We start from the raw sequence: 71,492 nt of genomic DNA on the forward strand, positions 1-71,492 counted from the left end.
AAAATACATGAATTCTTTGAAAATCTTCTTCTTTGCTCTTGGGTATTAAATAAACTGACTAAGGACATAGTTATGATAAGCAAAAGTGCCTCTACCAAATTGTGAATTTTATGGCCCCAGGGTCAGGGGTTCTGGTGTTAGGGCGGGGCTCTATTGATTATATAGTGAAAATACAAATGTACATGAATTCTTTGAAAATCTTCTTCTCTGTTCTTAGATTTTATATAAACTAATTAAGTAGATAGTTATGATAAGCAAAAGTGCCTCTACCAAAATTGTGAATATTATGGCCCGAGGGTCAGGGGTTCTGGTGTTGGAGGGGGGTATATTGATTATACATGTATAGTGAAAAAAACATTAAAACTGTACTTATATAATGAAAATGAATGAATTGTTTGAAATGTGCTCTTTGGTATTAATCAAATATTTTTTAAAAGCATGAATGCCTTTCAAAAAATTGTACAATGTGTGGATCTAGGCCTAAGAGTCAAGGGTTCATGTGTGGTATCGGCACTACTCATAATTGCTGAATATTACTGATTTGTTAAAATGCATTTTTTGTTCCCCTGCCCTGCCTATGGGTATTAAGTAACCAAACTAAGGAACTGCTAAGTGTATAGTTATGATGACCAAATTGTAAATGCTATAGCATCTGGCTTAAAACATTGATCAAATTCAATCACTGGAAAGTTGTTGAATAATGCTCTGGTGACCTATAAGGCCAAGGGGCCTCTTGTTTCGAATCGTGTTCAGTTTTAATTCACAATGACTCTTCCAAGGGTTTACCTGTGACATTTTCCACAAAATGGTTTTGTCACCTCTAGACCTTTTGAACGAGACATATTGACTGATTCAGTAATACATAAAGAAAGATCATAACGATATGTCCATATGGTGAAAAGCATGGAATGAACACTAATAGGTTTGGAAAGAACTAAAGGAAGTAAGACAATTAAATTTTTATACAATAGTACGAGTGTTCTTTTGCTAACTGTTCTTTTAAAAACATAACTAAGAAATTCCAATGTAAATTAACTCGCAAAAAAATTAAGCTGGCTATCTTTGATTTCAACTTATCCTTTAATTTAATTTAATTTAACGTTTCATTAATATGAAATTCAAGAGATTATTTAATTCTAAATTAGTCTCTAAAACACCGCTTTAAATTATACCTCCTAGTGATATTTGTATTCCACTGACTGTGTCTGTAAATATTTTCTTTTTCAGAAATGGGATCCACAATGTCAATTCCCAGTTCTAAAGAACAAATTTGCTTCAAATGTTAAACCTTTTTAATTTATTTCTTACTGAATTCAGGATATTTCAAATATGCAGCAACGTTTAAGACTCCCATGTTAACGTAAGCGTATGCAGAGGAACTATCAAGACGTCATATTAAAACAATTCAAATGAATCTTTAATAAATAAATCTATGTTCTTTATACTGATCAAATACTTTCAGTTTTTATTTAATATTTTTAATTTAAATTAATTTGCCTTGTCATTTTTTTTTCATAATAATTTAAATGAATGTATGATGATAATCAGCTTGATCTCTTTGTACTAACTAAAACACAACGTTTCTTTAATTAAATTTGAGACGTGAATCAAATTATTATCGTAGTTTGAGGTGTAGATCAATCTATTATCGTAGTTTTTAAAAACTACTTTGCTTATAAGATAAAACACGTATACATACTACTTTGAAAAGAGTTTGGAGCTGGTTGATACTGTTGGTAAATTCAGTGTACATAATTTTACATTTTTTTCAATGCCTATTACATGTGGAGTTATTAGAAAGACGGCTAAATTTTCCCAATTCCCTGAACCTAGCAGAGTATGTTTACAGAACGCTAGGCAGCTTTGAAAGGACAAATAAAGAACCATGAAACCTTTCAAAACCCTTGTCCAGGAAGAAAAGATATATCAATAAAGAAAGGAAAGCAAAAATGTTAAACAAGATGATACAAAGGGACACTTTTACATGCAAATCATATTTAAAAAATGAAAGAAGGCATATTTTTACTGTATCTTGAACATTTTTACTGTTTCTACAAAAACAATCTTTTATTGCCGACCTTTTCATCTCTTACATGAAAAAGACCTACATGTATAAATTATAAATAGATCCGAATAAGGAAAATTGGCTAGAAATACCTAGTGAATCAAAGCAGCACATATACAAATGTTAGATAGATAGATTTATTGCATTTTCAACAGTGAAATACTGTAATTTATCCATTGAATAAAATTGATATCCTGTCACAGTGTGAAAGGATATCAAAATGATATCCCGTCACGGTGTAACAGATATCAGAAGTGCGGTAAAACTCTCGAATTACCTTCCCATAATGAAGAGTATGTAAAAATATTCTTTGGACTGCTTTGATATATATAGAGAGTAAATAAACCATTCTGACAGAGTTCTGTCATCAGTTTTTAGTGTAATATCCATGGACGTCTTGAACATACAAGCGAGTCATGCGTCATTTGTCAGTGTCAGTGAGTTGCTTACAGACCAGTAGGAGTTACATACAATGTTAATTTTGTATCAAAATCAAAATATTTTGCAAATGTGTACTGTCGCACAAATGACTGCATGAAATCAAAAAACTGCGCAAAGTCTTGCGCTATCGGATTAGACCCGGCCTTGTTAAATCACCCCCTTACAATTTTTGATTTTTCTTTTTGGTCTTTTAGAATACATTTTTAACGTATCACATCAAAGTTAAAAGTACACGCTAGAGGTTCTGGGAGCAATAAGCTCATTAATGATACAATACCCCCACTATATGATTATAATGACAATGTCTGGTTTTGGGACATCCGAAATAAGTGCCAAATCGAGAACTTTTAAGTCTGAAATGCAAAAGACAAGGCATTAGCCGACAAGCATATATAATTCAAATATATCGAAAAGGTCATTCTACATGTAAATCATAAACGTTAAAAAAAAATATCTATTCCCATAACAGATCAAAAATAGGGCGGGGCGTTTCTTCTACAAAAAAAAAAAAAACGAATATGATCACCATGTCCAGATTAGTCTGTTCCATTTAACTTGCACCAAGTGGTCAAATTATTTGTTAACTGCACAAAACCAAGAATCCTTCGTTTATTTGAAGGTGTCAACAAAGGTCAACATGTCCAAAAATGTTTTGTTACAAAAGCTTTGAAACAATGTGGTTTATAAAAATATAACTTTGACAGTTTATAAATATATCATTCATTAACAGATAGAAAGTTTCGCTAAAACAAATATTTAAAAAAAAAATTTTTTTGAGAAAGAATAATGTTTTAAAAAATGTGTATTTTTTTTTAAATGCACCTGCTTTATTCTGTACTTGTATTGAAAACCTTCAATGTAAAACAGTATTTGTTCATCAAGGAAGTATAAGGACGTGAATGATCTCGGAAAGTCTGTTATTAGAAGCATGCCATGTGTAAAGACAAGACATCTATACAAACTGCGCTTTGTACTTGTACGTACGGATTCACATCTTAACATAGGACAAAAAAGGCGGAAAACTTCTTTCCAGAGGCTATTAAAGTCCAGCTTCATTGATAAAAATATCTTGTTTCTGTAATGATGTCTTTCACTAAAAGTACGGAATTAATACGTCATTTCCTTAAAAATGATTTTTCTCAATTTTTTAAAAGTATTTTATTATGCAGTGATACTTTCTATCTGTTGATCAATGATATATTTATAAAGTGTAAAAGTTTTACCTTTATGAACCACATAATTTGGAGCTATTGTGAAAATAAATTTTAGACCTTTGATGAAATCTTACCATTTTGATATGTACATGTTTGAAACCAGGCGTAGAATGCTGTGTTTCTGACACATGTACACAAATGTTATAAGTAATAACTGACACAAGGCCACCACAACGCGGAACTAACATCTGTCGCTAAGCGAATACGTATACATCATGGCAGCATTATCATCAATTCCCTCGAATTGGCTATAGAAGGGATAAAGCTGCAGGTACACAATCTTCAGTGTTCTGTTGTGATTAAGAGGATTAGTGAGTGGGTTATTTATTTGCTAACTGAAGTTATGAATGCATTTAGGTGCGAGAAAGTTATAGCCCATAGATTACCTTAAAACAAAAATTGCTTTTAAAAATATTCCGAATTCCGATTTCTCAATTTAATTTTGTTGAAACATTGATTCGTATCATAGTAATTTATTTTAACCTAGAAAATCTCTATTAAAAATATAAGAAATTCTATGCATCAATAAATGCACGATTTTTTTCCAAATGATCTATAAAAAGCTTGTCTTTTTGCCGATAAAAAATGGACAAAAACATTGTACAGTAAAATCAAAATTTTGTCTTTTAATACACTGTATACAGAGTATAGTGTTATTGACTATTTTTTGAAATTTACAAGGGAGTGTACAAGAATATATGGATTAGATTCGTAAAATCTTCAGGAATAATGATAAAAATTATCAAAGTTCATGTCCTCTTTTAAGAAAAATAAATATTCGTCATTTATTTTTCTTAGGTTTTTATTATTAGAGGTGATTCCCCAGATTGATTAAATAATGATTACTATTTTTGATATATTTTCATAAAGTTAAAGTCTGGATTAATTATAATTACTAATTGAGGAAGTTGACAGATTAGCATGTTTTCCATTAGGATTTTGAAATAGTGCTTATTGACAAAGTTCTAAAACATATCATCGTACAAGAATTTATTAAAATATTCCAGTTACACAGGAAATTATTTCCTCGGGAAATACATATAGGGAAGAAATTGTATTTCTAGTTATATTAAAGTTAAACTTTTTTTACTAGTTGATTTAATTCATCCATTTGATCATGAAGAATCGATGTTTCTTTCTAATAACTTTGTTCAATGGAATATTAATGTGCGATTGGTAAGTTTACATATCTGTAGACTTTGTTAACTTTCTTTAAGTTACTGATTTTTAAGCATTAAAATTTCACCCTAAGGATAATATTCTCATCATTAAATTTAAAAGGACGATTAAAGGAAACTGCTGCCCTGGATATCAATGGGATATTGAAACTGAAACTTGTACAGGTAAATAAAAAGATTCTTAAAAAATAAAATACAGTACTTTGACATTTTGTTCGCATACTTCTCATTGTCATAGCCATATCAAAAACACACACACTTAAACACACGAACATGAAATAAGAAATAATTCGTTATACTTAATTGTACACAGAATGTCCACCAGGATATCATGGTTTGGGTTGTACCAGAAAATGTTTATATCCTAACTATGGTAGAAGTTGTCAAAAAGAATGTAGCTGTCCAATGGATAGTTGCAGTTTTGTTAATGGATGCAAAACAGCTATGCGTGAGTATTGTATGACTTTTTTGACTGACACTCTATAACTTTATTCTTGTTTCATTCAAAGATACTGATCTATATGTCATGTTGATAAATTAAGCAATCAATCAAAATCACATGTACCTTTCAATGATAAGATTGTACACCTTTTGTTGCATAGATGTTACCTGTATAATGGTAAATAAAATATAAAATCAAAACAAACAAACGACCAAATCATTAAATGCGATAGAGATTAGAGAACATAAATAAAAAAATAAGCATTTTTTTTTTTTAATTTATCAAGTCTACTACTGGTATATCATTCAGGATTTCAAGGAATTCATTTAACTTGTTTTTTTTTTGTAACAGGATTTTTTTAAATTCATTATATATATATATATATATATATATATATATATATATATATATATATATATATATATATATATATATATATATATATATATATATATATATATATATATATATATATATATATATATATATATATATATATATATATATATATATATATATATATATATATATATATATATATATATATATATATATATATATATATATATATATATATATATATATATATATATATATATATATATATATATATATATATATATATAGCTTGTAGTTCAGGCTACTTTGGACATCGATGTGAATTGAAATGTAAATATCCTGGATATGGTCTCAATTGCACAATGACATGCAATTGCAGGGAAGATAATTGCATTCCAACATCTGGATGTATACAGCAAACAAGTAAGCAATTTTGATATTGTATTATGTATATTACAGTGTTTGTATATTCTAAAACATGATGATATATTTTCCTAAAATGAGACATTACGATTATTACAATTCATCTTAAATTTCACAGGTTTCAACATTTAAAAGGAAAAACAGAATCTTTTATTTTTTTTCTAGAGAAGTTAATTTATGATTTGTTTATCGCTAGAAAGTTTTAATAACTATTTAATAACTATTAAAACATAAACAATGTTTTTGGTTTTAACATGTTAAAGTGGTTCTTCATTGTGATGTTATTATGAAGATTATGATTATTTATTGAGTATTGGATATATTCTACAGGGGGAAAAGTAATAATAAATTCAAGGATGTGTTTAAATAATACAATGGATTGTTTCAAATTTGTAACAAGTATGAAATGAGGAAAATGGAATATATAATTCATCATATGATCTCGTTCATTTCCTCTGCAAGCACGTCCAATATTTAAACATTTTCGTCCTAATTCGTTACAGGCCAGGGGATTAATAGCAATGAGATTACAGCTATTTCCTCGGAGGTCATGCTATTCGAGAAAAAGAACGATTATGATGCCAGATTTGAACCCCTTTGGACGCTATGCTTCGTAGCATTTATTCCTCTTATAGTACTAATACTATACCATGTGAAAAAAAGAGTATATTCAAAAAAATATTCATCTAAGAAAAACAAAAGAATGGAAGAGCTAACAGATTTTAGGAATGCATCAGCCGATTTCCCTGAAACGATCAATACGCTTGAGCGAGAAAGTGATAAATACCAGGAGTTAAATGAGGATGTTACAAGCACTGATAGAGACACTGAAACATGTGAATATCTAACTCCTGTGTACATCGAAGTTATAGAAGCAAATATAACCTTATCTCAATATTCAAATTCGACTGGTGAGGATTAAAGTATATTTACATTTAATATTTAAAACGATGCAGTATTTCCTTTGCCGAAAATACATTAGTTTTATTTTGAAGAAAGCCCTTGAAAGCCTAAAGTGAATACTTAAAATATGGAAGACATTCAACATTTGTGTAACATATCAACAAAAAAACAACCCTTAAGTCTTTAACAAAATACTTTTGTTGAATATTTATCAGATTTATATTTATAAGAAAAGTGCGTTTGTCTCTTCTGTCCCTTGCTATGACATGTCTTGTACAAAACATAAAACACTACCTTAAGCTTATGGATATCCCCTTTTTCTAGAAATTGTAACAGGGAAGTATTTTAATTTGTGAATGTTTTGTTTTTTAATGCGTTACTCTCCTTTTTGAAGAACAGCAACTGTGATGCGCCTATTTTTGCCCATAATCTTACAATTCATTTATCTTTTAAATAAGGTTTTTTTTAAACGTGTACAGATGATCTTTTCCCTCACAGGTCGTCCTGGTCTAATACAGAGTCACCATCATTTATATGCATGCACGTCTCTCTTTTTATCATCATCTTTTTTTATACTTCCTGCTGCCTGCAGCACTTTTACAACTTATCTTGGATTTTTCAAAAGTACAACACAAATTTGCATTCATATATTAACTGCTGCTCAAAGATGATTTACAACGTAAACTTTATGCCTCTTTATGTTTGTTGTTTGTATCTTCTTAAATTGAATTTTATTTCAAGGAATCACTATTATAATAATACTTCATATTTTGTATTATGAATCAATTTAACAATTTTTAATTATAAAGTTTTCATTGTTGCATTGTAATGACGGAATCGCTGTATAACATGTATCGCTCATGAAGAGCAATGTAAAATTCGTATTTTACAAATGAGTTATACATGTACATTGAAACAAATAAATCTGAAGAGGCCACGGTATCTTTTCCAAGTTGACAGCTTTCGACCCTTGTAGAGTATATGTGTGATACATCTTTTTAAAACGTGTTTATTTTTACCAAGAGTGTCAGAATCTTTATTTTTACTACTTTTAAGTGTATTTAAAGTTGATTAAAATGTATTTATTTATATTTAAAAATCAAGTAACTAGTTCAAAGCAGCTTGGATACGCCTCTACATGTAAATAATGCTGATCACAACTCTATGCATTTCCACCTTGACAATTGCAATTTATTAGGGATGTATAATGTAAATTTTGATTGAACGTGTATATTTTAAAACCAACAGCACCGGTTTAAACTATTTTAATTCCTCAGTTTTGTAATAATTAAAGGATTTTTTTTATTTATTTCAATCAATGTAAAAAAAACCTTCCTGATTTACAAAAATGAAAATACACATAATTTCACTAATACCAATATTGAATAAGGACTTCTTTCTGTTAGGGGAAATTTTATTCTTTAAAAAACCGGGTAAAGTATAAAATATGTAAAAGATTTCTTTTCAGATGCTGGTTTTTGAAAACCATCGGAAAATAGGAGATATATTTTTTTAAAAGTCCTCGGGGTTAATAGAGCGTAAACTGCCCCAACCCAGTTTATACTGTATAAAATGGGTAGTTATTAAATTTATTCCTTAAATAGATACAAAATGTTTTGAAGAATAAAAAATCTTGATGAAACTGATTACAATATTGTTCATGACATAAAAGACATTTTTATGGTGTATAATTCATGTAATGTTCTAAATATGTATGTATTTGTAACGATTATAAAATTACTGTTTATTGTAAGTATGTATTTGTATGTGTTTATGTACATATGGAAATGTATATCTATAATAACTTGTTCATTTAATCTCTATGTATCAAATGACTTTATTTTTTATAAGATATAAATTAAATCATTCTCATTACTAGACATTTTCTATCCCCCTGGTTATGCTGCCGGAAGGGGACCTAAGGACTGAGCGAATATGTGTAATCTCCTCTTTCTTTTCTTCTGATCTAATTGTAAATTTGACATAATAACCTTTAGAAAATTACTTGTGACTACTTATATGAACATTATAACAATACAGATTTATCATTACTGATTTTTATCATTTGTATTTACATGTACATTATTATGTCTTACTTTATCATGTGATCATTCAAGTGATTTAGGGTTGATTTATGTAATTAATTATCTGAAGTTTAGTCAGGGCCAAAATCCTGTCAACTGTTATGAATATTCGAAAAAACAATCTGAAATACAAGCCCCTATGGTGTCCGTATTAAATTTATATGTATTTCTTTGAAAAGAAGAATTTGTAAAACAGACTTAAAACGTCTACCTTATGAACCAGAACAGAGGTCTAACGTAGCGTCACAGATGCCAAGCGTTGCACATACGTACACCATCCATACTAGCACTGTTGTCATAAATCTTTATACTGAATCCATTATTATAATCTATACATTGTAATCATATACATGTATATAACGTGTCATGTTCACAACATAATAATGTAGGATTACTCAGATTTTCTGGTAAACTGCAAATTTGAATATCTTATAAAATACATTTTAACTTGTGTAACCCAAAGGTTACTGGATTGCATCTGTTCAACCAACAAACAATCCTACTGCATAACATTATGCTGAACATGATAAACATATCCTAATAAAACAATAAGAAGAGTTGAAATGGAGAATATATATTTGTGAGGCTTGCCAACTGAAAAAAACACTTTTCAACGAGTTAGATAAAGTAAATATCAAATAACATAAGTTTACGCCGTGTGCTCCTTGTCGCGATTTGGAAACAACGGAAACGTCGTCAACCCAGTGCAAACAATAGACTAACAATTTGTATGATAAACGTCAGTCAGCACTTGACTCAATGATAAATTGTATTTGCTGACAAAGTCATTGTATAGATCATAGAACTTTCGAAATGATGATTTTAAACGAGAATGGTGAAATTCTTGTTGTATGAACTTGTATGCTACCTCGTTTTAGAAAATTGTTTTACATAGAGCATACTCTTGCGTATTGAATGAACTGAAATATATCAACTCGGTATACATGCACAGATGACGAAGATATACATGTATTGCTGCATAAGTAAGGGAAATCGACAATAGAAAAGTTAAAGTCACGTTTATCATAGGGCTTGGTTGTAAAATTACAATTAAACGTCTTTTTAAGTAAAATATCCAAATATGAAACATATCTGTCAGTCTCTGTGCTATCATCTCAAGCTCACCAGGATATATATAGAATCAACATATAAGAATGGAAAATACGATTAATAGTTAATTGACAAAACGTTTCATATGGGTACGAAAATAAGTCTGCTAATAACGGAGCGCGATAGGTATGTGTACCCAACGGAATTTCAATAGATTACTGCAAGACCTGATTTCCAAAATCCACATAGATATTGTCAATCAGGAACTCAAGCATCTTTTTGGTGTCAACTTAAGAATACTTGTGCGGACAATCACATTTTTTTTTAAACAAAATAATTTGCAAATGACCAATGACAAGGTAAGTAAATTAACAAGTTCCTTTCATATTGCAAAAACAGCTATCAATGATTTGACAAAAAATCTTGACTAATAAAATTTATCGTGGAAAATGGTTGTGTATAAAGTTGAAATGTCGTCAGTTTTTAAGCTGTTGCTTTTGATGAAATCTTGTAATTTGAAATAATCCAAACGGAATTTTCAAGTATCCACATCCATGTAACTCCTGTCAAAGTTTAATGTATTAATGTTTGTTTGATTGATTGTAAATTGTTCAACGTCGCTCTCGAAAATTTCTTACTCATATTGAGACGCCACTACTTGCCTGTATCATGAGAGGGTCTCTTAAAAAATACCTGAGCGGAAGACTTTCCCCATACTTTTCATGTACACTAAAGTTAATGTAAGTTATATATGATATCAAATTGTAGTTTTCACACAATAAATTCCCAGTCGGCCCCCTTAAATATGAATCACTCAATACATTTATCTTTTACGTTGCATATAGAATTTATTGTCTGACGTTACGGCGTCAGACAGTACTAGATTTAACCAGGGCTTATTTATGCTGTTGTTCCATGAAATTGTTTAGATAGTTCGATGGTGGAAATTTCGATGCATGCATAATCCCCGAAGACGCATGTAGTTCGTCCCAGGAGGAAATGAGTATTTACATTACTGAATGATCTTGTCTTTAGTATAATCCGTGCTTACATCCTTAAACATGTCCGTTTCAGTTCTCTATAAAAATGCCTTATTATATAAATCTCACTGTTTTGTGTTGTGTATCAAAGATTAAGACAATTTTACATGTTATGCTTATTTTCAGTAAAATTATACCTTGACATTGAATTACTAGTACCTAAACATCAAGCACGTGGTCAAATATTTTCTCTTAGTTGCCCTGCTTCAAGTATTGTAAAAATGATAATTCAGTGCCTGAGAAAAATGCTGTGTAAACAGAAAAAAATATCTTTTTCAAGTTCGCTTATAATTCTTTATTGTGTAAATAGATTTGTATGTTGCTGAAGTGTTATACTTAAACCTATATATATTCTACGAGGGCCGTTCAAAAATTACGCGGACTTGTTGCACAGAAGAAATATTTGACGACATTATCTGGCAAAATTTCACAAATAATATAAAAGAATCTTTACTTATATGGTCTTCAAAATTTCATATCAAAATGTTGTAAATTTTTATTAATTTTGAGTGATGTTTCCGGACATACCATTAAGTCACGGCGCAGCAAAATCTTCAACGTCACAAGCATTATAAAATATATGTGACTGAGCTTTCATTTTCGAACATTTTCCCTTGAGTACCTGTATAGTTTGAGTTATCTATTCATTATCAAAACACCATTTCTTGTCAAGCTTAAAATCTATTAAACAAGTAAAGAATATTCTTTTTTTTTTAACCAAAAACTACTTATGAGATATAGTGTGATATTGGTGACTCTCAATCACATTCTTTACAGTCCGGATAAAGTTAACTTTTCGTCTATAATCTTCTTCCCGTCCTCCCATATAGCCTTTTTACAGAGGTCTAACTCTCTAAAATTTCAATTTGCTAAGTGTGGGCGAATGTCACGAGTAGCCTAGTTTACTACATGTTTTATTATGCATATTTTGGATCTATGTTGCCGATATCTCGAGCATTACACATATTTTAACAAAAGTGTGGTGCGCCGTCAATTCAGGAGACGTCATTTTCACAGTCGATTTCACGGGAATTGCATCAGAGAAAAATCACTATATTTCTGTTTGTACTTCAAATATTACGTCCGAAATCTAAATACATAATAATAGAACAATTTTATAGGTACATTTGAGAAAATTGTTGAAAAATATCGCGAATTTTAGAAAACAAATGAGTTAGATTTTTGAATCCGCATGCTTTTGTTTCAATTTTTTTGTCGTGCGCCGTACCTCTCCATCAACGATATCAACATAGCGATAATTTTAGTAGATTTTTTTTAAAATACAGAAATTTTGCCCAAAATTTATTTGAATCTTTAAGATACATATTTCTGTGAAATTTCATAACTATATGACGTCTGTAAGAGTAAATAATAGCACAGTCCGCGTAATTTTTGAACGGCCCTCGTATATATACCTATCCAACGGTTATATTTTGGACGATATACAGTGTAATTGTTTCTTTTCCCAGATGCTTTAGTTCAGAATTTGATCAATTCATTACGTAAAAGTGTTAAGTAGAGAATCATTGTACATCAAATGGTTTGAGAAGCATTGAAAGCTTTCCGGAACAGCAGGGTTATGGTCAGCATGTGTAACGCTCTGCCAAGATTGTTATCGCCAGGGTTAGGGTTATACGCGCCCATTAAGTGGTCAAAGATTTCCCATTGATTTCATAATTTACAACCTTCATTTTTTTCTGTTTGTTGAAAAAAATCAGTTAGGTCATTTAACATTTAAAACATAACTTGAAAAATGCTGACCCGGGACCTTGAAACATCTTAAGCCTAAGTCGATTAAAATCTTTATTATATAAAAAAATGTTATAAAAGTTAAGTAGACCAGAAGGGTTAGGTTTAGGGTTAGGGATATTTTTTATATTGCTTCACAGAGATGTTGTTATGTGCAAATATGAAGAAATAAATTCCATAATTCATAAATATTTTTATTGGTGAGTTCACTAAAGTCTTAGTTTCTTCATGATCTTCAATTTAAAGTTCTTTATACATTATTGTATACAATATGATTACGCATGGTCTTTTGAAGATACATATTATCGAACGAAATAAAATATATAACATAATTTATTATTTTTTCCCGCTTAATGGATTTAAGCAAACCACGTCAGACAAGCTTTTTAGGAAACCTAATACTTGTACAAGTATTAGATTTACTGTCGATTTTATTAATCAGATAAAACTAGTTAATACATTCTTCATGATGTTGGATCTTCATTTTTTTTCCCTACGCTTCAATTCTGAAAAATCATAATTTTTCTGTAGTCTGCATGTGCAGACTTTTTAGAACTAGAAATGTCAAAAAATGAACAAATACGCATACAATGTACACCCGCTGGTTTTACAGAAAAGGTCCCAAGTAACTAATACAAGCATTTGAAGGATTTAAGGTGTTTACACTTAGCTTGAGAGTGAATACTTAGCAGCAATTGAAGTGGAGAATCCAGGAATCCTTAAAGGATGTTGGTAGTTCAGGGTCGGGGTAGGGGCACATAGTAATACCAAAAATTAATTTATCAAATCTTTTGTATATTTTGTACACAAAAGAGGAGGACAGATCTTTTGCAACATCTCTGACGTTTTCGATGAAAAACAAACTAATGTTTAGGGTTCATTATTTATCCTCCCTTCCCCCGAAAAAGAATGAAACACGCACAAACAAATTTTAACTTCGAATTCATTTAATGTGAGGACGCTACATAAAATTTACCACTGACAGAAAAATACACCTTTATCTATCAAGAATTTTAATATAAGAAGCCACTCAATTTAACATAGAACTTAATAACCAGTGTTACATAGAGATGTTTACCCGAGCTTGCAGAAAATGTTTGCTTAAATCGTAACCTTTAGAATATTCTTCATTTTAATTTGCTTATACATGTACATACCGTTCACGGTAGCTCAGTCGGTAGAGCGCTCGCTCCGTGATCGGGAGGTCGTGAGTTCGTATCTCTGCCGCGACTGACCTAGTCGTTAAAATTGGTAGCAACTGTTCCTTCGCCATGCGCTCGGCACTTTGAAGTGAAAGTTGCGGATCCTTCGGATGAGATCTTAAAAACCGAAGCCCCGTGTCAGCGGCAGGCGTTGGCACGATAAAGATCCCTTATTGCTCAATGGCCCTGAGTGCCGAGTAAAGGTCAAAATTTGAAGCCCTTCACCGGCATACGGTGACGTCTCCATATGAGTGAAAACTTTTCGAGAGGGACGTTAAACAATATACAATCAATACATCAGTCTTACATGTACAATGGTTCATTTATAAAACAAGAGGCCCACGGGCCTTATAGGTCACCTGAGTATCATGTAACAACTTTCCAGCGATTGTATTTGACTCGTGTTTTAATCCAAAAGCCACGAAATTCACAAATTTGGAAGGAGGCACCATTGCTTATCAAAGGGCAGATTTCAAAGCATTAATTAATTTTTAGTCAAAGAACCCCCCTGGTACCCCTGACCCAGCAGCCCTGAAATTATCTATTTTGAAAGAGGCCCCTTTCTTCAGTATAAGGCCAGCATTTTTTTTTATGTTCAGGTTTAGTTATGAACATGAGAATAAATAGTTCCGAAGGAGAAGGAAATAATTTTTTTTTGATAAATCAATTATTAACATTTGTACATTCTTTTTTATGCTATTCTAATAGGCTCCTTACCACTGGACACATAATGCTTACAAATAGAAAAGTATAACATTTAATTGCTTATTTAATCATCTGCCACTTTGGGCCAGTTATATGAATTTTGTGATGTTGGTCAAAATATATTTTTAAAAAATCAATTTTTTAAAAGTCTTCAAATATATTCTTTTAATATGTGATAGGTGAATGTGTAGACATTGTTCTAAAATTTACTGCTTGATGCCTGAAATTATAATTCCTATCATAAAACAGACAGGGAGTATTGGGGAGTAGGGTGAACATTTTTTCAATTAAGTGTAAAATAATTTTTCTGGCTGATACAAATGATACTACATGCCTGTATATATTTGTATATTCTTGCCTTTTAATCATGTTAATAGTTGATTTTTTTTTATTTCTTCAGGTTATTGTTTATTTCTTCCTCAAATTGACTTAATTCTCCCATAGTTTTATTCATAACATCTGATGCATAAGCAACCCTTTTCTGAAGAATGATGCTTAGACTGTAAACTATAACAGAGACCTAAGCAATGTTGCTGGCAATATGCAATAGCTACCATGGGCAGTTTAAAACCTTGGGGAGGAAAATAATTTACAGACAGATACTTTTGAAACGAATACATAATTATCTCACCAACATGTCACTGAAGTCGTCAGCATTTTATTTGTCCTTTGAACGGGTGAAACGTTTTGAAAGAAACTCGTATCGCTGAATTTTACACTAAACCAAGCTATCTTCTCAGATCTAGCTTTATTTACCCGCCGTTTCATCTTAAAACCGGAAGTGCGAGTTCGTTAATTTAAAATCTCGATCCCGACTCAAATTTGACATCGGAAAGAATTTTTTAAAATTTTTTTCTGAAAATTCAAAACCTTGAGTGGAGGGTTTGTAAAACTGAAAATAAAATAAACCCTGGCCTTAAATATGTAATTAGATCAATAGTATATTAACCAGGAGCAAAGAATAAGATGTTCAAAGAAATCATGCATTTCACTATATAATCATTAGAGCCCCGCCCTAAAACAAGAACCCCTGACCCTGAGGCCATAAAATTCACAATTTTCGTAGAGGCATTCTTGCTTATCATAACTATGTACTTAATTAGTTTATTTAATACCCAGGAGCAGAGAAGAAGATTTTCAAAGAATTCATGTATTTTCACTATATAATCAATAGAGCCCCGCCCTAACACCAGAACCCCTAACCATGGGGCCATAAAATTCACAATTTTGGTAGAGGCACTCTTGCTCATCATAATTATGAGCTTATCTAGTGTATCTAATACCAAGGAGCAGAGAAAAATATTTTCAAAGAAATAATGCATTTTCACTACCTACGTATTTAGCCCCTCCCTAGCACTAGAACCCCTGACCCCAGGGCCATGCATTTCACAATTTTGGTAGAAAACGTATTGCTGATTACAATCATGCAAACAGTTTGACTGCTTGATGTCCAGGAGTAAAGTAGAAGATTCTTAAAGATTGCATTAATTTTAGTGGTTTTGGCCCCACTCCTCAGGCCCCAGGGGAGCAGGGATCATGAAATTCACAATTTTTGTTCCCCTTCACCCATAGATCCTTTGTGCCAAATTTGGGTGAAATTGGTTCAGTGGTTGCAGAGAAGAAGCTGAAAATGTTCAAATGTTAACGCACGACAGACGACGCACGACGCACGACGACGGACGAAAACGGATAGCACCTGAGTTTACTCAGGTGACCTAAAAAGATATATTTGCCCCAAACTTCTTTCAAGACATAACATTACGACTGTAGAAATGTTCATTGAAACCTCCACACTTATCACTTCTGTAATGTAATAAATGTAGTGATACCAAAATAGAACTGAAAGATGTTAGAGTTGTAACTTAACCCTCGCCTTCCCGAACTAAACAAATGCCTTCTTTTTTCGCATGTCAAATTCTTTGATGGTAAGTTTAGTCCCCCTTTTCAAATTCGATTCTATGCAACTGCTACGACAGCGATATTCGTGAATGAAAGATTGATCATGACTGAATCACTTTGTGTTTTATAATGGGAACTGAATACATATAAGATATATCGTTCATGATAAAATTGACGTATTTTTAGTAATTTATTTTAAAATAATATATTCTGTTTTCCATTTGTTCTGCTTTCCGTTCCGCGTTTTGGCAACATCCTAAATGAATGACATTAATTGCAATGCAGTGCAAAGGTTACCTAGTATGAACGTCGTACAAGGATATTTGTACTCAAAAGAGAGCTGAACGATTTTTAAAGTTCGTAAAATGTATTGCAGAAGACTTCGTGTTTGTTTTGCGAATATGAGACTGTACTAAACGTGTTTGATGCACATGTAATCTTACAACGTCTTACTATAATTGCCTATTTATCAGCCTCAATTTCCAATGCTTTGCTACTAATATACAATGTTTTCTACAATTCCACTACATCAACTGAAGAGCGTCGGGAACCGGGGACATATATATCCCCTGTGACTCGGACGCACAATCGTACCATGGAATACATAAAAGCATGAGTTCTGCGCATCCAGTCGCATGGGCGCACGTTTTATGAATATTGTGTAGCTTCTGCTCCTGTGCCAATTGCAGAAGGTCCTTGAGCAATCTTTGTGTGAAATAGAAAATCCCAGCATTCCAACATTATCCTCCATATTAAAAAAGATAAGAACTGGAATTACTCTACTGAGGTTATAAATGTTTCTAGATTACAAAATGTAGAAATTATATCTTTATATAAGCTCAAAATATGTCTGAATACGTGTACATATTCATTTTTTTATTTAAAATAAATATGAAAAAAGCATACACACAAGCTAAGATTTTAAGTAAATTAAATATAATTATTAACATATTCAGTTAGGGTTCTAATACGGAGTCATACAAGGTGTGAAATGGAAATCCGTATTGGGCGAGGCGAATCAGAGTCCCAATATGGATTTCCATTTGACACCCTGTATGACTACGTACGTATTATGTGTTACGAATTTATCCCACTGAAGACCTTTTTAAATATTATAAAAATGTATGCTCATATTATGAAAATATCAAGTTTTTATCCAAAACAATCAACATGAAATATTGTAACAAGAAATTTAACTAAACTGCCTATACAAATAGCCCTTTCCTAGACGCCAATTTTATTCAATAACAACGTTTCGAACAGAATCGCAAGGCGTCATTTAATAAGCCTTTAAACAATCAGTAATCTACATTTTTTTTCTGAAGCGAGATAAGAAAATATATACATTGATTATATTTATTTACATTGAAGATAATTTCCTATATACAATAAATTTGAAATCTGCAAAATTCAACTCTACGTAACACATATCTTATTCATATGTTAAAACAAAATACAATTCCAGCAAAAAAATATGTGTAGAACAAAGAGAAAAGTATCGAATCTATTAGACAATAAAAACTGTGAATAAGAAATAATAATAAAGAACACCAATAATTCTAAAGGGGTAACATATATTGTATCATTGCGATTGTCTTAATAACAAATTAAAGTAGACCTCGATATTGACCGAAACTGGAAAATAAAAGATCGAAAACTTTTAGTAGATAACCATTTCATTTCAATGAACTCAATAATCAATAATACTTCACGCATATATAGTTATTTTTCTTTGGATTATGTATTTATCAGGTTTTTCAAGCTCTACAAGTTTAGTTTAAAGCTTCCTCGCACATAGCAACTAAGTAGATGTTTCACCATCTTTCAAGACGCAAAAGCTTATTACATTGGGAATTTAAACACAAAATGATGCAAATAATCACATTTCCATAATTGTTTGCCAAAAGGGATATTGTTTTTGATAGTTAACTGTCATTTACATCATAAAAATGTAATGCTCTAAAATTATTATTTGATTTCAAAGCAATAAAACAATTTTTAGACAGAAATAAATTGATACAGCTGCATAGGATAGGCTTACACTTCTTTGGTATTGCATATATTTTAACGTTCATCAGGTTGGTTGTCAGAGAATGTAATGACAGTAATTTTTGTACCATCATTTTCCAGATAAACCATTTCATTTTTGACAGAGGAATGCGAACAATTTAATTCCTCAGGTAGAAGTGGTCGAGCATGATATTTTTGTCCGAAAAAGTTAGCACCTTTTGCAACTGCTAGCTCTGGTTCCTCAGGAAAATAAGGTATTATCCCTTCAAATTTTACCCGAAAAAAAGACTCCAAATAATCTCGTATGTATGGCACTTTGGTGAGTCCCCCGCAAATGCAAACATTTGAAATGTCACTTCCCTTTGTAAGTTTGCAGATTTTTTCTATAATATCAACTAAAGTAGGTTCAAAGACCCTATGCAGTAAATCCGTAATAATGTACAGTTTATTTCTCTCGATCCGAATCAGACCAGAGAATTTTCCCTTCTGGAGGGCTTCACTTAGATTTTCCCTGGTCTTCTCAAACAAAAACGAGTGGAGATTAGCTGGTAAAGTTATGCATAACTCCTCACTTTCAGCATTGGGTTTGCCTTTTCCAGAAATATTTGATTTTATATCTTCAAATTGGTGTTGAATATCAAGGCATTCAGTCGGGTAACGCGAACAGAATTCTTCAAAATCTCGAAAAATTTCTTGCATAAACTTTGAAAATTGTTCATCGATTTTCTGTCCACCTAAGGCTTCTGTTGTCTTCATTTCTTTTTTGGCAGTGTTAAAAATCGTAATATTTGTGCTGCCTCCTGAAATAAGAAACAAAAGGATAATTGACCATGAAGGCCACCTGAGCATCTAGAATTTTCTAAGACAAATAATATCTGCAACATGTCGAACGGTAACTTTTAACTATTGTGACATAATGTCGCAATGAATCCATGACCAGAATCATCAATGTCAAATCAGGATGCTAAAGGGAGAAGAAATTACTTTCAATATATGAATATGATAGTTTCTTGAATCACCTATTCCATACTCCCATTGATGCATATGCATTGTTATATAAGTTAAGCTATGCCATGTTAATATAAATAAAGGACAAGATTAGCTAAGTCTCCTTTTTGGCCCCTACTTTGAGGTGTCTCTGCGAACAATTTATCACGAGACACCTTAAGTGTCACTGCTCTTACGACATTGGTATTGAACCTAAGCCATGGAATTCATAAAGGGCACCGTAAGGTCACAGAATATGTCATTTTTTTGAATTTCCGCAATTTTATGCATATTTTCATCACATTTATTGTATATTTTCTTTTGGAGAACACATAGCACAAGCTTGCCTATCCGCAGAATTTAATATTCCATGCATTTATATCAGATGCATCCTAACAATCTCAAGAAGGCAACCTGTACTTAATGTTTTCTAAAGATTTAACATAATTCCCTCAAAATTGTCAAAAACCTAAAAAAATGTCTTTCTATGCTTTTTTTGTTGCCCCCATGACATATGTTTATCAAATTAGTAGTGGTTTTAAACAAGTAACATTTAGAGCGCGTAACTTTAAGTTATCAAAATTTCATTTTGATAAAACACACTAAAGTTAATTAACGCTTACTTTATACAGTTAACAAAATTATGAAAGTTTACTATAGTAAATCAAAGCGTTTTTACTATATGAATATCAGATGTTGTATTTTATTTTATAAAATTCATACATGCACATTTTATACTGAATAGAAGTATAACATGTATATTCATAATTTATTTCTTAATTGTACATTACTTTGTTAAAGTTTAAGATATTGTAGCAATACTTTAGCCGACCTTTATGCATTGCCATTAATCTAAAAAGTCATGGTTTTCACGACATTATTCGAGAGTTACCTTATCATTATCACCTCTAGAATATTAAAGGCCCTTATTTACCGTATATACTCGCCTATAAGTCGGTATTTTATAAGTTAAATATAGGTCTAAAACTCTATGTCCGACTTATAGGCGAGTCATAAAGTGATTGGTATTTTTCTGGAGGCTGAAATGTAGTATTTACGTTTCTGATGATAATGGAAGAAAATGTCTGAATATATATGATGATTTATTATGTATTCTTAGAGTACTCAAAGTACAAATATTTATAAATTTTAATAATTAATATTATTCGTATTTTAAGTTAGCACGACTTCATGTTTTATGATTGAAGATTATATATCAGAATAATTTCGAAAAATATTAATTGGATCCGTTCAAACAACACTAGAATTACTTGAAATTGTCGCCCGATTTTGGCAAAAATTTGTACCGACTTATAAGCGGGTCAATAGCAAATTACACCAAAATATCGTCAAACTATACAACCGACTTATAGGCGGACCGACTTATAGGCGAGTATATACGGTAACCGTGTTTAAAACTCGTTCTTTAGCTCAATCATTATTCGTTATCGCTACCTTGTTCTCCTCACGTGCATGCATTTATTCAAATAGTTAGTAATACTGTAACATCACATATTTTCTTTGGGTCAATTTTTTGTGGTTTGAGTAAAACCTCTTGGATCGTAGGGATTCGAATTTTCGGATGAAGATTTTTTTAGTTGTTATGTATGTGACATTTTACATGTCGTGGTGGACATGAATTCGTAGGTCTTTTGATTCACTGAAAGCAATGAAAATGAAACTCCCATGAAAATTTGTGATTTGACAGTAAATGATAAAAACTCTTTAAAATTTTTGGATATTTTAATTAGAACAATATTTTGAAAATTATTTGATATTTCTACCAAAGGATCTAAATGGCTTCAAAGATGTATGTTAAATGACTTCTTAAGCACCACATTGGTATGCATGAAATTCGGATAGACAGGGTATGTATTTTGCAAATTATTATACAGTGAGTATTTGAATACATAACAATACCAACTGAAGCAGCCTATATGTAAATCATATCCTATATATTTTTGTGTCAAATGCATTTGAAATATATAGAAGTCGTGATATTATACAGAAAATATAAACTTCAAATCTAAGTTTACGTCCTATATTACTAAATAAACTCAACTTTTTATGAAATAATCAAAATGTATATATAAAAAGATATAGTCTTTTTTTTATAATTCAAAGTACCTGTAAATCTATCTACAAAATATATTTACCATGTGTGCAACTTAAAAATTAGTTTAAAGGCCTATACTGTACTGAACTATGTGCTCATTAGAAAAAAAAGTGCTAAACTTTCTTTCTAGCCATTGAACATGTGATAGGGATTTTGCCGAATCTACTAGTGTTTTTTTACATACACTGTTTTTACCAAAATTTGTCATACAGTCTTACTTAAACATGCGTAAATACAAATCAAACATTAATGGTTTTTTCAATATTAAAAGTCCCTTCATATAATTAAAAATGAAAATCATCCAGTTTGTTTGAAATATGTGGTAAATATTGAAGTATCCACTTAATGATAACAAACTGTTGGCAAAGATAACTTTTAAGAGCCTGTCTACGAGAAAACCATGCAGATATATAGAAAAATGCTCTGGTAGGCACTCTCAAGAACAAACTAATTTTTATTATTAACTTTAAGGGCACCCATTGAGAGTCAGAAATATGTTGTTTATTTTTGCATCGGTTGTTTCTATTTTTAGTAACAGCCAATAATTCATTTTGGTCAATATTCAAGGGAAAATGCAAAAAAGTTGGTGTAAAAATGACAATTTCAATATTTAAACGTAAAAAAGAAAAAAACAATATATAAATAAAAGGGCAATGTTTTCTCATAGAACTAAGTCGTAAAATTAAGTTGGAATCAATTTTTTTTGTAAAACCCCTATATAGAAGGCTGTCCCGAGGGCACAAATATTGGCATGGTGCCAAGAAATGATGATGGTTCATTTTTTGTTAATATTCAGGGATACATTTTTTAGAAAGTGACGCTTCTTTTTTCAGAATTTTGTGCATTTAAGAATCTCTAGGATATTATCCCAACAATATGTAAAATCCACCTTTGGACTCTCAAGGACAGAAAAGTTATATCGTAATGAAATTACCTCAAATTCAAATGATGGAAAAATTTATGATTTTATAAGTTTTACTTTTAACAGTAATTTTAATGAATTTTGTGTAAAATATTTACAAATATAAACAACGAACATTATTTTTAATTTTATAAAAGCTATAAATATTTTTTTTCCCTGCTTTTCTAGTGAAAAAAAACGTATTTTACTATTTATTTAGATTTTGTTAGAATTATCTCCCCTGTTGCGCTCTTCTGTAGAGAAGGTAGATAATGATTATGTTTACGAAGTCATCTATTCGTTTAAGGCCTACAGATAGATCTATATGTGATTTGAAGAAAATTGTCCTTTCCTGTGAATGTAATTTGTTACGTATATGTACTAGGCCTAGTGGACTATGAATAAAATACATGAAAAATATATGAAATCCATCGGGATCGATATACGGTTCCGTAACCACGTGTAAACATTATGGCATCCTGCGAAGTTTGTGGAGTTGTACGTCCTCAGAAAAAGATTCAGGTGCGTGAATTGTCAACGAGTCTTCAGATTCTGGCTCTGATTTTGATGAATATGATTCTGACAGCGAACATTCATTTGGTAGCGAGACGGATGTAGTGATGATGGTCCCGTCATGATGATACCGAATCAACAATGTTTGAATTTGAAAACGAAATAGGTAGTTGGATCTTGGTTTATAATACTATGTACCTTATAAAAAGGCTTACTGAGATGTAAAAAATAAATAAATAAACAATTTTGGTTGGTACTTGATTATGTACAAGAGAGATTTTTTAAAAGACAATATCAGGTCTGGTACAATCACTAGATAATTTAGCTACGTAGCTTGATTTACCTACTTAGTTAGCTTTATTTACCTACCTTTAAGTAGCTTTATTAGCTTTATTGAGCTCTGTACCAAAGTAATTTTTTTCTATAAAAAAATTCTACCTACGTAGCTAAATCTAGTGATTGTACTGGACCTGAATATATACCTAGCAAACCTGTCAAGAGAAATTTCAAGGTTGGTACATGTACATGTAGCAACAAAAATATCTGTATAAATTCAACAATATTGCAAAATATTCACATCTGCAGAATTATAAATATCATAAGTAGTTTTTGTGGGTGATGAAGAGGGAATGAAAAGTTGAATAGGTCCAGGGTTTTCAATTTAATTAGACTGTTTTCTAATAGGGTACAATAAGAATTGGATAGATGGTTCTTCACTGTCAACTAAATCACCATTATTGCCACATATGTGGGATGCACGATTATAAAGAATCTCATTTAACAAAATATTTTTTTCACATATTTATGAGATGTTATGAAGATGGCTACATTTAAGATTTTCTGCTTTATGGAACAGTAGAATATTCTTTATGAGAGATCACAATTATCAGAAAAAAAAGTTGTTGTCAAATACTTGTGCAGACTGCAGACTTATTAAAGGTCACTATGTGTTCCTTGACAGGTTTGTGTTTAAAACAACTAATATTATAAATATAAGTCTGGGAAATTATACTTTGTATAGAATATTTCATTTCATTCTTATATTTCTTGTGCAATTTCAGATTATTCAAATTCATTTCCCTGGTTAGGGCAGGGCTTTACAATGGGATTTTCAGCTGTGGAGCTATCAAGAATTACTACATGGGTTTCCAATGTAGTTTTGTGAATAGAATCCAGAAATAAGAAGAGGAGAGACAATGCAGCATAAGCATTACCAATTACTTGCCACTGATGAGAAAATGGTAAAGATATGTTATACTATAGTACATGTATAGGAATTGCCTTGTCTGTCTGTCGATTTGCCACATGCATTTTTCCCTATTCTGTTACTTTACTTCAAGGATATATGAAGCTCTTGTTTTCTTCAAAGTTAGCCAGAAGAATTTTTGAAGAATCTTACCCAAGTCATTTGATGACATTTTCTTCAATTGGAAAATATCAATATAACATTATCATAAACATGACATTTATTTTTAAAATCTTAGAATATGTCTAGTATGGTTTATTTCAATTTAATTTGAAAGCTGTCCTTTTTCACAGGTACATGCTTTGAGTACTACTTTTGTGTATTTGGAGACATTCCAGTTCTTCTTTAAACCAGGAGTGGAAATTTCAGTGCTTGTTCAATTTCTCCAGAAGTTATTGGATGCCAAATAGGAAGAAAATGGGGTCATACTGAACAGAATAATTTGGATACACCTTATAGAATTTGAAAGCTTGAGACCTCAAGACCAACCCAAATGGTGTACCAAACATGAAGAAAAAAAGACAGTTTATGATTGAAGAATCTTGTGTAGAAGCCAAAATTTCAGGGTATTTCATGTATGTTAACTTAAACGATTTTATTGGTACATGTACTTAAACATTGTATCTTGATATTTAATAATTTTATGTATCAGGTTTCATTTGCAGGAATACACAAAAATTCAGAGTAAATTTTAAGTGTTTGTTATGTTTGAAAAGATCAAAGTTCAAGGCCAACAGTGCTTTAGTTTTACCAAATATAACACTATTATAAAGACTAATTGCCTGTATATAGGTATAGCAAATAATTCAGAATATGATTTGGGAAAATGTGATTTTTTCTTTTAAATCTTATCTTAATTTAGAATCATTATGTAAACTTAAGTAAGTAGATTTTTTTCATGCATACAAAATTTCAAGGTCATTTTAATTTTGGAAGTGAATATAAAATATCAGGAAGCAGTCAAGCATTGCAATTTTTTTGTTGTTGAATGTACTTAGTTATTGAGTAATATTCAAATTTTAATCTGCAATGAAATTAAAAATTATAAATGTGCTAATTTGTTGATTTTTAAAACTTGGTGTTCATTCATTTTGAGTTTGTTGCCATGACAATATGTCTGTCAAGAAAATGGCTGTGATATTTCTTTTTTTTTCAGTTTGACCCTTGACCTTTGACATTGTGACCTCAAAATCTAAAGGGGTCCTCTACTTTTTAGGAAACCAGTGTACTAAATTTGATGTCTGTCAAGCAATGGGTCCTCAAGATTTTGAATGATTAAAATCTACATACTGGTATATGGGGAATTATAACCCTTGACCTTTGACCTTGTGAACTCCAAATTAAAAGGGGCCATCTACTTATTAGTAGGTACCAGTGCACTATGTTTATTATCTATCAAGCAAATGTTTTGTTTTTTTTTAAAATAAGAGAGAATACACTTGGTCTACTGATTGACAAACAGGTACTAAGCAGTATGTGAATATCACCCTGCTCAAAGAAAATGTAAAATAATACAATTCTGGTAAACCCCCCCCCCAAATTAACCCCATTTAACCCCCTAAGAAATAATTATTGATTGAAAACAAAAATGTACAATATAATGGTATTTTTTAACATCAAAATTTAAATTTTTGAAAATATTTAAATCAGCAAAATAACTCCTTGCTGAAGTTCAGGGATGAGAAAATTTGAAAATTCACAAATAAATGCCCAACTTCAAGTAAAAAGTACAGCAAAATATTTGAGAGTCCAAAGACAGATTTTTTATATAATGTAGACAGATATGTTGTCTAATAATTGGTATGAGATTGAGTTGATTCTAGCGTCACTTTCTGAGTTATAGGTTTTTGAAAAGTGAATATTTTCACCAGTTTTCAAAAATCTGGAAATATGCCAGATTTGTGACCTTTTTGCACTTAAACGAGGGCACAGTTTGTGATTATGAAAAATTTTCCGAAACATGTTTTTCTTGTTACTTTCAACCATATATGGATATTTTATTTCATTATCAAGTAAAATGCTGAATATTTAAATATAAAATCCTATAAAATTCATGTTTTCACCCCTGCATTAGGACCAAGAATTCTATTTTTAGTAACAGTGTTGATTTAACCCCTTAAGTGAGACCACACTGAAAAAAATTTTGTGGCAAAATGTTTCATATTATAGAAGAAATTTACACACAAAACATGAAGTTGATCCGAGAACCTTGCTCCCATAACCTCTTGCATGGTTTTCTCGTAGACATGCTCTTAAAGTAGAAAAAAAAAATAATTACTCCCATCGACTTCGTTGGTGCATTGGTACATTTCTGATTGCTGGGCTGCAAATATGGTGATTGCGAGTTCGAGTCCTAAATTTTTCCATTTTTGCCTTTAAAAAAAATCTTTACGTATCTTTGCTACTTTGTTTTTAAAATTATATCATATAATATTCATAATTTCAAAAAATTATATTATACACATTACAAAAAGTATTTCGGGAAAAGACAGTCATAAGCTATGCCATTAGAGTGTGCAGATTCATAGATTCTTGTTTTTTTTTGCCCCCCCCCCTCTTGAAAAGTAGGATTGTATGTAGTATCGGTATGTTTGTCTGTCTGTCTGTACGTCCATCCGTCTGTTCATTCGTCCGTCTGTCTGTAACGCTTTTTGATCGACACATATTCAGGGATTTCGACCTCAAAACATTGACACTGCAATTTTTTTTCTATAATATCTTACACCAACGAATAAAATTGAATGATATTTTTACAGATTCTTTATTACATAATCGCATTGTGACCTCCTACTTTACTTTTTGATCCAAAACTTATTTTGGGTCTCCAAGAGCAAAATATTTACTTTGTGATCATACTCATATTGGAGTCAGAGGGATATCATTTAGTGAGCTTGTAGCATACAGTATCTCTAGTTTTTAATGTTATAATTCTAAATTTTTGGTTTCAAAATTATAGTATTGAACAAGTAACGTGATTGTAATTTGACATACTTGCGCTATAAATCTTCAAATCACATAACATAATTGGATCATAAATTCAAAAGATGCAGTATATCTATAAATAGAAACCGGTGATTTTCTTTTAAATCCTTGAATTGGCTGTGTTGTCGTTAGGGTAGCTATGAATCTATACCCCCCCCCCCCCTCGTTCAAATCATAAGCCCAAGACTAATGAATTGCAGTATTTTTGGCAAATAAATGAACTTATTGTTTGTATTACAAGGAATCTGACTGCTTGGTATACTGAAGTAAAGAATATAGAATATTCTTACAGACTGCATTCATATTGATGATATTGGACAGAACAAATTAAGTATCAAAAAATCATAAACCATAATATCAAAAGTTTGGTTTTTCTTTACACAAGGATAATACATGTAAATACCAATAAGGGCTGAATCAGACTTAAATTTCCTAAGAAATTGAAATTAGTTTTAAGTAAGGTACTGATATGACGCATGATAGACAAGAAAAGGCATCTTTACGTTATCCAATTAACGTACATAATTTTAATCAAAAGCTAGAAAAATATTCATTCTTTATGAATTAGAAATACCTGTATATACATGTATATACATTTTAAAGAAATTAATATATTTTGTTTCAGCAAGACCAATATACATTACTTTCTTTAACGTTTTATTTGAAATGCATACAATAATAAAACATCATTTGTGATTTATGTAAGATGTTTGTTTTTTCTCACTTTCAAAGAATCAAATAGACAGGAAAAGATTAATGCCTGATTTCTTTTTAAAATAAGCTGAAATTATTTATCGCTTTATCAATAACTACATGGTATACGTCTCTAAACAAAAGGCCCATAAGCCACATCGCTCACTTGAGAATATTGACAAAGTTTTTTAAAAAGACTGTTCTTATTTATTTCTGTGCAAAAGATTTTAAAAAGATGCCATTAATTTTTACTTTATCATATTTAACCCCCCCCCCCTCTTGGAAGAGGAGGTGGCCCTTTATTTAAAAAAAAAAACTCGAATCCCCTTTACCCGTGGCAAGTTTGGTTGAAATTTGCCCAGTGGTTTTTCAGAAGAAGATGAAAATGAGAAAAGTTTACAACAACGATAACGACAACGACAGGCAACGGACAAATTTTGATCAGAAAAGCTCACTGAATGCATCGACTCAGGTGAGTTAAAAATTAAAAGACCTCTAAGATTTCAACTCTTAGATGTATTGAAGATAAACAAGAACAACAATGAAACCAAGAAAAACTCCTAAACATTGTATTTTAAAAATGATTTGTCTTAGCTTCCTGGATACTGGAAACTTTTTTGAAGAGAATTAAAAGTATGGTATCTAGAATCGGAAAGAAAAGGAGAATGAACCGTCACATTCTTTCCACATTATTTTGTTGAAATGAAATAAAATATAAATACCTCCAATATCCAATATTAAACCGCTATTTGAAGCGATTTTCTGGTTTAATGCAGAGAAATGCATAACAGCCTCTGTTTCTGTTACAACAGTAACGTCATGGATATTAACACCTGCCTGCATGATAAAAAAAAACATACTACATCACAAAAAGTCGATGGACCACGTTGCTCAAGCAAGCATTATGGCATGCAAAAAAATAACAATATGAATGGACCCTACGTACATGTATTTCTTCAGGAGAAGTTGGAAGGGTGATAAGGAATTAATTTAACAAACTCGAATCTATCTGAGGATGCTTCTATTTTCCCTAAATAATGGCTTGAAAATTATGAAAAATTATGAAAAAAAACCTTTTCATGTACGTTTTTTTTTTTATCTATAGACGCCCTGACCTTCCCCTTGGTGTCATAATCTACACTACCTGGTAAGGTTTGTGTATTAATTTGTCTAATCATAGCTTTGCTGTTCTATAGAAGAAAAATGTTGCAGATATTTCCTTTATATTAATCTAGAGAACCCCAAAAAAAGGATTACCCATTGTAGCCGCGCCATACTCATGGTGGTCATAATTTAAGCAAACTGAATTGAACACTACCTGAAGATGCCTCCGTATAAATATTACCACTAAAGATTATGCTGTTCTTAGGAAGATTTCTTTAAAAAATCGTATGCATTCTTTTGTATCCCAACCCTACCGCCGTGTCATAATTTTTCACTACCTTTGGATGCTTCAACGTAAATATGACTTATTATGACTTTGCTGTTCGTGAGAATATTTTTTATACAAGTACTTTCTATTCTTATGGAAAAATTCGATCGCTATTGTGATCCCACCCTACTCCAAGGGGTGAAGATTTGAAAAAAAAACGGGTGTACACTTCCTGAGGATGTTTCAATATAAATATTGACCCTATATTTATGCAAATTGAAAGGACGTCTATTAATTATAAAGATTACAGACAAACCGACAGAATGACAGACGCTGAACAAAATGTGATCAGAAAACTAACGCTAGCCGAAGGCTAAAGTGAATTAAAAAAAATCGTGTTTGTTTTTAAAAATATTGTTTATCTTTAAGAATTAATGATTTTGAAAAGAAGAAGAGGAAGTTTATTTCTAAGTTTATAATATCTATAAATTCATCCCCCCAATGAAGAGAGCAAACCGTACCTGTAATGCAATGTCTGCCAGGAATATGCGTTTCTCTCTTGTGTAATAGGCTGGACATGTGATAACATAAAAAGGAAATTTACATGCATACTTCTTCACTAATTCACTGGCTTTTTCAGTAATTTTTTTCAGAACTTCTTTGTATATCACCGCTGGTGATATATAAGTTCCTTCCTCCGTCTGTTCGGGTCTTTTCTCCTATATAACAGGAAAAAAATAAGCAGTATATATTTCCATTTCTAATTTTTTTTTATCTCTGTGATAACTCCTTGAAAGTTAGCTCAGTTAATTTCTTGTTAATTTTTCCGGAATGTAAATTAGGCAGGTCGATAGGTCAGAATCTAAGGCCTTATATGCCTGCAAATCTCGTGATCAACTGTCTGTCTGACGCTAAGGAGGCGAAATATGCAGATTAACCTCGTTCGGCTTATTTCGTGTTTGACGTCAGTGGGCTAGGTCTTGAGGATTGGGATGGAAGTCCTTGTGTAATTTAAATCAATGTCTATATTTTTAAAGTCTAGATCTGCAATTTTTTTCCTTATGAAATGGAAATATATGTAATTACTGTCTATTTAGTATAATATGCCAAGGATACATCTCTAAATACCAATATTACGAAAACTTGTGTTCCAAAATTGACGTCATCTCGTCTACTATGACGTCATAATGTAACACTGATTTAGTCAAGGTAGAATATTGTTTATGCTTCTTTATTCACCCTGCGAATATTGATTATCAAACTGACCTTGCTTTGGAATATAATTATTTTTGTAACTTGAAGGGAATGACTCATTCAGTTATTGCATCAATAGCAGGATGATACAAACATTTGTTTTTGTAAATAACATTTTTGAAATCTATACCATAAGTTGAAAGACTTAATAAATTTTCTCATTTATCATTTTAAGTCATACGCATGTAGTACTAGTACTATGTTTATACAAGAGGCCCATTAGCCACATGGCTAACCTGAGTACATTTGTACATGGGCTAGATGAAAACACATATCAGCTCAGTATTGTAAAGTTAATTGAGGGGGTGAATTTTATAAATTCCTAGATTTTATCATAAAATTTTATCTTACGATGTTTGATCAAAAAGTTCTCGAAGAAATAAAATAACTTTCACAAAATATATGAAATTAGGTTTCAGTGTTCATTATTTTTTTTAAATAGCCCTCTCTGATTTTAATTCATGTCTGTTATCGTTTTGCCTATGCGCGAATCACGTAATCCAGGTAGTCAGGTGACATGCTCTGAAGCATTCTGTCCATAAACGCTAAGATATTTTTTCGATTTAACCATGCAAGTCAAGTTTTATAATAGGAACAGTCCCTTTGTCATAAGTGATCAATTCTCGGAAAAAAGGGTAGTTAGATAAAGATATCCTTTTCCGGAAGAAAATGGTGACCATCACAACCTCAGTCATAGTTGTAGGTAATTCGTTTTATCATATTTAATATGTTAAAAGTCTGATTTAAACGATATTTTGAGGAATTAATAATAATATTATTGTTAAGATTTTCAATCATTTTTCTAGCTGTAACTTCGAATTTTTTCCTAACGAATTGCCTAACAAAGGACACATCTCTTCCCCAGCTTGCTTCTTGCTGGGCTACAAAACAAACGACATTTTGAACCATCTCCTTCCCTTCACTAAAACAACCAATCCAATTTATGACTTACCGTCTGGAACGTCTATTGACATTATAAACTTTAACAAATTATCATAAAAAAAAACTTCAAAGGAATTTCCGTATTATACGTTAAACCTTACAGATTTTCTTTTCTCTAGTAAGACTTTGGCAGCCATTTTTTGTTACGAGTCACCTATATATTGACGCCATTTTCCCATTGTGACGTCACAATGATGGAGAAAAATCATAAACTTTGCATATGCAATTTATAGAACATGTGCATGACTATAGGTGTGTCAAATTTCATTCTGATCTTAATGGTTTTGTAAATATAGTACTAGTTCGCTAACTTTTTGATCACTCCTCATAGAATGCCACAATATCAAAAGAGCATACATGTATAAATTTGCCGTTTTTGAAAAGAATTTAAAAACAATTCCTCCGTACTGTTTGGAAAATATTGATATTCCAATCACCCCTTCCCCCCCCCCTCCCCCCCCTCTGCTCGATCATGATTTAAAAAGAAATTGAATCTTCACTACATGCCGATGCTTACATGTCAACATGTCAATAACTTTACTGTTCTGGAGAATTTTTTTTGCACCTTTTTATCTTGCAAGTACCCCTTGCATTGACCCAATAAAGGTAACCTAATAAACCAAGGCTTTATATCCGTTCATAGCCCCAATAAAGCCTCGTGCATGTATTCCGACGTTCTAAAAGCATTGTGACGTCATGTATATTGAAATGTTTACGCCTTGGCGTCATAGTTTCAACTGCAGAGATTGTGTATAAATCAGTCGGAAAAAGCTTGTTATGGATGTTCAAATGTAAAATTTTATTGCAGGATAAACAAAACACATGATAAATGTCTTGAAATATAAGCGATATTTGGGCTCGGGTCGAAAACATAAGAGGGCTCGGCAAGCCTCGCCCTCTATCACGTTTTCTTACCCTCGCCCAAATATCGCTTATATTTCAAGACAGTAAACATGTATTTTATATATCCCTGCTGTGGCCACACCCTTACCCAAGGGGTCATGATTTCAACAAATCTGAATCTGAATCATCTGTGGATGCTTCCATTTGTTCCGCAAAACAAAGAAAATTCACTAATCATGGATTTGCTGTTCACCAAATTATTTCGATTTATATTCCTATTATGTATTTTTCATGCAAGACTTGATCCTACATTGTGCCCCTATCAAAATCACAGGAATCACAGGATTTTAACACTAGCTTAGCATGCTTCCTTATAAATATTACCAATCATGGCATAACTGTTCGTTACAATTTAAAAAAAAAAAGATTTCTCACTCTCATTTCTATGCAAAACCATTATGGACCCATCCTACCGCCAGAGGTCATGATTTGAAAAGGTTTGAATCAACATTAAATAAGTGTACTTCTATACATATGTATTAATACTTCCTCCACTTATCATAGCTTTTCTGTTCTTGAGAAGAAGATTTTAAAAAGATCTTTCTTATATCTTTTAAAATATACCATTTTTAGACTATTTTAATCCCCCTTAGAAGAAGAGCTCCACATGAAGATATAATAAAATGGTCAAATTTTAAAACTAATATGTATGATTTATTCTTTTTTTTTCTAAATGATAGTTGACAGCTTAAGATATATCCAAAAAAATTAAGATATATTTGGTGGTTAATTTGTTGACCCCCCCCCCCCCTAGACTCCCTAATGATAATTAACACAATCAAACTTTTCTTTCAGAAATCATTAATATTTCTCTTAGATTTACATTTCAATTGGTCACCTGAATAATGTACAAAGATAATGGGAAAAAATTATAAGATTTTGTCATAATTTAAATTTTTTTGCAAAATTTTGTTTGGAATTATATTGTAAGAAGCAAAACAAAGTCTCATTTCTAAAGGAAAACCAATGATTTCTTTATATTTCAGGGATTTATTATTTACAATGTATGTCATTTCAAATCAAAATCAGTTAAAAATTATACATTAATTAATGCATCATTTTTTTGTTTGTGTTAAGTACCCTTAAAACTCAGATTGCCCATTATGTCACAACCCTACCACGGGGACAATGATATGAACATGCATGAATTAATACTACCTCAAGATGCTAAACTTGCCACCCACAAAGTGTAATATACATGTACTTGTAATATAACTTCAAATAATACATTTTAGCCCCATCCTAAGTTTGGAAAAATGAATTACAGAATCCTGGCATAGGACTGAGTACTTACCTTAAGCATGTTAACAATCTATAATTGAATGTTTAGTACATATATTTAAATAGAAGATGTCTGATTTTTTTATACCCCCGCCCATAGAAACTATGTAATTTACTGTAGATTGGCAAATATTCACTATTGTTTTAATTTCGCTATGTTTGCGATTTATTAGTTTTCCGCGAAATTAAACACATCGTAAATTCTATTATTTGTTTTTAAAGCGTTTAAATGATTCTACGAAAACTTGAATTAATCACTTGCGGCGTGAAATTAAAACCATCACAATTCATATGGAGAAATGACGTGCAGTTTATTCATGAGGTTGCTCCCACGTGATTTACTTCTGATTAATATTCATAAGATCCTGCAAAAACTCAAATTATACCATTTCTGTAATTTTTTAATATAAAAACATGCAAGACTTTTTTATTTGAATTTCTTTAAGCAATCGACATGTTTAAATGGGTAGAATTTAGCGTTATCGTCCGTTAGAAATTAATGATACCGTATGTTTCAATAATATGTAGGTCAGGCGAATGCAAAAATTGCCGGTTTTAAATTTAAAAGGCGGTCGTAACTCTTCATACAATTTTATAACAGCAATATTTTTTAAAAATAGACCTTCGTTTGCACCTATTAATCGGCGGAAGAACTCTGTCATCATGCAATAAACACTTACATTTAATCACCAAAATGATAAAAACACTAATTCAGTTCTCTTTTCTTCATTAAAACAGCGTACTCTCGCTTCGAATTTTCAAATCAAAAAGGCGGTCGCAACTTTCACTTTGGCATCTACATCATTGTTATTTCCGTTAGAGGATATAAAGGAAAAACAAAAGATCGGCGGAAGAACTTTATCCGAAATAGTTAGAATATAAAAATTAGCAATTTTTTGTAAGTTCTCTATATAATCCTTATAGAATCTGCCGCCATTATAGATCCAATATGGCGAATATGTAAATGAGCTGAATGAACACCATTTCTCCATATGTGGTTCTTTTTGAGATATCGTGAAATTTTAACACGGTAGAATTAAAACTGTTTACAGAATCCGTTTGAGATTGATTCAAGCATATTTGAGAAGTAGCTCAACATAATGCTAATGACTTTGGTTGAAAACTCCTATTAACGACTTAGTTGTCACAAGAAGTCACTTGAATGGAGTGCAAAATTAATGCCTTCGAATAAGTTAATGTTGAGTGCAGCAAAAAGGGGGAATTTTCAAAATTGAATTCAATATTTTCATGGAAAATGATAAAAGGATTGTTTTTTTTTTAAATATCGTTTTAACAGCTTAGTAGTCAAAATTGAATGGATTTAAAATAATAAATAATTACCCGGTCTATCAACAGAGGCTTGAAATTTCGAAGAAGAGTCCACTTGTTCTTCTGTGGAATACTTGCAATAACTCTGTAGTCCTTCTCCGCACCCGCACCGATAGACATTAGCTGACCATCTTCGGTATAAAGTGACGCACACTGCTCTTTTATGGTCATTAGAATACTTTCATCTTTCTTCAGGGATACTGCTGCTTTCATTACTGTTGTTCCTATATCAATACTGACGACACTGTCATGCTCTGATAAAAGTAATAAATATATCAGTGATAACACATTTAGAAACAAAAAAAAATCAAGTAACAGTTTTAGTAAGCTTATATTTCAACATCAACTTTTTAAAATGTGAAATCAATTTATAAAAATACAACAAACAAATGATTAAGTAATAAAGATATTTATTTTAATAACTGAAGAAAGTAAAAATTCATGAGCATCATTTTTTTAAAAATGGGTAATTGGAAATAAAACATTTCATTTTCATATGTTCGTGTAAAGAAACATACGTGCTATGCAGATGTAGCTAATCAGGAACATGAGGATATTTCTTATATTAATTTATTATACAATGATTTTACATAACACTTTGTACAAGATATGTAATTAATTTAAATTTTGCTTGGATTTTTTTCGGGAAATGAAAATGAATACAGTTTAATAATCAATAGATATTTGACAATCACGATCAAGGTATTTACGATATATTCAAAATTAAATGTGTTACAACATTTTTAACAATAATGTAAATAAAAGTTAAAAAATCAAAATTCAATGCTTGCTTGTTCACATAAAATTTATCTTTTCTTATGCTTTGGCCAGAGGTTGACAACCCTACTAAGATCTCATAATTGGTGATGATTCCCTTTTAAACAGTCAAGGATAGTTTAATTATCCTGAAGAATCAATTTATAAATTAGATAGAGTAGAAAATAGTACTTAATCAAAAATATTGTGTTCAACTCTTAACTGATTCATTGCTTTCAAAATATGTAAACAGACTTTGACGTCATCTTTAGACTTTTTTGTTTACCGATACCTGCATATTTAGCAATTCTTTGTGTATGATTATGAAAAAAAATCAGTTTAAAATTTTAATGGGAATTGAAGTAGGTTGGTCACGTGATAAAATCCTTTGAAGGCCAAAGACCAATTTCAGAAGAATTGATCAAATACCGACTCACTTCAATTAACATTAAAAATTTCAAACTTATTATTTATTACTTTAAAATACTTTTAGAATTGATAATTGATTTTTTTTTAATATGAATTATTGCTCTAACCCTTCGTCTTTTTTTTTTGTTTTGTTTTGTTTTTTTGTTTTTGTTTGTTTTTTTTTTTTTTTTTTGTTTTTGTTTTGTTTTTTTGTTTTTTTTTCTTTTTTTGCATTTCCTTTTGTGACCAAACCCTAGCAAGGAGGTGATTATTTCAATCCAAAATATATACACTGTAAAATATATCAGAATGCTTACAAATCAGTTTCATTTTTTCTAGTCCAATAGGCCTTGAGGAGATTTCTTCCTGCACATTAATTTCGAATTTCCCAAGTTTTACCCCGACTACGCTTTTATAGCCCCGTGGCTCTTGAAAATAAGACTGTTATAGTAGATTATTGAAAAAAATACCGTTACGTGAAGCTAATTGCTGACAGGTTTCGTCTTCTTCACAGGGAATCTCTTCTTCTACATAACAAAAACATTATTTTATTTTGATTATGGCCTTGAAAATGATGATCATTTTATTAAGACTGAACATATAAATTATTATGAAATGTTTGTTTCATAATAATTTATTTTGATAAATAAAAAGCTTAAATATACTCAATTAAAAAAATTAAGGGTTATGTATATAATACACTGTAGTTAAATTCAGGAAATTTCAATTTTGAAATTTATAATGAATTAGTGTGACGAATCCAAATTATGTGTGGATTTTAATGACGGAAGGCAACGAGTGAGGAGACAGAAGAATATGCGTTTAAGTGGTTGCTGCTTGGCTCAATAAAATCGCTTTAGTGGAGGTTATGTTAAGGTTTGGGGAGGCATTTCTATTCAGGGGTCCACGGAGTTGTACATCATCAGAAATGGACCGGTTTCATGCACACAGATAGGATCCACACAGATAGGATCCTTCTGCCAATTGTGAGAACATTTGCCATTGCAATAGGAACAGAATTCGTTTCAATGGGCCACACAGAGCAAAAATAGTGAATCAATATCTTGAGGCAGAGACTATCTACAGAACGGGGTTGCCCTCTACGTCACCGGACCTCAATCCTATTGAACATGTCTGGGATGTTCTACAGAGGCAAATTCAGCAGCAGTATCCTACCCTATGCAATACCAATTAACCTGAAGTTGCTTTGTTAGAGGAATGGGATTGGATACCGCAATGGACCATGCGTTCACTCATTCAAAGTTTCCCCAGGCGATTCAGGGTTGTTATTCAGGCAAGGCTAGGGTAGACCACACCAAATATTGAGGGTTGTTAGATAATTGACAGTTTTGAATAAAATTATGCAATTACTGTATATGGATAGGAGGGTATCCTTAATAGATAATCTTGTTTTTCTGTCCAAGTGAACATTAACCACCAGTTTTTTTATCAAATGTGTAACAACATAACAGATGATATTATGTAATTTATTTTGATTTAATAAAAACTTTTTTGATGTAGAAATCATAAATGAAGGTTTTCATAACCCTTAACTTGTTTGTTGAATATACTGTACCCCTTCATGCAAAAAGGGTATTTACTATAATAGTTAATAGGTTACCTTCTATGTTATCGGGATATTCGTAACATTAAGTCTCGTTCAAAAGAAAAAAAAATTACAATAGGAGAAAATTAGTGCAGAAAATTACTTCTAATTATAAAACATTTTCTTGAGAGTAGATTCTACAAAAAAAATAATTATTACATCATTATGATATGAACTTTTCATGCATCAAACCAACAAGAAATTTGATAGTTAAAAATACTTTTGGATGCTTTTGTTCTATTGGTAGATAAACATATTCATATATTTACATTATAATCTTGAAACATGATTCTGCTGCTTAAAATAAAAACAATATCAGCAAAAAATAGCAGCGGCAACAATAATAGTAAGAGAAATATTACTAATGAAAAAAGTGATGGTAAAAGTAGAAGTAGTAAAAAGAGATGTTAGGAAAAAGATATATAATTGTCAATTTTGTTTTCATTTATACAAAATATGACGATTTTGTGTTAAGTATTTACTTGCAGTTGCTTTATTCTTTATCATTTCAATCTTGTTTGATGCCGATGTAAACAGATAAATAGGTAAATAATTATAAACCGATTGTTGTAACTCATTCCAGAGTTCTAAATTCCCTTGGTAATTTCAGTGTACCATAGTAAATTTGTGTTCAGATTATATTTTTTCATTGAATGTATTACAAGTATGTGTCTATGAAAAACCTATCAATAAATGTATTTAAAAAAGACAAATGGTGCACTTAAAATGTACTTTGATGCCTGAGTTCTCATTTTTACAACTTTATCATTATAGTAATTAATGCTGTTAAAACAAATTAAATCGACATATACAGGTCTACAACTGCATAACAAAGGGATATATTTTCTAGGAAAACGTAAATGAATCAAAAGTCTTTACAAACAAAGGTGTCCAATTCTAGCACTAACAAGAAAGATATTTGATTTCAATTGAGGAAATTTGTTAGAAACATTCGCTAAAAATTTATCTACGATTTGACATAAATCAAAATATCAACAATAATTTTTTGTTTTCAGTTCATTTCTATTAAATTACGTGGTTTTTGTTAAGCTATCAGTATACACAGACATGTAATGCACACAATCAACGTATATGATGAGTTTTGTAAAATTATAAGGATATTAGTATTGAGAGCATCTGATGTTTAAGTTTTTAAAGGACTTAATAGTAATAATAATACCTGCATAAAAGATACATCCCCCCCCCATAAAAAACTTTAAACAAACAATCATATATCTTGAAGACTTTTCCTATAAATGTACTATACAAATTTTCCACCAATTAAGAAAACAAAGATTAATCTTGTTTTATTATCTAAATATTTTTTTCTTCTAAAAATGCTGAAAAATTCCCGGAACTGTGATTTTTTTTTAAAGACTCAACAACATCTTTATTTTAAATAACTTCAAACAAATAAAAAGCATCCATTGTTTGGAAATTACCTGGTATCAATTCCTCTTGATCATGATGACTTCCGCTTTCTTAAAAAAAAAAGAAAAGGAATATTCACTATAGAATGTAAGCCATAAAACTGAACTGCTTTAAGTTCATTTTGATATTGATGATCATTAATCATGCAAGGAATTTGGAAACACTTAAAAGATTTTTTTTCCACACATGAGGTTATCAAGCTAGAAGCTAGTTTTTGAAAGATTATGGATTACCTTCATGATCACGAGACTTCTCTTGTTGATCAGTCTCTTTGAATTTACTGGCAGTTTCTTCGTTGAATTGATAATAATAAAAGTTATTATTACAAGAGGACAATGAGCCAAATCCCTCACCTGAGCACATTTGCTGGGCAAAAGCACTAATCAGTTCAGTATTGAAAAGGTTGTGTGGGGGATATGAACATTAAACTTCCTGATGATTCTTCCATATTAATATAACAAAAAGCTTTGTTGTTCTAAATACAACTAATCACGGTTCTGTTCTTGAGAAGATTTTTAAAAAAGAGTTTGCCTCAGATAAATTCCTGTGTAAAAACTTTAATTGTCCATTGTGGCCAAGCTCTATCCTTAAAGGTCATGATTTAAAAAAAAAATCATAAAATTTACACTAGCAGAGGATGCTTCCAGATGAGTTTATTTTTCCTGATCTATTGGTTTCTTGAGAAGATTATTTTTTAAAAAGCCATCGATTTGTTTTACTTATTTGTGATTTTCTTCCCTTGAAAGAAAGCGTGAGCCTATATTTGAAGCGAATTTAATATTTTTACCGTAGATACTCTATGCCATGTTTGAAAAAAAGTTGAAGATGTGAAAAGTTGACGACAATGCCAACAAAGGCGATAGGGACATTGAGAGAGAACGAATAATTTTGATCAAAAATCTCACTTGAGCTGTTGGCTCAGTTGAGCTAATAGTAAAAATATAAGCATTATCATCAATCAATTTATTGTTTTTGTCTTTTTATTATTGATTATATGTTTTCTTAATTACGTCCTGTTCGAGAAATATTCAGTCTGATAGAAACTTTTTTTTTCCATGTTTTATTTTGCATACATGGAATTTCAGTTTAAGAATTCTTAACAAAATTTTTAATAACGTACATGTTTATCATCATAATAAACAATTATACCTTAAAGAGATTTGACATTAAATTAAATTTAAATAAACATACGATTAAGGTGGGTTGTCCCATAAGCAGGAAGTTTTTTACGTACTGATGCACATTGTGCTGTAAGAAAAAATATCAATTTATGCATAAAACGTTAACAAATTAAAGTAATTTTAAAAAAGCATTTGTAGATAAACATGTAATATATAACAGCAAATATGAATGAGATACTGTATTATATAGTATTATAATGACATATGCGTTTGTATTTTCACAGTAAATATATTTAAATGTATTTTGGAAACATCCTAATATTTGATTTGCAGTATGTTTAAAATTGAACACGACTCGAAAACAGGCAAACGCCGACATTCGCTATAACTCTGTTCTATACGGAAACACCGGGGTATACTCCTTGCGTTATATATGACTGTTATGCAAATTATCCCATGTTTCCCGATATCGGTGATACCCTGGTATACTATTATAATATTAACTAGACAGTGATCCTTAAGACAATCTCAAATACTCACCATGGGTATGGTATTCGTCCGGAGAATCTGCAAAGCAGAAAACATCTTGATAGTTTTTAAATCAGAAGAGAAAGAGCATAGAGAGAAAGCCAATCTAATATTACCTCATAAAAACTTTTCACTTAAATAAATACATTTATCTGTGGCAGCTGTTAAACTTTTTTGTTAGTACAATTTTGTAATAAAAGAAGTGATTCAATAATTTATTACTAGTTACCAATGTTTTCTACATATAGTGATTGATTGTGTATTATTTAGCGTGTCTTTCGGGGAGTTTTCAGATTTTTCACTCATTTATGAAGACGCCACCACTTGCCGGTGGAATGTTGCAAATTTTGGCCTAAACTTTGCATTCGGGGCCATTCAGCAAGGGAGGACCTTTTTTCGTGCAATTATTGCACCTACTTCGACACAGGACCACGGTTTATACAGTCTCAACCGAATGACTGTTATCCGCGTCCCACAGAGGGATTCGAACCCGCGACGTAAGGATTGACTCCTTACATGTACTTAGCGACTCAGAGCGCAGAAGCTTTAGCCACTCTGCCACGCAGGCGACTCTTCTAGATAGAAGATACAAGTATATGATTAAACAGCACTTAAAACTAAAGAGACGGAATACAAGATTTATCAAAATACACAATTGTTTTAGACAAGAAAACAAAGACCCCATGCATAGGCATTCATGTGCATGCACATGCTTGCTTAAATTTGTGAATATTTTGGTGTAGTTTGGAGAAAACGTACATGTAGTAAAATTCTAAAACTTACACAGCTTGCTTAATTGTATGAATCTTGAAAAGAAATCAAGTCCCAAAAGGGAGTTGAGGAGCGCAGTGGCTATTTCTTTATTGTTACATGTACACATGCATGCTAAAGCAGTACTAATATCATTTTCCGGCTAATTTAGACTTTTTCATAAAATGTAAAATTGATAAATCGGATAAGCCATAGATATCATATTTAGTATTTTCATACTTTGCATTTGTGTCTTAAATTAAAAGAAAAATTCAAGTCTGCTATGACGTCACCTCGTGACGTCTACAAATAAATAGATTGCCTTAATGAAATAGTGAACAGTGTAACAATTTCCCGGGAAAAAGTCATTTCTTTTTTGTAAAAATGATTAAATAAATTATGCAAAACAACAATGGGTCAATCTCACCATTTTTTTTTTGTCCAAAGTATTGATTTTTATCAATAACAATAGATTCAAACTGGAAAATAGTTTGAAGCATTAAGCGTTCCTAACTTTTCAGAAAAGAATATTATGTCTAATCATGATTTGAAGGTAGATAGAAATATCAATATTTTTTTTTTATCTCACACTAAAATCTAAAGTAGGAGGGATACATGAAAATAACGTTAAATGTCTTTCCTATCGAATTCTGATTAAAATCACAATGAAGCGTTGCTTTTTAAATCAGAATATCAAATTATTATTAGTGCTTGTAAAATAATGAGTATCAATCAGCAAGAGTTATCTTCCTATTATCGCCCTTGGAAATATTTTTTGTGAAACAAAATAATTCAATGTTAATGAACAATCTCGCATCTGTTTCTGAAACAATTAAACGACTTGTAATAGAAATATCTCAATTTTTCACAATTTAAAGAAACATAAAGTTTTGCATCTGATATTTTTGAAGCATTATTTCATAGTAAGAACCTAGGGGTGTGAGCCGAGTCAAATGCCCTCACGGATTTTGTCGCTCTGTAAGCATTTCGGAAATTTCATAGTTGTACTATTTACCGAAACATTTAAACTTTGTACAGCACTGTCCAAATGACAATATCTATACGTTTACAGTATTTTTAACGTGATGCTTTTCATATTGCGTGTTGATTGTTCTATCAAATAATTATGTCTTCAGGGTTTGGGAGATAGTACGCTTTACCTTTCCTTTTAACTGTTTTTGGATACAGAACAGTCATATCGCGCTGGCTACCCATGATTGAATTTGTTTGCATTTTAATCGTGTAATATAGTCTTGAACTAAATGCATTTAAAATGTTATATACACATGTAGCATGAAAACATGTTTATTATAGGAAAAACATTAATTGACCTTAAATAAATTCATCATCTTATCTATTCATTTTGTTTTTTGTGAAAAAATATGTTTATCTAATTTTAACCTGAACTTTAAAAAATCGTGATTCGAACATTCGCGACAGGTAACTGGGTGCTTCAACTCCGCCGCTATGACTACTGAGCCACGAAGTCGCACATACATTTCCCTTTAAACAGCAAACAGTTCTATATGTATAGCAAACGCACAACTGGACGTAGAATTTTTGAGAATATGTTGCGAAATTTAAGTAGGTAAACTAACTTTTTTATATAGAGTGGGTCTTCGTACCATTTTTTTGAAAATGGTGAGAGATACATTCTTTCATACCCTTTGAATATTTGTTTACAAAAAAATGGTACAAACACCCACTCTATATAAAAAACATAGTTTTAACATTCCATTTCTATCATTTTTACGGTCACTAAAGCGTATAACCATTTTGGCGGGTTAATTACAATCAATTTGTAAGTCATTTGATTCAAGTTTTATCTTTACTGTATACATATGGTTATAAATAACTCCCAAATTTAACAAAAAGTGTAATTTGCAAGATTTTATTTAATCGATATTTTACTTGCCCTTGCGTAGGCATATGACTCGCCTAATCCATCCAGATTCTTTGCTTTGACTTTTTTACTTACATTAACATGACTAATGTGAACTTTGACCAGTCTGATTATTTATAGTACTTTGATGAGATGTTGCCGTAAACAATTGGTAAAAATAAGATGTCTTAAACCCTCTGCTCGGAAAGTCTTATTAGCAGCAAATAATGAATATTGGCAAGAAACATTAAGAGATTATTCTAATAAATTGACATATATATATATATATATATATATATATATATATATATGTAAGATATACATGATGTTAAGATTCCGTTGTTACAACATGTATTGTTGAATATGTAAAATTTAGGAAATTCCCACGGCTTTATATCATTATTCAAGGAAGGACATGGAGATAACGAACAGTGTTCAATCTCAAAGTCCATAAAACAATACAAACTAGTGCTAATTGTAACGGGGACCGTTACAGATGTTCCCCAAACGCTCCCCAACTCCCTTTTGGTGCCATATTCCCTGTAATCTCTATTAGATAAGAAATACTTTATGGAATTTAGACTTAATCAAGGTCTCCCCAGAAAAATACAAAATATATTTAAAAATAGGCATTGCACGCATGTTCATGTGCATAACGACCATATTATCTTGTCTACACTATCTCAAATTTTAATATACTTAATACAAAGCATTTAATCCAAAAGTATTAAAAAATACACTCATTCGAGTGTATTTTTAATTTTACTCATTTCACGTGCACGCACGCGCAAGCACGTGCATAATGACTACACCTTCTTGTAGGAGTCCCTTATATTTATCTATGTTCTAAATCCAATCCTGTTTGGTTGAAAAACAAGGGAGTTATAGCCATTTGAAGTTTCAGCCAATCAGATTACAACACACATGCATGCGTGTGATTTTATAAATTTTTATCTTAATCGTATTGAAAGATATCTAAATGAATGACTATATTTAAAATTTGAAACATTTCGTCAAAAAACAAAGGAGATATAGTCATATAAAGTTTCAGCCAATCAGATTGCAGCACACGTGCATGCGCGTGATTTCATTATTTTTTTTCTATATCATATTTTAGGATATCCCAATGTATGACTATGTTTTACATGTAAATTACAAAGCATTTCGTCAAAAAACAAAGTAGATATAGCCATTTAAAGTTTCAGCCAATCAGATTGCAGCACGCGCGCATGCGCATGCTTTCATGAAAATTTGTATATATCATGCTGTAGATAAAGATGTAGGACTATGTTGAAAATTTCAAAAGATTATGACAAGAAACAAGAAAGATATTAAGACTTTAGTTTCAGCCAATCAGAGCGAAGCACACGTGCATGCGCGTGAGATCTTGCTATTTTGACCATGCCATCTTGTCTATACTACTAATGTATCCTTACATTATGAGTTTCAAAAAAATTCATCACGAAAAAGAAAAGTTAGAGCAATATCCATTATATTGGTCATTTTTCGTGTTGCACGTGCGCGCTCTTGCAAGCACGTGCGCGCAAAATGACCTTCGTTCGGCAAATCTACATAACATGTCTACTGACCCTAAAAACATTTTACCTTAGTCGGATGTGTAGTTTACAAGATCACTCGTGGACAAAATTTTCCCAGGAAGAAGAAAAATAATAATAATAATAATGATAATAATAATAATAAGAAACAGAGTAAAAACAATATGTTCCCCAACTTCGTTTGGGGAACATAAATAGGAGCAGAGCCAACACGGACCTCCCTAACATGAGAGGTGGGAACCGGTGACATAAAGGAGTGAGCAACACCTGTTGACCGGTCACACCCGCTGTGTGTCCCTTTCATGTTCAGAAATAAACGGAAAAATCCGTCGTCAATTCAGTGTATAAATAATAGACTTGCAATCAGTATGAAAAAACGTCAGTCAGCTTTTGATCATTATTCAATTATCGAATAGTACATGCATTAGAAAATGCTTCAAATGCGTTACCGGTCGGACTTTGCGTGTTTGTTTGACATAATAAAAATATGTTTAAAGAAAACAAGTGCAAAAATTAAACATGTCAAAGTGGTTACAATATGTAGATTTTTTATTGATTGCAATTGCTTAATATATTAAAAATAAAGCATAAAGACGTATTTCATGGTTATTTTATCAAAGCATATTGAAAAGTAATGTAATAACTAAAAAAAATACTAGTAGTCGTTCTCACATATTACAAAAATCAAACTCTCAATCTTTATTTATAATTCAGTGATATTTGTGAACAAATAATGCACACACTTGCATATAACAAATCCCACAAGTAATGAAATCATTGTTTTTCTTTATAATTTCAACAACCTAAGATTTATGGGGACACAGATAGGACGCTAGGTTAAGTTCGGAGGAATTCGTTAGCTCTTGATATTGATGTCTAGCGGTTTATGAGCTCAATTAGAATGTCATTAATGTTATGCAAGCAGAAACAACCATCCTCTCTATGTCCAGGCTTACAGGCCCCAACAGTGATGAAGTGGGGATCCAGCACAGCACTTCCCCGTAAACAAAATTGAAGAGTTTATGAATCGTTTATTAGGCTGTGTGCACATTTTTTCTATACGTTTGTAACTTGACGTTTACATGTATATATTAGTTTGTTTTCATTTTCCCCATTATTTAATAATTTCTCTTTCTTTATTTAATAATTTCTCTTTTTTTCTTTATTCAATTTTTTTAAAATTTATTTTTGGTTTGTACTATTGGGCTTTCGTATAAACACGTGTTTAAGCAAAAGTCAGAGACAAAAAAATCTTATTTGTAAAAATGTTTCCAGTTAGGCCTACCTCTCCATTTAAATTATTAAACAAACATTGTAAATTATGGGCTCAATGCAGTTCAGATTAATTTTGATTATAACGACAATTTATAATGAACTTGTGTGACATCTGCTGTAGAAAATTAACAATGATCTTTTTTGTGAATTTCTTTATTGAAAAATATCCCCTATAATTGATATTTAAAACAAACTTGTAAAAGACTTGTAAATTTCTGATCAAGAGTAAAAAAAAAATACATGAAATGTTTTTTACCTCTGTCGTCTTTTTAGTCTTTTGTGTATATATTCACGGATAGAGTTACTTTAAAAAAAATCAATAAAATGTGAATGTAAAATGTGAAAATGTGAATTCTATATGAAGTGAGTCCGTCACTAATTTTCCCTCTGTAAATTCGTTAAGAAGCACCAGAACAATTTAAAAAAAAATAACAAAGCATTGCAAGTAGAACCCGTATCTTACCAGTTTTTTTCTCAATAAAATCGACATTGCTATCCGCGGATTTTCCACTCATTTCATCAAGATCAAAACGGTTTCTGTATATTGGATACATACATCTACATTTACTTCTAACTCAACAGTAAAACATGTGTTTCACCTTAAGGGTACTTAACACAAACACGTATTGTAGCCACTGCACAGAAGAATCAGAAGTAAACTTGAAACAAACTTTTAAAAAACATCTTTCATACATATATCTATCACTCAAAAGTGAGAAAAGTCTTAATTCTACTTGAAAACGCTGTAGGTATTATTTCATTTTTGCTTATATAGTTGTAAATTCTCTTTGTATATTAAATATTGCAAAGTAAAATGGTTAAGGATGGGTGGACATAACTGGCCAGAAAAAATGCCGTAAATTTAAGTTTCATAAAATGTTTATTTTTTTCCATAATATATACCCACGATATCTTAACCGTGTATTCATGGTACGGATGTGAATTTAAAGCGCTATTTTCAGGGTAAACTTAATAAATATCGAAGGATGGTACCTGAAGATTTCTTGAATATCAATAGATAATAAGGGTCACACATTTTTCATCGTCTGAATACATAGTCAGCACATGTTTGTCGGCTGTTCTTAAGAAAACTGTAGTTGTATATTGAACAAAATAATGTTATATTAAAAGGAGAAGAGCCGACAAACGTGTGCTGCTACTTAATTTAACGAAAAACATGTTCCGAACAAACTTCTAGCTTCCATTGTTGTGTCTTCGATTGACCTGTTAAATATTACAAGTCATCACGTGATGTCCACCTGCGAGTGTACTCATGAAAACAGTTACATTGTATTCTTCAACATGACCTCGATCTAAATCATGTCTTTGAGCGTGTTTTGTTGCCGTTTTCAGAATTTGGCAAATTAAATATTGTTTTAATTTTGTGTGTCATCACATTTTTAAAATAATTTCATATTGACATCGCTGTAATATGCTCAAAACGTATTCGAATTTTTGGAGAGAGAGAGGGATAGAGAGAGAGAGAGAGATGTCAACAATGATGCCGATCGATAGCCCCGCCTCCTATAAATATTGATTGTGTGACATAAAAACCACTCCGGGCACATGTCGAATTCCGGAAAACAAAACTTATGTATCGCTGCTTCAATTTTGGTGCATGACAACAGGGCATTGTTTTTACATAAATGTTCCATCTTATATAACCAAGTATATGTAGTCTTTCCATTGCTCGTAATATATTTTGGATTAACTTCATTTACAGCTTGGTAGAGGAGTCGCAAAAAGATCCAAAATAGGGCGTTAAGTCCACCCATTCTTTGGTTGACATTGTTTTCTCAGGTACATTCTATCTATTGACATATTCTTTAAAAAAATTAAGAAAAAAAGAAACAGTATTATTACTGTATACTGCAATAAGCCTTCATCGGAAATACTGATTTTTTTTTCTTGAAATGCAGAGTTTGATAAAAATTGCAATCTTCTGCAAAAATTCTCCAATATTTTTAACTACACTTTTATCCTTTAATAAGAATTTAGTTTGTTTGAGAAAGTTAGAACAATCGCATATCGGTTAAGAGTTACAATGGAGAAACTCACGGAATATAGACGTGTAAATACCGTTTTTCAATTTAAAAAAAAGCTGTAATATTACATGTATATCATAAATTTAATACTTAATGAAAGAACACAAAATACAAATTTCTGAATTTTATTTTAAGTTGGTCACCAGATTGGGCACTCACGTGAGAAATGCATAAAATTTGTACACCCTAATATAGATTTTCTGCAAGATCCACGGAATTCCAAAACAAATCCCATGGAATTCCACGTTATTTTTGTTCCGCAAAAAACACGGAATTCTTCAGAGTATTGGGACGGACCTTTTTCTGAAATGGTATGGAATTTAAAATCTAGCCAGGAAAAGAAAGGAACAATGCCAGAAAGAAATATGCGGAGGAAATCCGTGGAATTCCAAATTATTTGTAAATGTAAGGAATTCCATGGAAATCCGTAGAATTCCAGGAAAATACAATGAAAACTGTATTAGTACCAAATAATTACAAAAAACGTGATGATATCACAATTTTTCATAGATTAAATATATTTTTGCCAAAAAAAAATCACTGTTTCTTCTACAAAGTTTTTTGAGACAAATATAATAGCATATACCTCTCAGATGTACAATATAAGCACACTTTTTTTAAAATGCATGTATTCTCACTGAAACTTCAAAGTATTTTACAACAAAAGTTATTAACAAAAATGTATCCAAGAAAAAATATGATTACTGGAGGATCGCCTTAGTTAAATAAGTTATCAAGTTATGACATACATGTATGTAGTAAACTAAAGTCTGCATTTTTTTTTAAATAAGAGGTTAGATTCATTAAATGACATTGGCCAAGGATTAGGAGAGGTCATTGAAACCTCAACAGGATATACATTTACAATAAATTTTTAGTGGCCCATGTAAATTTACTGTACAAAGTTAGTGAGTAGAGTGACAAACACATGTATAAAATGCAAAATTATATGTACTACACAACTACATTGATACAAGGATCCCATTAAATCAACAGTTGCTATTTTCCTCCCATGTACGTGCCAATGATCCCAATTGTGGAAGATCCAAAACTTCTGACATGTTGCTAGAATCACTTCCTCACAGAAATCACATGAAATTTGCAATAGAGGGTTGACATATTTTTGGCGTCACAAACGGATTCAATATTAGTCTCTGCAAGTTTGTTGTTGATCATTCCAACAGACACTTCAAACTTTCCTTGCACAATTTCTGAAAGAGGAGAAGACCATTAAGATGTATCATTATTAATATCCATATAGATATATGACAAATAATATACTAAAGCTCTACAAAACAATTGGTTCTTTCTACCTGGCAGATCAGTTTACTGTAGAATATGAATTCACTATCTTGAAATTTTTTGTTCAAATTTAGATTAATTCTGATAAACATGATTAATGTCAAAATGTGAAAAGTTTATAGGAACAGACAAACACCAAACTGTGACACTGATAAAAAAAGCAGGTGAGCTAAAATGAAAAGGCTATAGCTGAAGCTTAATGCCTGACTAACATTAAAAAAATATAATTTCAATTCATGTGATTTAAATGATTAAGAAAATAATGAAGAAATCTTACCGCTTTTTTTAAATACAGCTCTTGTCCTAAATCTTGTGCGCATCCGGATTCCTGTAAAAACCATGTATACTTCTTAGAAGATGATAGCTATTTTATCTAAAATAATTATACATACCCGTGCAGTTAGCATGTTTAGATTACCTTTCAGAATTAATTGTTATAAATAATTAGGATATGGAAATGAAGCATGTTAAGAATATAAACCTTTAAATGTTGTTTAAATTTGCAATATTTTTTTAATCTTATGCTAAAATACATGGATTTATAAAATCAAAGTTATTTTATTTGTTTTAAATGATAATTTAAGCTGGTTCTCACAATATTCACAAGCCTAGTGACTGATTGATTAAGCATCTACATGTATTTCCACTTTTATCGAACGCCAGGGCTGTGAAAATCATCTCAGGCAATGCAGCAATTATTAAAACAATCAAAACATGCAAGATAAGAGCTGAAAATTGTCACGAACATGCATTTACATAATATTTTATTAATTACAATTACATCATACTCTGTAAATGTTATCTTAAACAAAGGCAGGAACAGGTAAAATTCTTTGCATCAGTTTGATTTCAGACAAGGAAATTCGGGTCAAAATCCTTGACCTTAATGATATGTTTAGATTTGTTAAATAATTAATACAGAAATAGTGCTTGCCCTTACGATAGCACCGTCGGGCATTTAAATTTAATTTTTATGTATCATGGTGTCCGGATAAATCAAAAGTAGCAAAAGTATTTAAAGTATTCTTCATTCAAGGACAATTACAATACTGTACAATATTGTACCTACCGGTCTTTAAAATGTCTTCATTTTTTTTCCATTCCAAGCTAATCATGATCCCCTGTTCTTGACAATATCATTCCAACTTTCCTTCTGTACAACATCAACATGGCATTCGAAAATCTCCAATGCAGAGCTGTCGTTCGTTCCTCTCTCAGACACCTCTGCGATGGGCTCGTGTCAAGATTTTTGACATAACGTATAAAACGTGATATTTGCAGGATTGTTTTAAAATGAATTAATAGTTCTGGATTAATTTAGTAAATATTTATCTCAAAAGTCAGATATAAACATAGAAATTAAATTATAATTAATTAAAACAAACGCACTATTTCTTGTGTTTATCACTGTGATATACGCGAGCCACGCCAGAGGTGAATGTATGAGCCGATGGTAGAGAGTGGGCATTCGATATTTTTGAATTTCGGTATGTTGTTAATGTTAATTGTTCATCGAGCCCGACTTCGATCCCGATATTATTGTATTATAAGTCGACAGTTAAACAAATCTAAGCAATTTTCTACAGTTTATCAGCGCAGAAAATGGCAAAGTTTCTCATTTTGTAATTTTTTCCAAAAATTCCACTACTTTCCAAGCAAAAAAAATGTCTAAGTCCAATTCTTTTTCAAATTCCAAAATATTCCAAAACTTCAAGACACACTTTTCGAGTTATGTGAGGAAATTATTGGAATTCTTTTGAAAATCTACATTAGGGCAGCATGGAAATCTTTAACAAATTTTAGTATCGCAAGAGCGTACTCTAGTTCAAATTAAAAGTGTTGCTCATTTGCATCGTATTCGCATACTTTTATAACTTAAAGTTTCCAGGAAATGGGCTCATGTTAGAATATGTATGACCTTAACAAAAAGTATTTTACGTTCTTTTAAAGTCAATTTCTCGTTTTCAAAAAAAAGCAGCATCACTATTAAAATTAAGCAATAATCCCTTACTTTAATGTTAAAACTAAATATAGAGGAGTATGCTATGACTCATTATATCTTAACATACTTCATGCTTTAACGTATCATTACTTTAACTATGATTTTGATTTTAAATATGGAAATATTTGTCGGATATGCATATGTTCCTTTCTAAAACAGCTTTCTATTCATAAACACACAGGTATCACTTTTAACTAATTCAACAAATTTTGTTAATGACCGGAAGTTTTTGCATGGTTTACCAGGGATGTTTTGATTGATATGATTGATATGACCCTTGTTGAAAATTTTTCTGAACACATTTTGGAAAGCTTGATATAAGGTAAACCGTACAGTCAAACACGCATGTAGCAAAATGTTAGAGATTTAATTATTTTTTTACTTGTAATGGAGATTAAATAAAAAAAAAAAATGAGACAAAAGGAAATTGAAGGCGTGTTTGCTAGCTACTTTTTGTTTACTGTTTATGTTAATCATTCACATTTTTTTCAAAAATAAGTACATATTGAAAAAAAAAACACTAAACAACCCCCCCCCCCTTCTAAAAAACGAGTCGCAGTAGGTCGTTGCACGAAAAAGATCACTCACTGCTTAATGGCCGTAAGTGCAAAATATAAGTCCTATTTAAGTAAGAGGTAGAGCCACTTTGGGCCTTATTTGGCCCTGGAAATTTCTTAAAATTTCGAAACCGCTCAGTTTAGGTTGCAAATGCAGTATTTATCACTTGGACTGTTGGTGACCACGTATCTATTAACTGTGACGTAATTTTACATCTAGTCAATGCATTATGACGTCATAAAATGCGTCATTTTCTGCATATCCTGTAAATTCCTTTGAAAATAACCTACAGTTGAAGCATTTTTTCAATATTTCATATAGAGCACAACCTCTGATCCAAAATATGCCAATACATTATGAAAGGCCTATTTCTGAAGATCAAAAAACATATTTTATTTTTTGGATCGTGGACTGTGCTCATAATTTAGTTCTTTGCTGAAGGTAGTCAAATACGCATATTTTCTTCAAATATCAAGAACATTGCAATTTCTCAAAGCCTGTTTTCAAATATTTTGATTCTCAAAACGAAATTTCATTACAGAACATGAAAGCCCCAAGTGTCTACTTTATTTTGATATATGAAAATGGAAAGAGGGTGATAGTTAATTAATTGATATAAGTACAGGGCCATTTTATGCATAAGATGGCTCTTGCTCTTTTTAGCCCTCAACTGGCAACTGATAAGTCCCCTTAGAATGATAAATTCTCGAGAGGGATATTAAACAACGATCAATCAATCAATAAAGAAATAGCCCTAAATAACAAGCATAGTCAACTTTTGCATCTCTCTACCAGCAAGTGTGGTGTAACATATGAGTAAAGGAATTTCGACGTACGTTACGCCAAAAACCAAACCAAAAAAAAAAAATTCATTTCGAATCTCTTTCGACAATGTGAATTTTTCTTTACATCCATTCGCTGACGTTTTTCATACTAATTGTTAGTCCATTATTTATACATTGAATTGACGACAGATTTTTCCGTTATTTCCCGATCATGACAAGGAGCACAAGGTGGTAGTGACGTGTCAGCAGGGGATGCTCACTCCTCCATGGCACCTGATCCCACCTCTGATGTTTCGGAGGTCCCTGTTTGCCCTGCTACTGTTTTTTAATTGTTTTATGGACTTTCATATTGAATACTGTTCGTTATCTCCTTATCCTCCTTTCAAGTACAGGTTTTAATCTATAAATCGTATATAAAGTTTGTCTTTCAAAATTTTTTCCAAACGGCAAATTGTTCTAGAAGCAAGCTCAAGAACAATAGAAACTATGATAAAACTTTGGAAAAACATTTGATAATAGATTACATGTCTCACCGGTTCTTTTGCTAATGAAATCAACATTATTGTCTCCAGATGTTTCCCTCAATTCCTCAAAATGAAAACGGTTTCTGACACTGGATGCTGTGAATATAATAAAATAAACATATCCTGGTGTCAAAAACAGGACTAAAATTCGAAGCCCTTCAATAACATTTCGTGGCATCTCTGTATAACTGAAAAAGTTCTTTATCGGCATATAAAAACAAATGAAATAAATCAATTATTAAGTTATTGTGATTTGTCATTCCCGATAATGCACTTTCTTCTGTGAATTTAAATTAAAAAAAAAGTATGTTTTAACCAAATATGTTATTTTTTTTTTTAAATTATATCCGAGGTTAATCTTTTAAAACTCTGTCTTCTTTCATTTTGTTCGTCGCCAGCGCGGCTCTATAGTCGCAAAATAAGGAGTCTATCCTTACGTCGAGGATTCGAATCCCACTGTGGGAACTAGAGACCGGTCCTTCAGATGAGAACTATAAACCGTGGTCCCGTGTCGCAGTAGGTGCTTGCAGGAAAAAAGATCCATCCCTGCTCAATGGTCCTGAGTGCCGAGTATAGGAAACAATTTGCAGCTCTCCATCGGCAAGTGGTCTCGTCTCCATATAAGTGAAAAATTCTCGATAGGGACGTATACAATATACAATCAATCTATCACTTTGTTCAAGACGCTCAAGGACAATTGAAACGATAATAAAAAAATGATATGTATAGATTACATCATTGAAGCCGAGTAGTATTGATTATATCGTTTCATGGGGCGTGGAAATCGAGGGCGCGGAGCGCCCGAGATTTCCTTGCCCCATGAAAACGATATAACCAATAGTACGAGGCATCTATGATGTAAGCAACTTGTCGCATATCTGATGACGTAAATTTCATTGAGAGTGTAAAAATTTAATAATAAAAAAAGATTCATTTCAAGCTAGCTCTCCAACATGTCGGACGTTCTTAGTGAATTGACTTTGAGTTCTTAACTGAGTTTGAAGATTTTGACAATTTATTTTTAAGCCAGGCACTCGACATATATGAAATCACAGAAACAAATAGTTAGGAGTTTATCGATAAAAAGTTTTGGAGATTTTACCGTAACTTTCAAATAATCTTTTGAACGACTGCAGCTGGGAACTTTCAACCGAGTTAAATACATGTATTTTAATTTAGTTAAAGGCTAAGAAATAGCTATACATGTTCATTTTTCTGTGGTTATGAACTTAATAACGTAAAATAAAATCAGTTTTTTTTCTCATGACTTGATTTCTGCCTCCTGCAGTGATATTTGAAGGGGCGTGGAAAGTATTATCGCATATGTGATATGGAATATATCACCACAGAAAGATCAAAGAAAATCACCGCAGATATGCGACAAGAAAATAGAATCCATGGCGAGTCATTTTTTTGCATATAACAATTTACTTGAAAAAAATACTTAAACATCCTATGATGGATTGATCGATTGTACATTGTTTTAACAAACACAACACGATTATGGGAAACTTTATATGTTAATAAAAACAGTAGGTCAGGATAAGAAAAGATTGAAAAACATCAAAATGCCTGATTCAAATCATCATACCTCTTTGGTTCTCCGTGGAATTGACGTGACAATTCTTGTCAGCTTCTTTCATTGTATCACAATCTACAGACCTTTTAACACTGCGAGCTGCAAATGTTCAAACAACAAGTGTGACTCAGTGTTTAATCTGTGGTGTTTCTTAATTTGAGGAAGGTGTATATTACATGATTTTGGAAAAGAAAATCACTGTAAGTTGATAAAAATAGATTTTTTTTAAGTTTCCTGAAATACCTCTAATCATAGTGGTTCAAAAATCAAAAGATGAGAAATATTTCGTAAATATATTAAAACCTAGAGGTACTGCAAGCGATGAGCTCTCTAAATGATACCCCCGCCTCCCTCCATATAGTTATAATTGCAAAGTCCATGTATTGCTGTGGCCGGAAACCCATAATATATGACGGATTAAAAAGTAAAATAGAAGGTGCACAATGGCAATATGTAATAAAGATTCTGTGAAAGTTTCATCAAATTCCATTCAGTGGTATGAGAGGAGTTGCGGATAAGATATGGGTACGCCAAAGCGTAACAGACGGACGGAAGGACAGACGGACGAACGGAAGGACGGACGGACAGACGTACAGACGGATTAATGATTACTATATATACTCCCGCTTTTCAAGAGGGGGTATAACAATAGCTGCCACATTATCTGTATGATCCAGGGTTGCTTTTGTAGTCAGTTGACTCCTAACTAAAGTTCAACGAGAAGTTAGATTTCAAACGAATAAGTAAGTTAAAATTTCTAACTTATATTTTCTTTACAACTGAAATCATACTTTTTCTGAAGAAATTGGCACGTACAATTTGATATATATATATATATATATTTTTTATTTCATGACAAAATGTGAATTATTGTAAGATAAATGTCTTTAACTCTGGCCATTGTGCAAAGTGCAAGACTTGAAATATATATATATGTGAATGTCACATGTTCAGATAAGATAATTTATATGATTTGATCATAAATATGCTGAGAGACAGTTGTGAGAAGCATATGAGCAAATTATCTGTTAGTATTTGCATACATGTACCCTAAATATTCTAATAGAAAATAAAACTAAAACATACAGCACTATGTTCTGAATTTGTTAAATGTCTTAAAGAATTTTCACTTTAAATGCGATCTTGATTTTTAAGTATAAATATTTTCCTGAAGATGAAGGTTTTCTTTCCTTCAAGAACTACGAACGGGAGTATTGTTCTCCCGCCTACCTCCAAGTCAATTTTCAAAAGTTAATATATTTGGATGCTTTTCCATATTCATAAGAATATTTACATGGGTTTCCATTAAACATTACTTATTTGGAAAAGCAAAGAAAGATAACCCTTTAATTTTGGTAAAACTCGCGTTTTTCACTATAGAAATCAACGAAAAACGGAAAATATTTTTAAAACATCTCTCCCCCCATCCCCCACCCCCCCCCCCACCCCCGTGAAACACAAATTCCTTAATACAGGTAATATAAACTGCTATTTCACAAAAATTCATACCAAAGCTTTTTGTGTTTCACCGGGGGAGGGGGGGGCATATGATAACTGACAAAAAATGGGGAAAGTTTTAGTTTTTCACCAATTTCAAAGTGGTTAACAACTAAAGTATAGCATTTTATCAATGGTATATGTTTAAATTCATATGTTAAAAACGAAAGAAAAGAAGTAAGGAACATTTATTCACATTCGAAAATATTTTAAAATACGGTGTTGGTGTAAAGCCCGGTTTCAATAGAAAAAATCGTCTACCCCCCTTTTTTAAAGAGCTAGAATAAGGGATAATGAACAATTTTACACTGGTATTAAACTTATCAATCAATAAAAAATGAATAGATCTTTTCATTCAACGAAGATTTTATGGCCACATTGTCATAAATATTGAATTACATAGGTGTTAAATGTAGGCAGGAATCAGGACTTAGCGTACGTATTTCTTTTGTTCCTATTATACAAGTAACTATACCTGAATCACTTTGAACTAATTCCACACGCCCTTCTTCAAGACCAGAAATGTTTGCATGGTTTGTCAGGAATGATTCGTTTATATGACCTGCTATTAATATTTTTTTCACATTTGTAGGAATTGGAATATATATCAACTAATCAGTAAAACATGCTTTTATAAAAGTACCAGAGAGAAGTAATTCTTATTCATTCAATTCTTCAAATCATGAATTATTGATAGAGAAAACACAAAATGCTTCATTTTATCATCATACCTGTTCGGTTTTGCGTGGAATGGACTTGACAATTCTTCTCTTCTTCTTCTTTCATTGTATCACAATCTACAGATCTTTTTACATTGCAAGCTGCAAATGTACAAACAACAAGTGACTCAATTTTTAATCTGTGGTGTTTCTTAATTTAAGTAAGGTGTATATTACATGATTATGGAAAACAAAATCATTGTAAGTTGTTAAAAAAAAGATTTTGTAAAGTTTGCTTCTAATCCTAGTTGTTCAATACTCAATAGATGAGAAATATTTCCTTAATATATTAAAAAGAATAGCTGCCACATTTTCTGTATGATCCAGGGTTGCTTTTGTAATCAGTTGACTCCTAACTAAACTTCAACGAGAAGTAAGATTTCAAACGAATCAGTAAGTTAAAATTTCTAACTGATATTTTCTTTACAATTGAAATCATACTTTTTCTGAGGAAATTGGCACGTAACATTTTATACATTTGTTTAAAATTTAAGACAAAATGTGAATTATTTTGAGATAAATGTCTTTAACTCTGGACATTGTGCAAAGTGCAATACTTAAAATATATACATATGTGAATGTCACATGTTCAGATAAGATATAAAATACGATAATAAATATGCTGACAGACAGTTGTGAGAAGCATATGAGCAAATTATCTGTTCGTATGTGCATAAATGTACCCTAAATATTCTAATAGAAACCTTTTTCGATCTCTGTGGAATGGACTTGACAATTCTTCTCTTCTTCTTCTTTCATTGTATCACAATCTACAGATCTTTTTACATTGCAAGCTGCAAATGTACAAACAACAAGTGACTCAATTTTTAATCTGTGGTGTTTCTTAATTTAAGTAAGGTGTATATTACATGATTATGGAAAACAAAATCATTGTAAGTTGTTAAAAAAAGATTTTGTAAAGTTTGCTTCTAATCCTAGTTGTTTAATACTCAATAGATTAGAAATATTTCCTTAATATATTAAAAAGAATAGCTGCCACATTTTCTGTATGATCCAGGGTTGCTTTTGTAATCAGTTGACTCCTAACTAAACTTCAACGAGAAGTAAGATTTCAAACGAATCAGTAAGTTAAAATTTCTAACTGATATTTTCTTTACAATTGAAATCATACTTTTTCTGAGGAAATTGGCACGTAACATTTTATACATTTTTTTAAAATTTAAGACAAAATAAGAATTATTTTGAGATAAATGTCTTTAACTCTGGACATTGTGCAAAGTGCAATACTTAAAATATATACATATGTGAATGTCACATGTTCAGATAAGATATAAAATACGATAATAAATATGCTGACAGACAGTTGTGAGAAGCATATGAGCAAATTATCTGTTCGTATCAGTATACATGTACCCTAAATATTCTAAAAGAAATAAAACTAAAACATACAGCACTATGTTCTGAATTTCTTAAATGTCTTTAAGAATTATTACTTTAACTGTGATCTTGATTTAAAAGTATGAATATTTTCCTGAAGAGGAAGGTTTTCTTTCCTTCAATTTTTTTCCTATTATACATGTAACTATACCTGAATCACTATGAACTAATTCCACACGCCCTTCTTCATGACCAGAAATGTGTGTCTGGTTTGTCAGGTATGATTCGTTCATATGACCTGCTATTAATATTTTTTCACATTTGTAGGAATTGGAATATATATTAACTAATCGGTAAAACATGCTGTAAGCAAAGTAACAGAGACAAGAAATTCTTATTTGCATTAACCATTTAATTCTTCAAATCATGAATTATTGATAGAGAAAACACAAAATGCTTCATTTTATCATCATACCTGTTCGGTTCTGCGTGGAATTGACTTGACAATTCTTCTCTTCTTCTTTCATTGTATCACAATCTATAGACCTTTCAACACTGCATGCTGGAAATGTACAAACAACAAGAGTGGCTCCGTTTTTAATCTGTGGTGTTTCTTAATTTAAGTGAGGTGTATATTACATGAATATGGAAAACAAAATCACAGTAAGTTGTTAGAAATAGATTTTGTAAAGTTTGCTGAAATGCTTTTAATGATAAGGGTTCAAGAATAAAAGAATGAGAAATATTTTGTAAATATATAAAAAAGAATAGCTGCCATATTAGCTGTACGATCCAGGGTTGCTTTTGTAATCAGTTGACTCCTAACTAAACTTCAACGAGAAGTTAGATTTCAAACGAATTAGTAAGTTAAAATTTCTAACTTATATTTTCTATACAATTGAAATCATATGTTTTCTGAAGAAATTGGCACGTACAATTTTATACATTTTTTTTTAATTTAAGACAAAATGTGAATTATTTTGAGATAAATGTCTTTAACTCTGGACATTGTGCAAAGTGCAATACTTAAAATATATACATATGTGAATGTCACATGTTCAGATAAGACATAAAATACGAAAATAAATATGCTGACAGACAGTTGTGAGAAGCATATGAGCAAATTATCTGTTCGTATGTGCATAAATGTACCCTAAATATTCTAATAGAAACCTTTTTCGATCTCTGTGGAATGGACTTGACAATTCTTCTCTTCTTCTTCTTTCATTGTATCACAATCTACAGACCTTTTTACACTGCAAGCTGCAAATGTACAAACAACAAGTGACTCAATTTTTAATCTGTGGTGTTTCTTAATTTAAGTAAGGTGTATATTACATGATTATGGAAAACAAAATCATTGTAAGTTGTTAAAAAAGATTTTGTAAAGTTTGCTTCTAATCCTAGTTGTTCAATACTCAATAGATGAGAAATATTTCCTTAATATATTAAAAAGAATAGCTGCCACATTTTCTGTATGATCCAGGGTTGCTTTTGTAATCAGTTGACTCCTAACTAAACTTCAACGAGAAGTAAGATTTCAAACGAATCAGTAAGTTAAAATTTCTAACTGATATTTTCTTTACAATTGAAATCATACTTTTTCCTGAAGAAATTGGCACGTACAATTTGATACATTGTTTTTTATTTTATGACAATATGTGAATTATTTTAAGATAAATGTCTTTAACTCTGGACATTGTGCAAAGTGCAATACTTAAAATATATACATAATGTGAATGTCACATGTTCAGATAAGATATAAAATACGATAATAAATATGCTGACAGACAGATGTGAGAAGCATATGAGCAAATTATCTGTTCGTATGTGTATACATGTACCCTAAATATTCTAATAGAAATAAAACTAAAACATTCAGCACTATGTTCTGAATTTCTTAAATGTCTTTAAGAATTATTACTTTAACTGTGATCTTGATTTAAAAGTATGAATATTTTCCTGAAGAGGAAGGTTTTCTTTCCTTCAATTTTTTTCCTATTATACATGTAACTATACCTGAATCACTATGAACTAATTCCACACGCCCTTCTTCATGACCAGAAATGTGTGTCTGGTTTGTCAGGTATGATTCGTTCATATGACCTGCTATTAATATTTTTTTCACATTTGTAGGAATTGGAATATATATTAACTAATCGGTAAAACATGCTGTAAGCAAAGTAACAGAGACAAGAAATTCTTATTTGCATTAACCATTTAATTCTTCAAATCATGAATTATTGATAGAGAAAACACAAAACGCTTCATTTTATCATCATACCTGTTCGGTTCTGCGTGGAATTGACTCGACAATTCTTCTCTTCTTCTTTCATTGTATCACAATCTACAGACCTTTTTACACTGCAAGCTGAAAATGTACAAACAACAAGAGTGACTCAAGGTTTATTCTGTGGTGTTTTTTTTTTTTTTTTGATTTAAGTGAGGTGTATATTACATGATTATGGAAAACAAAATCATTGTAAGTTGTTAAAAATAGATTTTGTAAAGTTTGCTAAAATGCTTCCAATGATAAGGGTTCAAAAATATAAGGATGAAAAATATTTAGTAAATATATAAAAAAGAATAGCTGCCACATTATCTGTATGATCCAGGGTTGCTTTTGTAATCAGTTGTATCCTTACTAAACTTTAATGAGAAGTTAGATTTCAAACGACTTAGCAATTTAGAGTGTCTAACTTATATTTTCTTTACAACTGAAATCATACTTTTTCTGAAGAAATTGGCCCGTACAATTTGATACATATTTTTTTATGACAAAATGTGAATTATTGTGAGATAAATGTCTTTAATTTAACCCTGGCATTTGTCCAAAGCTCAATACTTAAAATATATACATATGTGAATGTCACATGTTCAGATAAGATATATGATACGATAATAGATATGTTGATAGACAGATTTGAGAAGCATATAAGCAAATTATTTGTTCGTATGTGCATACATGTACCCTTATTATTCAAATAGAAAATAAAACTAAATCTTACAGCACTATGTTCTGAATGTGTTTAATGCATTAGACAATTATTACTTTAACTGCGATCTTGATTTTTAAGTATGAATATTTTCCTGAAGATGAAGGTTTTCTTTCCCTTCTTTTCCTATTATACAAATAACTATACCTGAATCACTTTGAACTAATTTTTACGCGCCCTTTTTCAGGACCAGAATTGTTTGCCTTGTTTGTCAGGGATGATTCATTCATATGACCTGCTATTCATATTTTTTCATATTTGTAAGAATTTGAATATATAATAACTAATCGGTAAAACATTCTTTTAGCAAGAACCAGAGACATATAACTCTTAATTGCATTAACCATTTAATTATTCAAATCTTGAATTATTGATAGAGAAAACACAAAATGCTTCATTTAAATCATCATACCTTTTTGGTTCTCCGTGGAATTGACTTGACAATTCTTGTCTTCTTCTTTCATTGTATCATAATCTACAGACCTTTTTACACTGCAAGCTGAAAATGTACAAACAACAAGAGTGACTCAAGGTTTATTCTGTGGTGTTTTTTTTTTTTTTTTGATTTAAGTGAGGTGTATATTACATGACTATGGAAAACAAAATCACTGTAAGTTGTTAAAAATAGATTTTGTAAAAATTGCTGAAATGCTTCTAATGATAAGGGTTCAAAAATAAAAGAATTAAAAATATTAAGTAAAGATATAAAAAAGAATAGCTGCCACATTATCTGTATGATCCAGGGTTGCTTTTGAAATCAGTTGAATCCTAACTAAACTTCAATGAGAAGTTAGATTTCAAACGAATTATCAAGTTAAAATGTCTAACTTACATTTTCTTTACAACTGAAATCATACTTTTTCTGAAGAAATTGGCACGTACAATTTGAAAATTTTATTTTTTTATTTTATGACAAAATGTGAATTAATGTGAGGTAAATGTCTTTAACCTTGGCCTTTATGCAAAGTGGAATACTTAAGATATATACATATGTGAATGTCACATGTTCAGATAAGATAAATGAAACGACAATAAATATGCTGATAGACAGTTTTGAGAGGCATATGAGCAAATAATCTGTTCGTTTGTGCATACATGAACCCTTATTATTCAAATAAAAAATAAAACTAAAACTTACATCACTATTTTTAGAATGTGTTTAATGGCTTAAAGAATATTTACTTTAACTGCGATCTTGATTTTAAAGTATGAATATTTTGCTGAAGATGAAGGTTTTCTTCCCTTCAATATTTTTCCTATTATACAAGTAACTATACCTGAATCACTTTGAATAAATTCCATACGCCCTTCTTCATGACCAGAAATGTTTGCCTTGTGTATCGAGGATGATTTGTTCACATAACCTGCTATTAATATTTTTTTCACATTTGTCGAAGGATACGGAGATAACAAACAGCATTCAATGTCAAAGTCCATAATACAAAATCAGAGGAGAGCAAACACGGACCTCTGAAACATCAGAGGTTTGATCAGGTGCCATGGAGGAGTGAGCATCCCCTGCCAACTGGTCACACCTGCCGGATGCTCATTGTCATGATCAGGAAATAACGGAAAAAATCCGTCGTTAATTGCATTACTTAAAAATATACATATGTGAATGTCACATGTTCAGACAAGATATGGGATACGAAAATAAATATGCTGATACACAGATTTGAGAAGCATATGAGCAAATTATCTGCTCGTATGTGCATGCATGTACCTTAAATATTCTACTAAAAATAAAACTAACACTTACAGTACTATGATCTGAATTTGTTAAATGGTTTAAAGTATTATTACTTTAACTTTGATCTTGATTTTTAAGCATGAATATTTTCCTGAAGATGAAGATTTTCTTTTCTTCTAAAATTTTCCTTTTATACAAGTACCTATACCTGAATCACTTTGAACTAATTCCACAAGTTTTTCTTCATGATCAGCACTTCTTGACTGGTTTTTCAGGGATGATTCGTTCATATCACCTGCTATTAATATTTTTTATATTTGTAGGAATTTGAATATATATTAGATAAGCAGTAAAACATGCTTCTACCAAAGTACTAGAGACAATTCTTATCATTATATTCTTTAAATCACAATTTATTGATAGAAAAAACACAAAATGCCTCATTCAAATCCTCATACCTCGTTGGTTCTCCGTGGAATTGTTTTCACAATTCTTGTCATCTTCTTTCATTGTATCCAAATGTACAGGCGAATTAACACTGCTAGCTGCAAATGTACCGACAGCAAAGGTCACTCAATTCTTAATCTGTGGTATTTCTTCATTGAAGTAACGTGTATAAAACATGATTATGAAAAACAAAATCACTGTAAGTGGTAAAAAATAGATTTTTTAAAGTTTGCCGAAATGCTACAAATGATAATGGTTAAAAAAGTGGATGAGAAATATTTCGTTAATATATTAAAAATGAGAGTGGCCAAATTTTCTATATGATCCAGAGTTGCTTTTGTAATCAATTGACTCTTTACTAAACTTCAACGAGAAGTTTGATTTCAAACGAATCAGTAAGTAGTAATGTTGATGTTTTATTTTCTTTACAATTTATAAAATACTTTTTCTGAAGAATTTGGCACGAACAATTTGATAAACATTTTTTTTTATTTTATGACAAAATGCGAATTATTGTGAGATAAATGTCTTTAACTCTCGCCATCGTGTAAAGTGCATTACTTAAAATATATACATATGTGAATGTCACATGTTCAGACAAAATATGAGATACGAAAATAAATATGCTGATACACAAATTTGAGAAGCATATGAGCAAATAATCTGTTCGTATGTGCATACATGTATCCTAAATATTCAAATAAAAAATAAAACTAAAACTTACAGTACTATGTTCTGAACTTGTTAAATGGTTTAAAGTATTATCACTTTAACTGTGATCTTGAATTTTAGGTATGAATATTTACCTAAAGATGAAGGTTTTCTTTTCTTCTAAAATTTTCCTTTTATACAAGTACCTATACCTGAATCACTTTGAACTAATTCCACATGTTTTTCTTCATGATCAGCACTTTTTGACTGGTTTTTCAGGGATGATTCGTTCATATCACCTGCTATTAATATTTTTTATATTTGTAGGAATTTGAATATATATTAGATAAACAGTAAAACATGCTTGTAGCAAAGTACTAGAGACAATTCTTATCATAAATCATTTAATTCGTCAAATCAAAATTTATTGATAAAGAAAACACTAATTATATAAATGCATCATTCAGATCATCATACCTGTTTTCTTCTCTGTGGAATTGTTTTCACAATTCTTGTCATCTTCTTTCATTGTATCCAAATGTACAGGCGAATTAACACTGCTAGCTGCAAATATACAGACAGCAAGGGTGACTCAATTCTTAATCTGTGGTGTTTCTTAATTGACTGGTTTGACAAATCTTATCATTATATTCTTCAAATCAATTTATTGATAGTAAACGTGTATATCCAAATGTACAGGCGAATTAACATGATTATGAAAAACAAAATCACTGTAAGTGGTTAAAAATAGATTTTTTAAAGTTTGCTGAAATGCTACAAATGATAATGGTAAAAAAAGTGGATGAAAAATATTTCGTTAATATATTAAAAATAAGAGTGGCCAAATTTTCTCTATGATCCAGGGTTGCTTATGTAATCACAATATATATTAGATAAACTCCTAGCAAAGTACTAAACTTCAACGAGAAGAAAACACTAATTATTTGCATCATTCAGATCATCATACCTGTTTTCTTCTCTGTGGAATTGTTTTCACAATTCTTGTCATCTTCTTTCATTGTATCCAAATCAGTAAGTAGTAATGTTAATGTTTTATTTTCTTTACAATTTATATAATACATTTTCTGAAGAATTTGGCACAAACAATTTGATACACATTTTTTTTAATTTTATGACAAAATGCAAATTATTGTGAGATAAATGTCTTTAACTCCCGCCTCCGTGAAAAGTGCATTACTTAAAATATATACATGTGTGAATGTCACATGTTCAGACAAGATATTGGATACGTTAATAAATATGCTGATACACAGCTTTGAGAAGCATATGAGCAAATTATTTGTTCGTATGTGCATACATGTATCCTAAATATTCTAATAGAAAATAAAACTAAAACTTACAGTACTATGTTCTGAATTTGTTAAATGGTTTAAAGTATTATTACTTTAACTGTGATCTTGAGTTTAAAGTATGAATATTTTCCTGAAGATGAAGGTTTTCTTTTCTTCTAAAATTTTCCTTTGATAAAAGTACCTATACCTGAATAACTTTGAACTAATTCCACACGTTTTTCTTCATGATCAGCACTTCTTGACTGGTTTGTCAGGGATGATTCGTTCATATCACCTGCTATTAATATTTTTTATATTTGTAGGAATTTGAATATATGTTAGATAAGCAGTAAAACATGCTTCTAGCAAAGTACTAGAGACAAATCTTATCATTATATTCTTCAAATCACAATTTATTGATAGAAAATACACAAAATGCCTCATTCAAATCCTCATACCTCGTTGGTTCTCCGTGGAATTGTTTTCACAATTCTTGTCATCTTCTTTCATTGTATTCAAATGTACAGACGAATTAACACTGCTAGCTGCAAATGTACAGACAGCAAGGGTGACTCAATTCTTAATCTGTGGTGTTTCTTAATTGAAGTAACGTGTATAAAACATGATTATGAAAAACAAAATCACTGTAAGTGGTAAAAAATAGATTTTTTAAAGTTTGCTGAAATGCTACTAATGATAATGGTTAAAAAAGTGGATGAGAAATATTTCGTTAATATATTGAAAATGAGAGTGGCCAAATTTTCTATATGATCCAGGGTTCCTTTTGTAATCAGTTGACTCCTTACTAAACTTCAACGAGAAGTTTGATTTCAAACGAATCAGTAAGTAGTAATGTTTATGTTTTATTTTCTTTACAATTTATATGATGCATTTTCTGAACAATTTGGCACGAACAACTTGATACACATTCTTTTTTTATTTTATGACAAAATGCGAATTATTGTGAGATAAATGTCTCTAACTCTCGCCATCGTGTAAAGTGCATTACTTAAAATACATACATATGTGAATGTCACATGTTCAGACAAGATATGGGATACGATAATAAATATGCTGATACAAAAATTTGAGAAGCATATGAGCAAATTATCTGTTCGTATGTGCATACATGTATCCTAAATATTCAAATAGAAAATAAAACTAAAACTTACAGTACTATGTTCTGAACTTGTTAAATGGTTTAAAGTATTATTACTTTAACTGTGATCTTGAATTTTAGGTATGAATATTTTCCTAAAGATGAAGGTTTTCTTTTCTTCTAAAATTTTCCTTTTATACAAGTACCTATACCTGAATCACTTTGAACTAATTTCACACGTTTTTCTTCATGATCAGCACTTCCTGACTGGTTTGTCAGGGATGATTCGTTGATATCACCTGCTATTAATATTTTTTTATATTTGTAGGAATTTGTATATATATTAGATAAACAGTAAACATGCTTGTAGCAAAGTACTAGAGACAATTCTTATAATAAATCATTTAATTCGTCAAATCAAAATTTATTGATAAAGAAAACACTAAATGCATCAATCAGATCATCATACCTGTTTTCTTCTCTGTGGAATTGTTTTCACAATTCTTGTCATCTTCTTTCATTGTATCCAAATGTACAGGCGAATTAACACTGCTAGCTGCAAATGTACAGACAGCAAGGGTGACTCAATTCTTAATCTGTGGTGTTTCTTAATTGAAGTAACGTGTATATAACATGATTATGAAAAACAAAATCACTGTAAGTGGTTAAAAATAGATTTTTCAAAGTTTGCTGAAATGCTACTAATAGCATCTATTAATTTAAAGAATAGATGCTCTTATTTTATGAGGAAAACTTTGTTGCTGCTATTTGAGTTGGGTTAGTTTGAATATAATTTAGATCAGGTTCGGGATATCTCAAATTCCCCCTCTTTGCACTGGTTCCTAAAACAAAAGGTACATGAATTTTTAGATGCATGGATGGATTATCCTTTTTCGCAAAAATGCGAGATTAGCTTGGATTGAAATTTTTCATGTCGGCTTACATGTGGCATACGTTGTGTTAAAACTAGGTTACGTTTTAGTTTTACAACTAAACATAAATCAGATCTATGAATATTTTTTGTAATTATATATTTTAAGATTTGAATCGTGCAATTAAAAAAAAAACGGGTTGGTGGGGGGGGGGGGGGGGCTTATTAGCAGTATAAAAGTATAAAAGTGATCAAAACATTACAATCTGTGTCTATCAATTTTAGCAGCCTTTATTCAATTGAAAATTCTCAATTTATACAATAAGAGAATTTTTAAGTGCATTTTGCAATAGAATGCGTTAAATAAATTAATAAATAAATAATAACCAGGGGGCTCGAAAGCAAATTAAGTTATTATAATACTTTTCCGTCTTTGAGGATTAACAGGGAATTATCAAATATGTAAGTTGTAAGGCTAATGTTCAGCATAAGTTGGGCTATATGTTATCATGCAATAGTTCATGTTTGGCTAAAATAATGCCCTCCACAATAAACAGCACAATCAACCAACAAGACAAGCCAATGCTTTATTTCAAACTTCAGAATTGATGTACGCTTGAAATTAAATTCAGAGATTCTCAAGTGTGTAATTGCCCCTTGGTTCCTTTTGGCAATTGCAATTTTTTTTTTTCAAATTCATTGGCAATCAAAGGTAGCTCACTTACTCATTGAGAGCTATGCTAATTATTTTTACTTGTGTAATTAGTCGTACAATGAATTTGACAGTACAATCTGACTCGAGGGTATTCGCTTTAGCATTTTAGGGACATGGGTTTATCCCGGTTATTGATGCACCTCATTTCATTCCTGCTCATGCATTCTTCACTTCTAAGGCTATAACCATTAGGAATAAAGGAATTGATAATTTCATTTATCTGGGGTTTGGGTTAAATTACGGCTAGACTTATTAATTAAGGAACATTACAAATCATTGCTCAATTTATGTTAAAGAACATAATCTTCTGTATGCTATAACCAGTTGCTTAAATCAGAAATTCTCTTTTTTTAGCTATGGTAAGTATTTAAGGTTTGTAGGTGTGCTGTGACCCACAAAAATAATAACTGAATCATGTAATAAAAGGGATTCACTTCACAAGTAACATAATATTCTGGTTCAAGTATTACGGCTTAATTCTTGTGTTTACTCAAACTTTTGTCTGCCTTTTTAAACATCTATAATCTATTCTTGATAATTTTATTTTATTGGTTAGAGAATAAAGTTCGTGGAATATTTACATCAGATGAGAATAGTAAAACATTAGGGTTGAAAATATTACTTATAAACTTTGGACATTCAAATTCATAACACATACATGTAGATAGGGGAAAAACATGCCATTCATTCAATATTTGGGGAATAAAAGGGAATTTTATTGTTAGACAATTCATGTCAGACTCTTAGCCTCCAAAAATAATAATAATTATAATAATAAATAAATAAATAAAAATAAATAAATAAAAAAATCTGAAGGAAAAGTATGAATTGGATAGGGTTTTCAGTAGAAGAGTGTGTTATACACCTACTAGGGAGAGCAGCATATGAGGCCATCATGACATAGGAATAAAACAGATTTGGGAATAAAACAGTAAGATTTATTATTGCAAGATACAGTGTACTAAGATTATCAAGTCAAGTACACACAAATATAAACTGATAAAACATGTAGTACGGATATTTTAAGGACTAAAGCATAATTTTTGTTTCAGTAGTCAATTATTGATAAACAAGAAGGCAAGTACGTAAAGGACTTCAATTTTTTGAATTGATTTCATTACTACATGTACATTAGTTTCACCTGTTTTAATATACACAAATTTGGCCAATTGATGTGATGTATTTCACAATGGAATCTTTCTTTAGTCTTAATTTAGTATTGTGATCAGACATCTAAACTTGATAAGCATGATATAAGCTTATGAATCTCATTCAAAATATATAGTTACCAGTATATCATAGAGTAAATTTAATTTTCTTGCTTATCCGATATTAAACAAAACAGTGGAAACCCCTACTTATAAGATCCAGGGGTAGAAACATTCTAAATTTAACCTATTGGAATTTCACAAACAGCTTCATTCGGGGAAAATTTGTAGGAAAAACAAAGCTATTGTTATTAATGGATTTGAAATTATAGCATTTGTCAAAATTTTCCACTAATTATATTAGATTCATGCCAGCTAAACATATCATTCATACAGGATCAACAGCAAATTTCTATTTCTCTGATTTTCTCAGCCATAAGCTTTAATGTATGACAAATGTTAAAATGATTCAAGTACTTTTTAGGGAGTAGTATTTGTTCAGTGTTAAACCTCTACTACCAAGAAAGTGCTTCCTTCTGATCACATTTTTAATTTGGAGTGAATTAAATTTTTTTTTTTATTTTTGTTTAGTCTCCAAACCTTTAGGAAAGTGATGTACAGTACTGTTTGTAATTTAGGAATAATGCACTGTCAGGCAAGGTCAACATCATAATTCCTATTTATTTATTTTCTAACTACAGGGATAATTAAAATACATGTGTAATCATTATTCTTGCAAGCCAGTCTGATAGGGAAAAGGGGTTTTGCTCTCTGTGTGAGCCAATTATTAGTAATACTTGTCCTGTTTCTATCATAGTTCTAGCAAGTGAAGTTACATTATTATTCTAATATGTTTAGATCTGTAATTGTCATTAGAAGTGAACTTTAAAAAGTTCTATATTCCCAATACATTTAATTAAGTAGCTGTAAATATCCAGTTTATGATGTATAGGCTCACAGCTCAGTTATACGGATTAGTTTGGTGAATATATATTATATATACATGTGTGAATGCCACATGTTCAGACAAGATATTGGATACGATTAATAAATATGCTGATACACAGCTTTGAGAAGCATATGAGCAAATTATCTGTTCGTATGTGCATACATGTACCCTTAATATTCTAATAGAAAATAAAACTAAAACTTATAGTACTATGTTCTGAATTTGTTAAATGGTTTAAAGTATTATTACTTTAACTGTGATCTTGATTTTTAAGTATGAATATTTTCCTGAAGATGAAGGTTTTCTTTTCTTCTAAAATTTTCCTTTTATACAAGTACCTATACCTGAATCACTTTGAACTAATTCCACACGTTTTTCTTCATGATCAGCAATTTTTGACTGGTTTGTCAGGGATGATTCGTTCATATCACCTGCTATTAATATTTTTTATATTTGTAGGAATTTGAATATATATTAGATAAACAGTAAAACATGCTTGTAGCAAAGTACTAGAGACAATTCTTATAATAAATCATTTAATTCGTCAAATCAAAATTTTTTGATAAAGAAAACACTAAATGCATCATTCAGATCATCATACCTGTTTTCTTCTCTGTGGAATTGTTTTCACAATTCTTGTCATCTTCTTTCATTGTATCCAAATGTACAGGCGAATTAACACTGCTAGCTGCAAATGTACAGACAGCAA

General features: G+C 31.0%; 1 protein-coding gene across 1 annotated transcript; it reads right to left on the minus strand.

Annotated features, from left to right (window-relative positions):
- Positions 1 to 18,636: 18,636 nt before the first annotated feature.
- LOC134250946 (chaperone protein HscA homolog) lies at positions 18,637 to 58,346 on the minus strand. The gene is made up of 14 exons (XM_062733307.1): positions 58,292 to 58,346; positions 57,600 to 57,689; positions 57,344 to 57,433; positions 55,384 to 55,470; positions 53,802 to 53,888; positions 41,126 to 41,152; positions 40,656 to 40,712; positions 39,698 to 39,754; positions 39,476 to 39,514; positions 36,898 to 36,954; positions 35,276 to 35,517; positions 30,076 to 30,273; positions 28,905 to 29,019; positions 18,637 to 19,544 (listed from the first exon to the last, which is right to left on the minus strand). The coding sequence occupies exons 1-14, from the start codon at positions 58,344 to 58,346 to the stop codon at positions 18,799 to 18,801; spliced, it is 1,947 nt and encodes a 648-aa protein (XP_062589291.1). The 3' UTR covers positions 18,637 to 18,798.
- Positions 58,347 to 71,492: the final 13,146 nt, after the last annotated feature.

The sequence above is a fragment of the Saccostrea cucullata genome, unplaced genomic scaffold, assembly GCF_032062105.1.
Source record: "Saccostrea cucullata isolate Sc308-1 unplaced genomic scaffold, CSIRO_AGI_Scuc_v1 ctg1635, whole genome shotgun sequence".
Lineage (NCBI taxonomy): Eukaryota > Metazoa > Mollusca > Bivalvia > Ostreida > Ostreidae > Saccostrea > Saccostrea cuccullata.

Excerpts from the sequence above, each read along its gene's own strand:
- LOC134250946 (XM_062733307.1), bottom strand. The coding sequence starts at position 58,346 with ATGAAAGAAGAAGAAGAGAAGAATTGTCAAGTCCATTCCACAGAGATC. Across the intron at positions 57,434-57,599 it reads TTCCACGCAAAACCGAACAG|CAGGTCATATAAACGAATCA; the intron begins GTATGATGATAA and ends AAATATTAATAG. Across the intron at positions 53,889-55,383 it reads TTCCACGGAGAACCAAAGAG|CATCCAGTGTCAGAAACCGT; the intron begins GTATGATGATTT and ends TTATATTCACAG.